The sequence below is a fragment of the Festucalex cinctus genome, chromosome 16 (genome assembly GCF_051991245.1).
Source record: "Festucalex cinctus isolate MCC-2025b chromosome 16, RoL_Fcin_1.0, whole genome shotgun sequence".
NCBI classification, from domain to species: Eukaryota; Metazoa; Chordata; class Actinopteri; order Syngnathiformes; family Syngnathidae; genus Festucalex; species Festucalex cinctus.
Window position 1 is genome coordinate 3528654 of NC_135426.1, and position 68847 is coordinate 3597500.

Genomic DNA, 68847 nt, shown 5'->3' on the forward strand with positions numbered 1-68847 from the left:
ACAACTTCCAGCGACACGACGCCTGCCGTAAAAAAAGAAATAAATAGAGCACTTAATTGAAAACGCTCGTCAATCTGTCAGCAGTAAAAGCGAGTGCGCAGGAATGAATAATGGTTTGCGGGGTGGAAGAAGAAGATAATGGCGGGGAAAATGAAGGGAGCGGCCAAACAATGATTGGCACTGACAAGTTAGACATGAGACAAAAAAAGGTGATCAACATTCACCGGGCTCTCCTTTGCATTTGCAAAAGCAGCCAATTATGCGCCACACACACAAACATTGCCTCTGAAGAGTGACAAAGCTCGGAAACAATTTCTGTCTTTTACTTAACATATCATACATTAAGGAACAATATGCATTTTTTACCTGGATCAAGGTAGAGTTTGAGTGGATTTCAATTTCAGCCCCATTTTAATGAAATAGCGTAATTTCTAGAGCTGTCAAATGATTTTTTTTTTTTTAATCAGATTAATCACATCTTAGAATTTTGATTAATCACTTAATTTAAAAAGGCATTTTATGAACATGTTTTGACCCGCCAAATTTCACAAGCACCTCTTTTGTGTTAATTCTTTCGACATTTTATGTTATGAGGACGCCTTCAACCTTTTTTGATCAACTGTGCACTCTCATCCTCCTCTTTTTCTAATCAGTTAATTACTTGCATAATTTAAAATGAGTAGTAGTTTGACATTGACAAATATGCTGAATATCATACACAAACGTGTATCGTAAATGCGTTACTTTAAAAACGAAGCATGTTTTGTACTTAAATATATAGTGGATGTAATTCTTAATGATGTGTGTTTAGTTTTACAGTTAACTCCAACTGGGGTGTCATTAAATAACTTAAAGGATGCTTAGGGACAACAGAATAACATACACTACACACTTGCTAGTTGCTAATGCTACGCAAGCAAAATGGTGCATTCAGGGTATTTTCATAAACAAACTTCGGTTTTCTTCGCTAACGTTTTAAGGGGAAAATCATTGGCCATTTGGCCCATTTGGCTGATTGATTTGACTGATGTTTGAAGGCCAATAATCGGCCGATTATAATCGTCGGCCGATTAATTGGTCGGGCCTTACTAAGGAGGTTGCGCAAAACTACAACAATGACATGGCTATCTGCCGTTGTTGATAGACTGGTAATCACACGAGAATGACATCATTACTGCAGGAATATCCCACTTACAGTGGAAGGTTACAGATCCTGATCCTGTCCGCATTGGAAGGTAGCGGGCGTGTTTCAAAATATTTCCGTTCGTTCCAAAAGCGATTGGTTTCAAGCTCCGAAACTGCGCTGCTGCCGTGTGGACCAACTGCCCAAACGGTAAGAAACTTGTGCGGGGTACAACTGAAACGGGCTTTCGTGTGACTCAGACTCTTGCTGCCTCTTGTCAGAAACGTACAGACAAATACGTGCATTGCTTCCACCGCCAGCAGATATTCTCGGATCAGTATAATGTGACACGCGCTGTGAAATCAACCTGAGCCATTATTAAACCCTCTCTAACGGGCATCATCACACCTACGCATCGCATTAGCGAGAATTTGTCTCCAATTAGCATTCGCAGACATCACAAGCTTGCATACGCTGGGATCACAGGCGTGAAATCCGTCACGATTTTTAGAAGAATAAGAAATCAAGAGGAGACCTGGCGACTTTTCAAGCATAATAATAATAATAATAATGAGTCTTCAACCTTTCCCAATCCTCAGCTGCCATATTCATCATCGCATTTCTCGGTGTGTTGTGTGTGAGCGTAAGTGAAACCGAAACTGACGTGTAGCACAACAACAGGGTGTCTTCTTCTTCTTCTCTTGCGTTATGAAGGCTACCGTGGCGACAGTTTTAATTAGGCGCCATCAGTCCACACAGAGTCTAATAAACCGGACTGTCAATCTCAAACTCATTTGGAGGTGGGACGCCGCGCCGCTGATTACATTAATCACTGACACTGAGCCTAAATGGAAACAAGACCGTGATGGCTTCTCGGCATCAGATGATGAAGTGAGCTCAAAGTAAGTCTGCTCACAAAGAGGGAAGGAAAAGTCACTGATCTAGCAAAGTTTCATACAGATCCTGAATTTCCTCCAGGAACAAAATGAAACAGGATCCGGCATATACACACAAAAAAAAAATTGACAAAATGATCTGATGATATTTGACAGCAATCTTAGCTGGATTTTCTGTTTTTGAATTAAACGGCTGCCAAAAAGTGAAATCTGGATGCAATCCAGATGAAACATGAATGCTTCTATGTCTTCATGTGGATGTTAACTTGAAATGACTGCCAATCTGGATCAGGATTAGATTATCCTGACCTGTGTAAACTCAATTTTGATAAGATCTGACAAGCTACATCAAGCTTATATCTTACCAAGTTTCCCTTCCTCTTTTCTTTTCTCAATTCCTTCTCACCTCATTGCAGTCCTTGCTACTCCGCCCCCCCCCCCCCCCCCCCCCCCAACCATTCACAATCAAAAGATGTGAGGCCGGGGACAGCGGTGTGATGAGCAGACTAGAATCACTGTCGTTTCTGTTATCATAGAACTGTAACTCCCAGAGATACTAACTAAAACATTGCTAGCCTAGCGCTAACAGGAAGTTAGCAAATGCTAACAGCTAAGTTAGCATCGACTTCGGGATTCTTTTTCCTTCAAATAACGAATATCCACACACAAATCTTGTGAGAACACATACCCAAAGGTGAGATGACACTACGCAAAGGCACAAATTCTTCCCAATGTGTGAAAAACTAGGGCCTCAGCCTCAAGAAAAGCATATCCGTCGGGCCCTACTTGTAGCTTGTTTGTTTTTACAGCAAAATGTTTTGTGTAATGTTGTTGTACTTGAATCACCCAGCATCGTCACTTCTCCTGTGTTCGTCTCACTGATCTGTATATATATGACTGGATAGCCGATAGTCCATACGCGCCCATGCAAGCCATTGAAGCAACAGGGCAGCCATCTTAGTCCTCCCATCTCGTGAGCAGACTACTGTTTAAACTACTTTGAAGACCCCCTTTTCTTTCTTTCTTTCTTTCTTTCTTTCTTTCTTCTTGTTGTTTCCGCTAAGTACTGTCTCAAATGTTCTCTAATTTCAATAGTGTAAATGTATAGGATCGTATACTGAGAAATGTTTCTTGGAAGGAGTAATATGGCGGCCTCGCAGCTTCAAAACTCCGAAAATTCAGATCTGTGGTTTGTCGTCTTCGCTGATTCTTCTTCTACGCTTTCCGTTACCTCCCTGTGGCAGCGCTAAGTGCCACTCCAGACTTGATATATACATTACAGCTTTTAAACACCCTCGGCGTCTTCTTTTGGACACTCGCTTGTCTTGAGACGGTTCTGTCTGTACAAGGTTTGTTTGGGGAACGAAACGGGCTTTGCTTCCGTGTAAACGGGGCCTAAGATTATTCTTAAATCAAATGAGATCAAATAGCTCATCGTTGTGAAAATGTTGCTTTCAAGCCATCAGGTTTCCCAGTGGCTTTTCCTGGACCGGATGAGACTGGTAATCTGGTCCAGGCATTAGTGCCCGTTAAGTGTCTCGGTCCCCGTGTCACCTCTGGTCCATCAGTTCCGATTTGGTGCAACACGGGCTTCCCAATTGCAGAGTGCCTCTTCTTTCTCCAATCTGACAAACAGTCCTTTCTGCCTCGCGTCCTCCTGTGGAGCGCGTAAACTGATGGCAGAAGCGCCGACACGCCCGATCGATAACAACTAATGTGTAGTAAATGGATAAACTTACCTGCTGCATCACCTGTCACCAGCCCGAGTCCTTCGCTTCTTCACTATTATCTGCAATTCCTGCTGGAATGGATTTTTTCAAAGGCAGAGAAATCCCAGTAAAGCTGCTCTCTGAAACACTTCAAGGAACACAAGACTTATGAAAAACTGACCATCTATTCTGTGAAATGGTTCATTTCAACTCTTCCCTGGAAAAAAAAATAGTCAATTTATGTAGAGCGATTATGATTTTATAGTACTTTTTATGAATATTTTTGGTGTTAAGTACTGTGTCGGGCATTTTGGGCAGTCACGTGATCATCGTGACGTATCGCGTGCGTAAAATACACGTTGAATGACATCAGACACTCACGAGGAATTCTTGCATCCCATGGCGGACATCAAAGGTGGAATTACGCCTTACAGCAAAGAAGCACTTCTTCAAAAGCAGTACAGCCAAGGAAGAAAAGCAAAAGATTTGTTTCCAACCGAAAGCCGGATGAAACCGGCAGATCCCGCCACCGGCTGAGTCGAAGTGGACGGTAAACATCCGGGTGACTTTTAACTCTGCTAGGCTAAGCTACATGTCGTGTGCTAAGCACGCTTTAGCTCACATTAGGAGCAGCCAACCCTGAAACATGAAAAGACATGAAAACGGACATGTTGAGGACTTGGACAGAATTGGTGCAGTATTTGAATGTCTTTTTCTTGCCCATGATCAAACTCCCATTAAAATGAGCGAAGACGGCTTCTGTTTTACGCACGGCAACGTCATTACGATCACGTGACCAGGATCATGGTGTTCGCCACGGTATGTTCGTATTTTGGTACTTAATTGGTTTAAAAGAAAATTTAGGAAATAAGATGCCAGGGATATTTTATTCTTTGTACACAATCCAATACTGGAAAATGAGTTATAAGTCTTGTATCGCTTTCGGTATTGGGAGCTTCATACGACACCCGAGAGCCCACTGACGTTGTTTCCAGTCGAGTGGATCGAGCCAGCCGATGTCGTTCCCAGAAAATGCGTCTGTTCGTCCCATGAATCATAAAGATGCGTTCGCTTTTATTTGGCGATGAAAGTGTGAACTGAGCCAGAAAGGCAGCAGAGGGGAGACCCGTCAAAAAGGTGTGTGCACGCTTTGTGGATGTGGATTAAGGGAGGTGATTGCAATCACACCCTTGACGAAACAATTATCCCTCCTCCCAGTCGGCCGGCCACGCCGAGGCCGAGACTTTCACCTCCGACGCTTTCTCTTGTTATCCTGTCCTGTTTTTTTTGTTTTGTTTTGTTTGTTTTTTTGTTCTCTTTTCCCACCTAGCCATCAGTGTAATTAGAGCCTCTGTCAATTGCACCTTCAGTCCAAAGTCTGCAGCGTAGCAATAGGTTGACTCCCCCGAGCGGTCGATTCGCAATCGCGGCTGAAGCGCTTTCCTGCTTCTTTTTTTTGGGGGGGGGCCAATTCAACACATGATTAAGGGTGACGGCGTGATAGCATTCACCTGGAAGGAGAGGAAAAGAAAAAGCCCTCATAGAAATCCATTATGAGCTCTTCCATGGTATCTTCGTCCTTTTCCTTCACATCATCACATGCTTGTATTGGGATGTAATGATAACTGCAACATTGCCATATTAAAACTGCCACGATATATCGTCGTCGTCATGTCATGACATTAAAAGCAGCACATTTGATAACAAAAAATAAAGAAATAAAATGTCAGGTTGATTTCCATTTGTGCAGTTCTGGCACCCTCTGGTGGCTAGTTGTGTGAAGGCTGGAAGCCTTACTTGATTCTTCAAGCCCTACCCCTTTTTGGCTTTCCTGCTGTAATTTCTTCATTTATTCACCAATTCAAACCATTCCAACTTTCCCTGCTCATGGCCACAAATTCTTAACACCTTAATGCTAATCCATTCTGTAAGTGTATCCACAGTTTGATTTCATTATTATTCATTCTGGTGTTTAAAATGTTAAGTTCATTTACGTAAATGTATGTTTGTTTTGAGCATCAATAATTGAAGATGTAGATTTGCTTTATTTTTGGATGCATACAAGGTCTCGCGTTATTTTGGAGCGCGCACTTTCGTTTCCGGGGTTGTACTTCCGGGTCATTCAAGAGGAAAAGGAACGATGCAGCTGGCGTGACCGCATGGTCAGTACAGTTCAATTTATGTTAAGGACACACGGACTTCAAGATTTCAAGACCTTTTAATTCCCTCTTTTGTGGCAGCAGCCAACGAGGTATTTTGTTTTCCCTTCACTGTGTGAATTTATTAGCTATTGTGTAGCCATACGTTTTGTTCAGTGTACTGTATTATTATTTCTGTACAGTTTTCACGGTCAGATGGAGAGACGCTTCATTAAACCAGTCAAAGAAAGCTACTTGAGTTTGTCTTGCCTCGAGAGGGAGTTACACATTCCCTACTGCCGTTGAAGTCACAGGGTGGCCATCTTGTTACTCACACCTTGCAAGCAGACGACTGTATCAACTATACGGTATGCGTACAGATAAGACATGTACAGCTCGTAGGCAGTTATGCTGCAATCGAGGATGGTCGGGAGTCGGATAGATCCGAGTTGTTTTTTTTCTAAAAGAATCCAATATTGTATAATGTAAAAATATCTCAAATGTACTTTTTTATGCATCTTTGTTTTACTTTCAAACTAAAACAAAAAATTGCAGTTTCGAGTTCTTAAAAAAAGGCCCATAGTAGGGCTATCAAAATTAATTAATTAATTGACAAGTAATTGGTTATAAAAATAATCAACTATTTTAACAATCGAGTAATCGTGTGGAGCCATTTTTTTTTTATTTCAAATTGTCCAACTCCTCTGATTTCAGCATATCAACAGTAATTGTTCATTGATTTCTGTCCACCGAAATGAAAAAAAAAAAAAAAAAAAAGACTGATTATCTTCTGTGTTTAATGAAAATAAGACATTTGCAAACATCTGTTTTTACTTTGGAAAATATTGGCCAAACCAGCGGTAACATAGTACAACATATCCCTCTTTTATTGAATCACTATACGAATACAAAATACAAAGTAAACATCAATCACCGGCTAATAAATACTAATCAGGAAAAAAAAATGCTTTTTTAATACATTTTGATGCAAAATTAAAATGAATCCGATTAGTTAAATAATTAATTGAATAATCTATAGATTAATCGATTCTACAAATAATCGATAGTGACAGCACTAGCCCAAAGCAATATTGGTCAAAATGCCGAATATTGGCGCCGATAATCGGCCTGGCCTATAATCAATCTTCTGCCCCTTGTAGAACTTTCTGGTGAGGACTCACTCCATAACGTAACATCAAATCTCTCTTCTACTGTTGAACCAACACATCAAGTCGCACCTCTTGTCCATTATCCAATTCCAAGTAGCGGGATTAAAAATTGAGGTCTAATAAGAATGCCTTGGCTTTTGTTTGGAATGACGGACGGGGAAGTAATTAAGATTAATCCTTGCGAGCGTTTTATTCTGACACACTTTATGATGCTCAAAGCTCGTTTTAAGACGGCTTCTTTCCTTACACAATCTGTCAAAAAAAAAAAAAAAAAAAAAAAGAAGCCCAAAACTAGGGGTGGGGCAAAAAAACGATTCGACCGAACCATCGGTCGTCAAGGGGAGCTAAACGGCCGTATCGGTAGAAGACTTGTCAACCGATACAAAATCCGCCGGGAATCCTTAGATACATTGCTTGTAAAGCTGTGGACCGGATATCGCGTTGCTGTGAATCGGTTGCGAGTGAGGCTTTATGGTTTTCATAACAATAGCAAGAGTTCTGCGCCGTGCTCTACTTGTTTTGTTTACATTTCAGTAGCATCACTATTCAAGCTACTTCCCTGTTTACAGAGAGCTAGCAAAGTAGCGCTCAGAGACGCTTCATTCCCCGGATGTTGTAAACATAATGCAAAGACGTTACGCACCTTTTTTGGGGGGGGGTGGGCGCCTACCGTCAACGCCGTGCTCGCAACACGGCACGCGCGCTCGCGCGCAGTCGTGCACAACGAGTGACAACATTAAAATGGAGACAGTTAGCAGAAGCCGGTGCCGTACATCTCGATATTTCCCATGGCTATCGAGTCCTCTCTGTGCACTTGTATGTCCCGGGCCGGCGTTGGTACTGCGCGCGAGCCAAAAAGAATAACTCCCGTGACGATCCAATGCATGGATTCAAACGACACAGGTATGTCCCACAGCCAACACACCAGCTATGCTAAAAGCACACTGCAAGTATCTCATTTCTCAGTTTGTGGCTCCCTGTCAATGTCTACAACTAGCATGAGCAGCAGATAGGAGAACTGAGACGTGCCCGCGATTACGTCATCAAACTCAAAATGAACGACAGCCCAAAAAACAAAACAAACAGTAGTGATTCCGTGGTCATCATCGTGTCTCAGATTAAAAAAACAAAAACGATGTCATACATTAACCAAAAATTAATGTGATGGAAAAGAAAAACAAAAATTGTTAAAAACAAAAATTGTTGATAAAAAGGTTAGGGCACTTTTGGAAATATTTTTGGATATATTAAGTTGTTAAAATGTGTTTGATAGATTTATTGTTCCATAAGGTGGCTTCATATTTCTTTTGGCTGGACGGTAGGTTTATTTCATGTCTTACATTTATGTTTCTGAAATACTTCACAATGTGGACATATTCTGTTTAATTGTGTTGGTGTCTTTTTAAAGGTTAAATATTTATATTTCAAATTGAATTATCAGCCTTTTGGTTTCCTGATCCTGATTTTGAATAAAAAAACAAAAAAACAAAAAAAAAACAATTATAACTGTCAATAACAACTAATAAATATTTAAACATTTTTCAGTCATATCGCCCAGCCCTTTGTTCCGGTCCATTTAAATAATTGATTCAATATATAAAAATATAGAAGACATTGTTGTTCTTTTTTTTTTTTTACACATTTGTAGATACTGTAAAAATTTGTGGTGTTTTAAGATTAATGTTTACAACCAACAAATGTCACTATAAGTTTTGAATATTGAAATTAATCGTATCGAATTGAAAATTGTATCGTTCCCAAACTTAATCGAACCGTATCGAACCGTTCTGTTCTGAAAGATAATCGTTTTTCAATCGAATCGCAACTTGTGTATCGAGATACATATCGAATCGGCCTCATGTCAGAGATTCCCACCCCTACCCAAAACATCCCTTATCGATGTTGAATTTGAATTGCATTTGCTCGCTGGGAGAAAAAAAAAAGTGTTCGGTGATGCAGGGAACAAGAATATGCGCATTCTTTTCATATTTGCTTTTTGAAGTGCGATTGTCCCAGGTCTGGTTCGTTTCTGTCTTGAGATAGAGCCTCACTCCAAGTCTCGGGCCATTAAACCTGGAAAAGAATGCGGGTGAATTCATTAATGGCTGACGATTGTTGACAGTGCGCGTGGGTCGAGAACGGGCCCAGATAAGGAAGCGTCTTGGTAATTGGGGTCCTCGGGGCGCCCGGGCCTCACCTTTAGTTGCTGCGGATGGAACTGAAAAATCGTACACGCTGAAATAAGCAAACACGCACACACTAATGTCAAGTGGAATTGAGTAAATGAGATGTTGTGAGTGGATTTCCTTTTCCGAAGGCAAAGCTACAGTTTGTGTGGTTGCTTTAAATAGACAACTTGTGATTCTTGTTAGTTGGACAGTCAGCTTCAAGTGGACTTGGCATGAACTCATTGACTGGCAGCCATTTTCACAGAAGCAATCCCTTTCACTCCCGTCTGTTTTACTGGATTTTGGCAGATTTTGCAAGTCCCACAGAATATTGTCTTCTATTGCTAAAGAAAGATTAAAGTCTTTTTCTTTCATTAGAAAAAAAAAAAGTATATTTGTATCTGTTTCCGTTTTGCAGCAATGAGCATTAGAATATATCTAAGTTTCAGCATTATTTACGAATCTATTTAGAATTGTCAATAAATGAACTTTTTTACAACATGGCCCTGGTTGATTTCCATTGCTCTGCTGCCACATGCTGGCCGTTTGTATAATAACTACCATTTCTGGCTGCATCAAAGCCTTCTGTGCGCTCTAGCATAAAACACATATAAATATGTCTTTGGGGCACTTAAAACATTTAAAATAGAATGTATTTATACGTTTTTGAGAGCAAATGAGTTAAATAGCCTGAAGTTTCTCTGAAGAATTGCTCTCTAACTAATTGTTCACCACTGAATATTTGTCATATTTTGAGAAAATCCAATTTGCTGTTAGAAGTGATCTGAGGTGACATCCAAAGCCAAAGCCTTGGTAAAAAAAAAAAAAATAAAAAATAAAATAAAAAACACTCTGCCAGGCCTTAGCGTTGTCGCCCGAACACTTCGAAATCGAACCGGAAACTCCGTTCAAGAAAGCATACAAAACAAAACGAATCCTACGTGTGTCCCACGCAGGAGTGTGACGATATGCCGATAAATCGTGATACTTTGTCTCCCGATAGATTAGCGATACGCTTACTGCGCAAGTATGGCGATATTTGTAATTAATATACAGCCACTTATAACGGCTCCATTGGTCATGACTTCTGGAACAATTTCTTGGTGGGCCACTAGGGGGAGCACCTCATAAGAGTGGCAGGGAAATTTATGCAAGTCAGGCGAAGAAGACTCATCAGCTGACTTTGATTTGTGCTAGACATTTATCTGTCCAGCAACCGATTCTGTTTCGCATTTCTATGAAAAATGTGTATTATATCTTCAATTTTGACATCTTAAAACATATTTTATGTTTCCACTTTTTGAAGCACACAAATTAAAAGTTTAAAAGTGCTCGTTGTGAAGTGGACACCTGTTTGAATATTGCGTTTCAATGATGGAACAAAAAGAAACATCAGTTTATGCCTTGAGTAGTTTTATCGTCAATTATCGTGGACTTATGACCTGACCAATAATATCGATAATGGCGGTATGGTCATATCGTGAGATAATTGTTATGGTGAGCCTTGTATGGCATTATCGTATGGTAGGGGTGTGAATTGCCTAGTACCTGACGATTCGATTCGTATCACGATTCACAGGTCACGATTCGATTTGATACCGATTAATCCCGATACGAATTTATAAGTCGATTGCTGCGATTTTTTTTCATTCAAATTTAGAAAATACTAATCAGTAAGCTTGTAGAGTGTAAGATTTATATGAAAATGTATTATTTATTTATCTGAAATTTCAGTCTTATAGAGGTTGTAATTTGTTTCATGTTTGAACAGCATTGAAATAAAATATTCAGGCTTAATGTTCCGTTCAGATAACATTCTTCCATGCTTAAGGTGTGAATCCTAAAAAAACAAAAAAAACAAAAAACAAAACAAAAACAAAAATCGATTTTGCCGATTAATGAAACGATTCGAGAATCGCGCGATGTAGTATCGCGATATATCGCCGAATCGATTTTTTTAACACCCCTATCGTATGGTATCATGAGGTACCCATACCCTTCCATACGTGTCCTACCAAAATGTCGAAGCTAATCTCCTGTACGCCCACCAGCCTTTCCCCATACCTCTTGGATATTCATTAAATAAAGTCATTTGCATTATTATGCCAAGCGGAAATGGTTCCTTTTTACCCATGGGAGAATTGGGCCCATAAAACGGCAGCGCAACTGCCTCCGAGCTGCGGCGGCAGTGAACGTGATGGATAATCAGTGAATTGAATCGTGGCGAATATGATCTCTGGACATTAACTCCACGATAGTATGCACACATTTTCTTTTCATTAGACTCCACGCTGCGCTTTTTAATGAATTGCCAAGAGTAACGAGTGCTTTTAGATGGCGGGCCTCGGCCTGGGTGTTAATCATGTAAATGGCACATGAGCAATTAAAGCTCATAACGCTGGCCGGGGCGGGATAAGCCCCGCACGGCTCCCCAACAACCTTTCATTAGCATCCCTTCCAGTTTTGAGATTTGACTTGTACTTCCTGTTTTGGAGATGGAATTATTGAGTGAAGTGGCGGGGAAAAAATGGAGCTGATAAAGTATTGTAATGCCCCCCAATGTGAGCAAGGAGAGCTATCAACTACTGTGTATCAGGGATGTGAATTGCCTAGCACTTAACAATTTGATTCGTATCATGATTCATAGGTCACAATTCGATACCGATTAATTCCGATATGAATTTAGTCCATTGTTGCTTTTTTTTTTTTTTACTCAAATTTAGAAAATACTAATTAGTAAACTTGTACATGTACACTTTAAAATTTGTATGATAATGTATTTATTTATCTGAAACTTCTTGAGCTACTGTATTTAACAAACTATCTGTTGCAATCTGTTTCATGTTTGAACGGCACTGAAATAAAATATTAAGGTTTAATGCTCCATTAATACAGTGCTTCTCAATTATTTTCTGTCATGCCCACCCCAGTAAGAAGAAAACATCTCGCGCCCCCTCCCCCCGCGACTATAGATAGTATCATTTGTCTATAAAATTGTTATAAGCACACCTCTGCATAACACTGTACCTGTATTAACATATAAGAGAATTTAAAAAAAGAAATAAATATGGACCAACTTACAACAAATAATAGCTTTATTAACTGTAACAGAAAAGATTTAAAGTGCATCTGAAATTCAAAAATAAAATTAAATCCTTAATTAAACTATAAACATTTTTTGACTGACCATGTCAAACCATATGATACAGAAAAATAAAATTACATAAAATCAATAAATAATAATGCATTCAAACTGATCACCAACATTAACTCAGGAGCACCATATTAAAAAAAAAATTACCTGCAAAACAAAAATATACAAAATAATTTGTGCTGATTTTTTTTGTTGTGTGCAAAGCGTGCATGCTCAGTTCAAACAAAACCCCTACACCACCGAGCGAATGCTCCCTGCGCACACTCTGCCAATAATGAGAGCGCCACTGTCCCCTAATGTAGTGGAGGTGCAATTGCACTTTATTCTAGGACAGTAAAAAAAAATTAAAAAATAAAAATAAAAATAAAAAAGCATGTTCCCCAAAGTCAAACGCGCCCCCCTTGATGGAGCCCCACGCCCCCCTGGGGGGGCCCACCCCACTATTTGAGAAGCACTGCATTAATATGACATTCATATGAGTGTGAACCCTAAGACGTTTTGTTGAATATTTACATAAAAAATTAATGTTTAAAAATCTATTCATCCGCCTATTGAATTGATTCGAGAATTGTGCGCTGTAATATCGCGAGATATTGCCGAATCAATTTTTTTTTAACACCCCAACTAACGATGTTGAGCAAAAAAAAAAAAAAGAAACGTGTGCAATATGAGTTGACATGTATAACAGAAGTTATGGTGTTCCACAGGGTTCAATTGTGGGGCCTCTGCTGTTCCGTATCTGCTGCCCCGGGTTCCTTCATAAGAAAACCACTGTTTGTTTTAATTGTTGAGTGATGGGGAATCAACGTCCGAACTCCATGTGTTGCCCTGCACTCGAAGAACAGTTGGGTCAAAAATAACCCAACTATGGGCACTCAAAAATGGACCGATCCTCTACTTTGAGTCAAGAAAAGGCTCTTTTAGTGTTTTAAACAACTCATAAATATTAGTCAGATCCTTTATTTGGTTAAAAAAAAAATATTGGGTCATTTTGTAGAAAACAACCCGGCAAAAATTGACCCATAAAGTGGATCGGTCCATTTTTGATCCCTAATTGGGTTACTTTTGACCCAACTGTTTTTCAAGTGTGCCAAGTGCAGGAGCAATTCTTACTTGCTACGTAGCAAAACGAAAAGGGAGTGCGAGCATACGACTTGAGTGCACTGAAGTGTGAATGCGAAAGACGCTTGCCGCCATTTCAGCAGACTTGATGAAGCGAGTGGGCGCCGTGCCCGAGGGCTTCCAATGCGCAACGTTGTTGTGGAGGCCCCCGGCGTCAAGGTTAGCACTTTTACAGGCGGCATTTGTTGAAAAAAAATAAATAAATGCTTATGTCTGCTGGGAGCAGAATTGTGATGAGCTTGGAGAAAGTCTAATCTCCCCAATTTGATTGTTTTTTCCAATTTGGACATTCTTTTTCAAGGCGTGCGTGCGTGAGATTGAATGTGGCGCAAGTCATTCCGTATGCTTCGCCTACCGCCCCGCCCCCCCCAGGCATTGCACAGGTGCGAGCGACTTTGCCCGACTTCAGCCTTCCTTCCTTGGGGCTCTGATGCTAATCTGGGCCGCCCACCCGCCCGTCTACCTCCTAATCGCAACCCGATAGACACGCAAGCGTGCGGCTGGCCAATGTCTCATTTGCATGTCTGCACATTTTTGTGTCATTGACTCCGCCTCCTGTGTATCTCTGTGCCTTTGCCCGCCGTCCTCTATTAGATGAGTGGATCAGTCCAAGCTTAAATTTCCACTTTATCGCTCAGCGGCAAAATCGGCTTTTTTTTTTTTTTGGTACAAACCTCGGTTTTCGAACATAATCCGTTCCAGAAGGCTGTTCTAAAAGTGATTTGTTTGAAATCTGAAACATTTTTTCCCATTTTAATTAATGTAAATAATTTTAATCTGTTCCAAGTCTAAAAAAAACTTTATCCAAGTTATTTTTTTTTATTATTTTTTTTTATTATTATTTTACACCCTAAACTGCACTGCATACTGTTTACCATAAATATAAAAGGGTAGAAATAGACACTGTTTTATTTAGATATGCTATCTAAAATGATGAAAAACAAAACAAAATGCAAACATTTCTTTTTTAAATTCAATAGTTCTGCGCACTACATTCCTCTTTTCTTCACCAGCTTTACCACTTGCACTTGCTTTCTTTGGACCCATGATTAGGGGCTAATAGACGATGCAAAACTAAACAAAAGATTTGCGTAAATAACAATGAACAGGTCTGGTCCAAACGAACTTTGAACACGAATGTGCTACGGAGGAAGCCTCCTGGGCATTCGAGTTAGCTCGGCTCCCGAGTGAGTCGCGTTCAGGTACGCTCGGCTTTTTTCAGTTTGGTTGAGAGCCGAATTTTTGGACGAGTTCTGAGACATAAAATTCTCAAATTTTCTGGTTTAAAACCGATTTGGTTGAGAACAGAAGCGTTCGAAAACCGAGGTTTGACTGTATTTTCTCACCCAATGACAGTATCTTCCCTCGCCAGTCTTGGTGGACAATGCACTCGCCGCCTGCTGTGTCCATCACCTCCTCATTTGAGATAAACATTTGTTCAAGTGTGACAGTCTGAAGTCATCATGTGAAGTCACGAGCAAGGTTATTTTAGTTCACTAAAACAAATTTGCGAGACCAAAAAAATCATACATTTGTGAGTTTAGAAAGTGGCAAATTTGTGAGAAAACTCTGAAACTTACGAGAAATACATGTAGCGTAGCTATAGTCTAATTATGTGAGGATCAAGGTTATTTTAGTTTACTAAAACTAACGAAAAAACAAAAACTAAATTTCAACAAACAATTTCGTTAACGAAATCAAATAAAAACGAAAATGCTTTTTTAAAAACGAAAACTAAAACTACATTTTATGTTTACAAAATTAACTAAAACTGTCTTTAAATATAGCAAAAATGTCCTTCGCTTTCGTCTTTGGTAATGAATTTAATGCATGAGCCTTTGGGGATGAGTTTAAATGTGATTTTTATTAGATTTATTTTTATATGAACCGGATTAATGACATTTGAAATTGTGTCACACAGAAGTGACATCATCTGGCAGCAGCCAATAGAAAAGCACCAAAATATGACCTCGCTCCCATGCTGTTTTTTTTTTTTTCAATATTGCACACAAGTAATACATTTTTTTTTTAATTAAAACTAATACTGTGACTAACTACAACTAAACTAAAACTACGCATTTATTAAATGACTAAAATGAATCAAAACTAACAGAGCCACCCTGAAGAGAAAAAAAAATAAAAAATTCAATATTGCACACAATACATATTTTTTTTTAAATTAAAACTAATACTGAAACTAACTACAACTAAACTAAAACTACGCATTTATTAAATGACTAAAATGAATCAAAACTAACAGAGCCACCCTGAAGAGAAAAAAATAAAAATAAAAAATAAAAAAAATAAAAAAAAATAAAACAATGACTCAAAAGGAAATCAAAACTAATTAAAATGAAAAAATTCCTGGTCATGAGTCATTCGGATCCGCGGTAGTCCGCCACCAATATTTTTCTTACAAAGGCCCCCCCCATGCAGACTATTTGAACGGCACAGACCACCACTAACTAATTTTCAACCGATCTGATAAATGGAGCCACTATTTTTAAAAGGGCTCAACAACATGCTTCTCCGTTTTTATGTCCTGAAGATCTTTCTGTTGCTTTGGTCTGATGTGACTCTGTTCAAACTCTTCGACAGATCTACCGCCAAAGCCAATCTCTCGATTGATTTTATCGACTCTCTGGACCGTCAGATCCCCATCTCAAATTTTGTCACGACGTACACAATCAATATTGAAGTAGTTTTTTTTGCTTCCTAGGAAACAACTGATGAAATCCTTAAAACTTCTTGGTGGTGGAAGCAATACATATACAGCAATACAGCGAAATGCGATTGGACTTGGAGGATATAGCTGAAAGGCTCACCATGCAATTATGACAGGATTACGAGATTTGCCATGTGCTTTTAAACTATGAGACAAGCAGACTGTCTGCCCAACTATATTTGCTGTCTTTAATAGCATCTAAAGAACATGTGTGTGTGTATATGTATGTATATATATATATATATATATATATATATATATATATATATATATATATATTAGGGCTGTCAAAGTTAAAGCGTTAATAGATTAATTAATCACAGAAAAATGTCGCATTAATCACGTATTAACGCATATTAATCGCACTATTTTTTTTTTACCGCACTTGAGCCTTGAACGTAACCGCGGATGGTTCCATTGAAGGCTACGCAGGTCAGTGATGAGGTCAATGCACGGCATTTCCTCCGCCTGTTGTTCCAAAATGAGCAGGGTGACTCCAGTCCAGTTGGTGTACTCGGTGGTAAATTTCGCTTTAAAAAACACCCCAACAGGACTTTAGATAAAACAAAAGTAATTTGTGTTTAATTAATTAATAATTAGTGAATTGCACCCAATTGATATGATGCTGTTACGTTTTGAGCAATACACGCATGCATGCAATTGCCTACATGCATTTAATCAATGTTTGCAAATGACATTCAGATAATAAAATGCGTTAATGTCAAAATATTACGGTATTTTGTATTTATTTTATATTATGCGAATACGCAAGTAATTTTGCTGATTAATCATGATTAATCAAAATTAAAAAGTGTGATTAATCAGATAAAAAATTTTAATCCTTTGACAGCACTAATATATAAATATATATGTATATATATATATCCATCCATCCATTTTCTTGACCGCTTATTCCTCACAAGGGTCGCGGGGGGCGCTGGCGCCTATCTCAGCCGGCTCTGGGCAGTAGGCAGGTGACACCCTGGACTGGTTGCCAGCCAATCGCAGGGCATATATATATATATATATATATATATATATATATATAACTTGTGGGTTCTGTTCTGCTCCATTTTTATAAATAATTTCCTTAAATGTGATCTGCGGTCTTGGCGTCCTGCAAGCCGCCATATCATAACAGCGCAAGAAAATGGAAAAAGGTCGTTGACATTTTAGAGCAGCGGTGATTGATGTGTTTTTGAAGTGCGCCGGGCAAATGTGTCAAAGCTCCTTTTCAGCCGACGGATGGCGCGTCCTGGCTGCCGGGACGCCCGGCTGGGATCTGCGATATGACGCGACCGCCATTTTCCCCAAAAACATGTGCGGAGAGCATTTGGATATACAGCCGTAATTGTGTGAAAATTCTGCTTGTTTTTATTGCTAGCTAGTATTAGCATTAGCTGCAAATGTATTTCAAACTTATTTGATGACTGTCAAATGTCAAACGTTTGTGTTTGCCCCTGAAACATTTTCTCTTTGCAGCCATTCTTCCTTTCCTGCCAAGGTGACATTTGAAAAGTGCACTTCCTTCTACACGCCGTCAATCTGATGCTCCGCTAGCCCCGCTCCACACCTTCTCCATGCCGGCCTGAGCTTGATATGCTTGCCACACATGACACCGACCTCTCCCAACCTGAAATCGGGGGTGTTTTTTCTACTAAGGGCTGTATCCAGAAAAATGCAAAAAATAAAAAATAAATAACCAATAGAGTCACAAAAGTCACTTCTTCTTTTTCTTTTTTCTTTTTTCCAATTTTGTTTCCGGTGTCATTTATTTATTTATTTATTCCAATTTCACTTCCAGTGTCATTTCCTTTCTCAATTTTGATTCCGGTGTCTTTTTTTTTCCCTCTCTCTCTCAATTTTGTTTCCGGTGTCATATATATATATATATATATATATATATTTTTTTTTTTTTTTTTTTTTTTTATGTATTTTATTTTTTTTTCCTATTTCGTTTCTAGTGTCATTTTTCATTTTTTTTTCTCAATTTTGTTTCATGTGTCATTTTTTTATTTCTTTATTCCTCCCCCCCCCCCCCAATATAGTTCCCGGTGTCATTTTTGTTGTTGTTTTTTTTTATTTTGTTTGTCATTTTCTATTCTTAATTTTGTTTCCAGTGTCCTCTCTTTTTTTTTTTTCAATTTTGTTTCTGTTGTCTTTTTTTCTTCTCAATTTTGGTTCCAGTGTCTTTTTTTTTTCTCTTCAGTTTCTTTTCCAGTGTAATTTTTTTTTTCTCAATTTTGTTTCCTGTGTCATTTTTTTGTCTTTCTTTAATCCCCCCCCAATTTAGATTCCGGTGTCATTTTTTTTTTTTCTTTCTTTCTTTATCCCACCCCAATTTAGTTTCCGGTGTCGTTTTTTTTTTTTTTTTTTTTTTTCCTTTGTTTTTTTTTTGTTTTTGTTGTTTTTTTTTTGCTTTTTTTTTTTGTTTTTTTTTATTTTGTTTAAACTGTCATTTTTTATTCTTAATTTAGTTTCCGGTGTCATTTTTTCTCACTTTTGTTTCCGTTGTCGTTTTTTTTTCTCCCAATTTAGTTTCCAGTGTCTTTTTTTGTTTGTGTGAATTTAGTTTCCGTTGTCTTTTTTTTTTTTTTTTTTTTCCTCAATTTTGTTTCTGGTGTCATTCAGACAAACATGAGGCTGCTTCAGTTTTTTGCTTCTACTCCCATTGATGAAAACAGAACACTGGTGGCCACGCAAATCCTAAGTTAACAACTCTAGTTGAAGTAGATAATGTGTCTTTAGAAGAAGAGCTTTTAAATAACAATCGTATGAAATCTTAATGCTTCAGGTGCCAATATGATGAGCCGTCAGACGTGAGTGTCACGGGGCCGTGACGGCTTGTCAATGTCAGCATCGGGATGATCGATTGATCTCTCGTCGTGTTTGGGCCTGCCGAGCGAGAGCGGAGATTTTTGGCATTTGGTGTGGCGCGGACAGCAGGTGTGCTCACGTCCCCGGCGGCAAAGTTTGGGGAAGTTAATTGCTTGTCTCGTTACCCTCGGACGTGCGTCTGTTTGCGGGGAATTATGCTGTTATGGTGCGCAGTTTTACAAGCAGGGTGCTGTTCTCCAAACGGTTGACGGCCGTTGCAACGATTTTATCGTTCTTTGACTAGCGCTAGTTTTCAACACCAGATGACAATCGGACAGAAACGCTCCATCAAAACTAACAATAGCAATTCTGACTTTGAATTGGAGCTGACCAGGGTTGTAGTTTTGGATTTTTCACTATAGTTTTAATTTCATTTTGACTTTTGTTTTTGAATTTAGAGCAAGTTAAATGTTTGTTTGTTTGTTTGTTTTTTTCTTGGAAAATATTTCATTTTACCGTAGTTTACGAACGAATGCTATATGGCTAACAAAATGGTGTTTGGCGCACACGTCCTCAGCCTAATTGCCTTAGCCCAGTGCTTCTCAAATAGTGGGGCGGGCCCCCCCAGGGGGACGCGAGGCTCCATCAAGGGGGGCGCGTTTGACCTCGGGGAACATGCTTTTTAGTTTTTTTTATTTTAATGTTTTTTACTGTCCTAGAATAAAGTGCAATTGCACCTCCACTACATTAGGGGGCAGTGGTGCTCTCATTATTAGAAGAATATGCGCAGGGAGCATTCGCTCGGTGGTGTAGGGGTTTTGTTTGCACTGAGAATGCGAGCTTTGCACACAGCAAAAAAAATAATAATAATCAGCACAAATTATATTTTTGTTTTGCAGGTTAAAGTTTTTTTGTTTGTTTGTTTGTTTGTTTGTTTGTTTTAATATGGTGCTCCTGAGTTAATGTTGGTGATCAGATTGAATGCATTATTATTTATTGATTTTATGTAATTTTATTTTTCCATATCATATGGTTTGACATGGTCAGTCAAAAAATGTTTATAGTTTAATTAAGGATTTAATTTTATTTTACAGTTAATAAAGCTATTCTTTGTTGTAAGTTGGTCCATATTTCTTTCTTTTTTTTATTCTCTTATACATTAATACGGATACAGTGTTATGCAGAGGTGTGCTCATAACAATTTTATAGACAAATGATACTATTTATAGTCGCGTGGGAGTGTGTGTGTGTGTGTGGGGGGGGGGGGGGGGGGTGTTGAGGTGTTTTCTTCTTACTAGGGGGGGCATGACAGAAAATAATTGAGAAGCACTGCCGTCGGCATATATGAAGCTCTTTGCAAAACAAACAATGTTGAACTCATTTGCTCCCAAAAAGCGTATAAATACGTTCTATTTTAAATGTTTCAAGTGTCTCAAAGACGTATGTTTGTTTGTTTTTTGTTTTGTTTTTTTTTGTTTTGGGGGGGTTTCTATGCTAGAGCATACAGAAGGCTTTGATGCAGCCTCTCAACTGCAGTGAGCGGGTAAAAAAAAAAAAAAAACGGTAGTTATTACAAAAACGCCCAGCAGGTGGCAACAAAGTATAGGTGATCAACCAGGGCCATGTTGAAAAAAAGCTGATTTCCCCAATCCCCACAATTCTAAGCAGATTTGTCGGTAATGATGAAACATGGCTATATTCTAATGCTAATTGCTGCAAAACGGAAACGGATAGAAATATACTTTTTTTTTCCCTGCTAAAAAAAAAAAAAAAAGACTAATCTTTCTTATGGTGTTTTCCATGTTTTTATAGCACTAGAACACAATATTCTGTGGTCCTTGCAAAATCAGTCCAAATCCAGTAAAACAGTCAAAGTGGCTGCCAGTCAATGAGTTACTTTCCCGATGCTAGCTGGGCTAGCACCCCCGCCGCGACCCTTGTGAGGAATAAGTGGTTCAGGAAATGGATGGACAATATTGAATGAGGGTTGTGGTGTCTTGGTCTCGAGCCAAAATGTTTGAAAAGCCCTGCTAGACTATCAATGTCTATCATAACGGAGCTTTTGTAGGTCAAAGGCCAACGTTGACTACTCTCCAAATGCACATCTATCTTGTAACAGAAGATGACATGTGTGGTGCGCTGGGGTGCACGTTTGTCAGCGTTCCCTCGATGGATGTAAAGTGAAACATCCTATACGCTCGTTGAGCAGCCTGGCTGGCTCCCTGACAGCGTCCATTTCCACGGGCCGTCCAGGGATCGGCGGCGACCTTCAAACCCGGAGCGCAACTTTGGCCGCCGATGACCAACAGCCGTCGAGGGGGAAGCCGATGAATGAATTGGCGGCCGATTGTGAACACTTGTTGGCAGACGAGATGATCAAAGGCCACATTATAACACCCGTGCGTTTGCCAGCCGATGAGGCGGCCAATCGGCAAGAATGGCACACAATGAAATTGAAAAGACGTCGGCGATACTATACTTGAAATACAGACCGTCATCAACCTGTAACAACAAACTCAAATTCCTTCTATGTCTGCCATTCAACAATGTTGAATGTGTGTCAAAACTTCATTGAACATATACGCTAGGGGGGTTAAAGGGATTTTCAGCAGTAAAAAGTTCACATTTTGTCTACAATTAATGTGGTAACTTCATTATTTTTCATGTTTACCTTTAAAAAGTAATTTTTCTACTTGCTGTCGACTGATGATGAAGTAGGTCACGACCAATTATGGCTCAGTTTGCTGACCAAACCCAGAAAACAGGTGAGCCATGATTGGCCGTTTCCTACTTCCTCAGCACAGGTGATGTCATTATCAGTCAACAGACAGCAAGTAGAAAATGACTTTTTAAAGGTATTCATTGTACATGAAAAATAATGAAGTTATCAAATTCATTCTGGACAAAATATGAACTTTACACTGCTGAAAATTGTTCAATGAGTCAAGTATCCCTTTAAAAAAAAATCGATTTAGCAATATATCGTGATATTACACTGCACAATTCTCAAATCGATTCAATAGGTGGCCAAATTGATTTTCAAACATCAATTTTTGATGGAAATATTAAACAGGCTTAGGGTTCACACTTTAAGCATGGAAGAATGGTGTATTTCTGGAACATTAAGCCTTAATATTTTATTTCAGTGTTTTTTTTTTTTTTTTGTTTTGTTTTTTTTTTAAATTGTGGCTCATTTTTAAAAACCTGAAGTTTCAGATAAATACATTTTCATACAAATCTTACAATGTTGCATATTTATTTACTGATTAGTATTTTCTAAATTTGAGTTTAAAAAAATCACAATAAACAACTTTCAACTGAACTTTATTTCGAAAGCACTAAAAAATAAACATTACTGTATACAACGTGCTGTACATGAAATAGAAATCGGTCATGCAGTAAAGAATAAGATAAGTAAAACAAGAACAAAACAAACATCAGTGAGCATACAAGTATTTTTTGTGGACAAGTAAATAAAAGTTGACATCAGTAAATTAATAAGAAGTAGGCGAGTGAATAAATAAATACATTGATAAATAAATAGAGTAAACATCAGATTAATAACACAAAATACAGCACACACCACAAAACACCAGAAACAAACTTATAGATTTGCATCTGGATTAATCGGTATTGTATCGAATCGTGATAGGGATCGAATTGCCAGGTACTCGGCACCCCCAATACGCGCCAAGTTCATTTCTATTGCGCAAGGTATCGGTTATCATTCATTCGTTCTAAATAATATGCTGACGATTATATCTCGTCTATATCCTCTAACCTCACGTTGTCATTGTTTTGTTTTTTTCTCTTGTGTGTCTATCGTGATGGAGGAAATTAAAAAAAAAAAAAAAAAAGTCAGCTTACCCTTTCCCCGCCCAACAGCACCGACCGACCACGTGTCATCCAAGGGTGGTGTGAGGGGCTGGTTTGAGGTCAAAGTTCAGCGGTGATCACGGGAATGTGGAGGACAAGAGTGGGGCCACGAGCGGGTGGCGTGAAGCAATCACACACCTCGCTATCATCCTCGGCCGTGGGTGTTTTCGTCCATCCATTATTGCCGGCTCAGTAGTCCCAAAATGAGCCCCAAAACCTTCCATTTCTCCCAGTTGACTGGTTGCGATATGGAGGGTGACGCTGGGCCAAGTCAATCTGGTAACCCCCCCAAGTGAGCCAAATTGGGCCTTCCCTACTGCTCTTCTGATGACATCAAAAATTGTCACAATTGTTTTTGGTTTTTTTCCTCAGCACGTTGCATAAATTGTTGCAATGTGTTTGATTAAATTCCCCCACTTATATTCTTGACCGTCTGCAAAAGAAAAAAAAGCACCTTTAATGAAGTGACTGATTCATTTATTTGATTTGATTCCATATTATTTCATTTGATCATTATTTTTAGCTGTGAAAGGCGCCGACTGTGTCTGCATGATAGTGTTATACTGCCCCCTGGTGGCCAAACCACGACATGCGCCGCAGATTTTCACTGGTCGGCGTTTTTTGGTCACAGAATGAATTCAACCTGGATATGATCATATTCCCCAAGATGACATCTTCATGACTTATTGCGTCAGCTTGGACTCCCACATGTCAAATCTCGTTGTCACCTTGTGTTTCTCCCAGTCATCATTTCATAACCTGACAACTAAGCCAGATTGATAACTGTGATTGACTCGAGGGAAGTTGTTCACGTGATCAATCTGGGACTTCACTCGACACATCCGTTCGGGGAAAGGAGAAGGAGGGACTTGCCGTGCAATACTTTCAGCCGATGGGACGATGCGGCATCTTTGCACGTTTGTTTTTCGCCTGGGTATAGGCCAACTAGATGGTCGCCTATGACACCATCGAGTGGAGGAGGCGCCAAATTGCAGGGCAAAAAAAAAAATTCCCCTTCACGTTTTCTAAAATAAAATGTTAGACAGCAAATATATTTTATATCATAATTAGTTTTTATGACTTGTGCTCCAAATAAATGAGTATAGGGTTAGAGGTATATATGTCAGTCAATCATCATTGTCTATTAAAAAAAATAAAATATATAAATAAATAAAAATCAACATTAAAATAGCGTTAACTTGCTTGTAACGTGTTTACCACTGACCTAAATGGGGGGGACCACTCATCTGACTACAGTATATGACTGGATAGCGGGAGGCCGCCACATTGCTCCTCCCAAGAAACATTTCTCGGCATACGATCCTATACATTTACAGTATGGAAATTGGAGAACATTTGAGACATTACTTAGTAGAAACATTATGATTTATCATGTTTTAAATTTGTTAAACATAAACAAGAGGACTTAAGACATTTTACAACTTGCCTTAAAGCTACTATATGGAGGATTTCCCCCAAAAATATCTTAACAAATAGCCTTTTTATTTGACCATTTATGACTGAAACATATTCTAATTAGTAGATCAACATCTTAGCTGTTCACAATGGGTACTCCTACAAGCCTCTGGCCAATATTATTTAGGAAGCGTCCGGTCCGAATCCTTTGAATTTCCCGCCCTCTGTCTGCGGGATGTGACGTCATGCGCGTCCTCGTCAGTTGGTTCCTGTCGCGCGAAGACGGAACTAGTACAGATTTTCGCTGCCCTAGACACCTGCTGTTACTCCGCGGAAGGCTGCTTAAAAAAAAAATGAAAACAATGTCAATTGCCACGAAAAAATAAAAATAAAATCTAAACTTGATAGTGACCGACGCCGGGCAAGAACGAGAGTGAACATTGGTTTGACATTTCAGCGGTGGAGTTGAGATCGGACTTGGATTAGAAAAGTGATTCACAGCTGGCTTTCTTTCTACTCCAAAAGGTAAGAAGCGAGTGTCTTGACATTTAGAAGAAAATATGTTGTTTTCAAATAGCAGTAACCTCAAGATCGATCACTTCTCGGTCGTAACTATTGGGGTGAAAGTGAGGTGGACGGCAACATTTAGCGTGAAATGAGCGGCAAAGTTGAATGTAATAGAACAGAATGACTTTATGAAGAACAGACGTTCTATTGCGCGGCGTTTCAATCAGGCTAAATGTTGCCTTATTTTCCTCCGTGAAAACAGCCTATTGTAGCTACATTATGCTAACGGAATGTGAACGGTACTACTGAATGGCGATAACATTCACGGCCGGATCACACTAAGTAGTGAATGGGTCTACAGTGTTCCCTCGTTTTCCGCTGGGGTTAGGTTCCAAAAAATACCCGCAATAAATGAAATCCGCGAAGTAGTTAGCTTTATGTTTTACAACTCTTATAAATGTTTTAAGGCTCTAAAATCCCCGACCGCACAATTTATACACTTTTCTCATTGAGGAGAAATGTGAGAACATGTAAATACATGTTCTCACATTTCTCTCTTGTTCAAACATTGACAATGTTCAAACCTTCATAAATTTTATAAAATGGGTATATTACTGTAAAAAAAATATGCAAAATTGCACTTAAAAAAAAATCCGCGATACAGCGAGACCGCGGAAAGTGAACCGCGTTATAGCGAGGGAAGACTGTATATGTTTTTCATACTCGTCAATTTCCATAACTGACAGCGCACCTTTCGGCTCATGCACAATGACGCTAGCCTGGGGGCGACATACACTAATAATGACTAGAATCAGGTTGACGTCCGTCGAGCGGGGTGACTACAATATGTAACTGCATATTAACATCGGAATGAGGTCCAATTAATTGACGTAATTTGCACATCGTTTTGGAGTACAGCACAGGACTGGGCTTCGACCGACTAAAGCAATATGATCTGCACGTTCCGTCGACATCGATTGTTTAGAGAGGATTGAGAGTCTCATTCCGTAAAGTGGCCAGCTTTGTATAACATTATAAAACTTCTTACCTCTGAAAACATAGTTTAATTGGCTTTGAAGATCCCAGTCTTCAGTGTTGAGGTCGTGCACGTACGAGTGCGCGCAGCGTGTACGAGCATGCAGTTTGTTTTCGGCCACAGGTGGCAGTAGCGATTTGAAATTTTAAATCTTCCATATAGCTGCTTTAATTACATGTATAAATTATACACTAATACTGCCCTCGTGTGGATGACTGGAGTAACTACACCCAAGTGTGGAAGTAGGATTGACTTTTGTGAGCTGTTTAAATCGTATATAGCTGACGAGTCCGACCAGGATTATGGAGGGGCGGGGGGCTAGGGAAGGTTGGCTTGCAGCCTACATAATAATATTTGGAAATCACTGTCAGTAACGTTGAAATATGTCAGGATAGGCACATCGTCCTCCACACAGAAATGAGTGACTTGGGTGCAGTACCACCTGTCCCCAGCAGATGGCGCCCATCCTGGAAGGGTGACGTTTCAGACTGCGGTCAGGCCAGCCGCCACTCGAAAAGACGAAGTCAAGCCAGCCGCCCCAACGATTGTTAATACTGTGCATTACGGTAACGTGCCGACGTGCCCCTGCGTTGGCCACCTTCAAAATAAAAGCTACGCAACACCTGGTTTATGGTTTAAAATAAAGAATCAGAAAAAAATAACGGTTTGTTATTCCAGAACCAGACCAGTTCTGAGGGACACTACACCACCTCAGGTATCCAACCAAAGTACTTTCAACAAAATCTGATGTTGCATTTCAAAATAAAACTGTTTTGAAAAAAATATTTTCCGACATTATAATCCCTGATTTTAAAAAAATCATTAAAAATTCATGGTTTGTTATCCCAGGACCAGACCAGTTCTAAGGGACACTACACCACCCCAGGTATCCAACCAAAGGACTTTAAACAAAATCTGATGTTGCATTTCAAAATAAAACCCATTTGAAAATTTAAATCTCGACTATAATCCCTGATTTCAAAAAATCATTAAAAATTCATGGTTTGTTATCCCAGGACCAGACCAGTTCTGAGGGACACTACAGCACCACATGTATCCAGCCAAACTACTTTGAACAAAATCTGATGTTGCATTTCAAAATAAAACCTATTTGAAAATTTAAATCTCGACTATAATCCCTGATTTCAAAAAATCATTAAAAATTCATGGTTTGTTATCCCAGGACCAGACCAGTTCTAAGGGACACTACACCATCCCAGGTATCCAGCCAAAGTACTTTGAACAAAATCTGATGTTGCATTTCAAAATAAAACCCATTTGAAAATTTAAATCTCGACTATTATTGCTGATTTTAAAAAAAATCATTAAAAATTCATGGTTTGTTATCCCAGGACCAGACCAGTTCCAAGGGACACTACACCATCCCAGGTATCCAGCCAAACTACTTTGAACAAAATCTGATGTTGCATTTCAAAATAAAACTCATTTGAAAATTTAAATCTCTACATTAATCCCTGATTTCAAAAAATCATTAAAAATTCATGGTTTGTTATCCCAGGACCAGACCAGTTCTAAGGGACACTACACCACCCCAGGTATCCAACCAAAGGACTTTAAACTAAATCTGATGTTGCATTTCAAAATAAAACTCATTTGAAAATTTAAATCTCGACTATTATTGCTGATTTCAAAAAATCATTAAAAATTCATGGTTTGTTATCTCAGGACCAGACCAGTTCTAAGGGACACTACACCATCAAATGTGCGGACTCTTTTGCCTGAGCGTCACATCATGATGTTTTGTTGCACACACATCCAAACAAAAAAATAAATAAATACATAATAATAATTAAATAATCTTAATTGGTTCAGATTTTTTATTTAATAAAACACGTTTTGAAATAACAGTGCTTACCCTTGCTGTCTCTGATACATATTTGCTAATAAATCACTGACAGTGGTAATGAATAGGCAATTACTGTAGCTGCTGTCTGTTTCGAGGCAAACTAATGACTGACGTTCTCAGATACAGTTGCAGAGTTTCACTTACCTCAACATGGGGGTGTGGCTTGGTCTCCAACAAAGGTTTCAAATTTCATCAGTGTTTTATTATTCTGTCAACACTTGTCTTTGTATAAGTTAGTATTTTCAAAATCATTGATTTATGCTCAAGATAACTGTTTTATATAAATATACTAAGAGATAAAAATAAAATTCAACCAGATGGATGGATGGATGGATGGATGGATGGATGGATGGATGGATGGATGGATGGATGGATGGATGGATGGATGGACAGACGGACTGAACATTGATTTCAGGCAGTGGTTAATATAAACAATACAACCAAAACATAATTTTCCAATCAATACTCAATTAAAACCGAGGCACGCAGTGGGAAGAAAAAAAAAAGAAGTACAACCCACATTCACATTAATATTAAGCTGAGAAAAAATATTTAGATTAATGTCGAGATTTCAATTTTCAATTGAGTTTTATTTTGAAATGCTACATCAGATTTTGTTGAAAGTCCTTTGGTTGGATACCTGGGGTGGTGTAGTGTCTCTCAGAACTGGTCTGGTCCTGGGATAACAAACCATGAATTTTTAATGATTATTTGAAATCAGCAATAATAGTCGAGATTCAAATTTTCAAATGAGTTTTATTTTGAAATGCAACATCAGATTTTGTTTAAAGTCCTTTGGTTGGATACCTGGGGTGGTGTAGTGTCCCTTAGAACTGGTCTGGTCCTGGGATAACAAACCATGAATTTTTAATGATTTTTTGAAATCAGGGATTAATGTCGAGATTTAAATTTTCAAATGAGTTTTATTTTGAAATGCAACATCAGATTTTGTTCAAAGTAGTTTGGCTGGATACCTGGGGTGCTGTAGTGTCCCTTAGAACTGGTCTGGTCCTGGGATAACAAACCATGAATTTTTAATGATTATTTGAAATCAGGGATTAATGTCTGAAAATCAAATTTTCAGATGATTTTTATTTTGAAATGCAACATCAGATTTTGTTCAAAGTACTTTGGCTGGATACCTGGGGTGGTGTAGTGTCCCTTAGAACTGGTCTGGTCCTGGGATAACAAACCATTAATTTTTAATGATTTTTTAAAATCAGGGATTGTCGGAAAATAAATTTTTCAAAAGTTTTATTTTGAAATGCAACATCAGATTTTGTTTAAAATCCTTTGGTTGGATACCTGGGGTGGTGCAGTGTCCCTTAGAACTGGTCTGGTCCTGGGATAACAAACCATGAATTTTTAAAGATTTTTTTAAATCAGGGATTATAGTCGAGATTTAAATTTTCAAATGAGTTTTATTTTTAAATGCAACATCAGATTTTGTTTAAAGTACTTTGGTTGGATACCCGGGGTGGTGTAGTGTCCCTCAGAACTGGTCTGGTCCTGGGATAACAAACCATGAATTTTTAATGATTTTTTGAAATCAGGGATTATAGTCGAGATTTAAATTTTCAAATGAGTTTTATTTTGAAATGCAACATCAGATTTTGTTCAAAGTAGTTTGGCTGGATACCTGGGGTGCTGTAGTGTCCCTCAGAACTGGTCTGGTTCTGGAATAACAAACCGTTATTTTTTTATGATTCTTTATTTTAAACCCTAAACCAGGTGTTGAGCAGCTTTTATTTTGAAGGTGGCCAACGCAGGGGCACGTCGGCATGTTACCGTAATGCACAGTATTAATAATCGTTGGGGCGGCTGGCTTGACTTCGTCTTTTCGAGTGGCGGCTGGCTTTACCGCAGTCGTTTACTTTCAGGCTGCGTTTCAGGTTAGTAGCGGGTTAGTATATCAGACAATATTCCTTTATTGTTGACGCCTTTGTGCATATAAACAATCAAAAATAAGCCTACTAGTACTAACTTAATTTTCACTATGTACTTGAAAGTGGCTTGGAACAACGCCATGTCAAACAATTCCTGTTTCCAGTCGGTGTTTAACTTCCGGGTCGCAGCTGAGTCGCGAGCTAACTAGCTCGAATAATGATAATAATAATGATGATAAACGCCCTAGTGAGTAACGAACTATACGGCAAGTTTGTCAATGTGTGACGAACCGTACTTCCAGAATTTAAAGTTTAAACTTTAAACATTTTCTAAATTACTCCTACCCACAAACCAGGGGTCACACACGTGTTTTTTCCCCTAATCCTTCCTTGCGGATATAAATAAACGAAGGCGAAGTTGTCCCACCAGACCATGATTGAGAAAGTAAGTGTCCCAATTTGATTTTCCACGTGTAACTAAGCATAAGTGGTGTCCACATCCCCCAAAACAGAGATGTTTAAAAACAACAACAAAGCTAGATTGCAATTCTAATTATATGCTAAAACATTACATGTAGTAATTATATGCTAAAACATTACATTGTATTACTGTTTTGTTTTGTTATATTGTCAATTATGGAATACTGTTCGAAAATCGCTTGTTTTAATTTGAATATTCTGTTGTTTTTTTCCTCTTTCCTGCTTGCGCCACGTTGATTTTTAGGTCAACGTGTCAACCGTTGTCCCACATCAGACGTCCAGAAGGTGGCAGCACTCCGAAGCGCTCTCGGCCGTCCTGTCAGGCTGTCACCGGCGAGTATCGACGCGTCTGCGGCCGCCCCGCTCGCCTACGCTCGCGGTTGAAGTTAATCCCTCTTCTTGTCCTTCTTCTCTCTGTTTTGGTGCGAGTGGGTGCTTTTGTCGTCTGTGGTTTGTCGCGTTTGCGCGCGCGGAACCCGGAGGAGACCCGGGTGGGATGTGATGCGACGGGCCGTTGCTGTCTTTTGGGTCCAGACGAGGGCAGGCAGACGCGCCACCAAATAAATGCCCTGTGGTCGTGCATTCCAAAACTCCTCCACAACTTCCTACTGTGACCAAAATATCAGATCCCGCCATGCCAACGCCGCCGTCACAACATCGCGCCTTGGCTCACTCGGAAAAATATGTTTAGAATGTCGTATCTGTCTACCCTTAATAACCATTTGAACCTTTGATGTTAATCGAATTTTTGTTCAAAGTGGGCTGTTTGTCACACCTGTTGCAAAGACCAAACACCTCTCCAGCCTAGCGTTAATTTTATCCACCATTTTTAAATTTAGTTTTAGTCCAGTTTCAATCAATTGTTTTTTTTATCGTAGTTAGTCAGCCTCATCCTGTTCTTATTTAGTCCATTTTTAGTACAATATAAATCGAGCATTTTAGTCTTTATTTTAGTCCAAGAAAACATCATGTTATTCGTCTAGTTTTAGTCAACAAAAACTGGATGTTTTAGTCAGGACAATCATTTAACACCTGTATTTTTATTTTATTTTATTTTATTATGTCAGCGAATTATGTTGAACATTTCGAATCTAAAACTAATTTACATTTTCCTCTCATTTTTTTGATGAAAACAACTTGACACACAATTGCAGTATGTCAACAAGTGGCTACTATGGCTCCATGCGATGAGCTAGTTAGTTAGCTAGCATTAGTTAGCGGTCGGATTAACATTATTGTTGGATCGTTATACCCGTTGGATTAATGTTATGTTAAAACTATAATTTACTTCATTTTTTTTTTTAACCACCTCCTGTCTGTCCCATGCATTTGTGCATGTTGCACTCGCTCACTGCAGATTTGAAATTTTGGGGGCGTGTCACATGACAGATTAGCGGGACAGGATTTTACAAAAGCAAATAATTTTTATCTCGTTTTTGTTCCTGAATTAAAATATCCAGTTTTTATTAAGTAAACTACATTTTCATCTCGTCTTCATTGGTTGACGAAAATGTGGAGTGATTTTGTCATGGCTAGGGTCATGCAAGGGTTATGCTTACCGTCATGACTAGGGTCATGCAAGGGTTATGCGCTTACCGTCATGACTAGGGTCATGTAAGGGTTATGCTTACTGCCATGACTAGGGTCATGCAAGGGTTATGCTTACTGTCATGAATAGGGCCATTCAAGGGTTATGCTTACTGTCATGACTAGGGTAATGCCAGGGTTATGCTTACTGTCATGACTAGGGTCATGCAAGGGTTGTGTTTACTGTTATGACTAGGGTCATGTAAGGGTTATGTTTACTCAACTCAACTTTATAAAGTGCTTTAAGAACAGGCATTGCTGTATACAAAGTGTTGCACATGAAAACGTAAATTGGTTGTGCAGTAAAGAATAAGGTAGCAAAACGAACAAAGCAAACATTTTGAAGTGTGTATACAAGTTTGTTTGTTTTTTACAAGTAAATACATTTTATATCAGTAAATTAATACGAAGTAGGCGAGTGAATAAATGCATAAATAAATGCATAAATAAGTAGACTAAACATCAAATTTATACACACCACAAAACACCAAAAACAAGTCTCATGGTGCGCCAAACGCCAAATAATACAGATGTGTTTTAAGACGTTTTTTATGGACTCTATGCACAAATAGTCGTGACGTATTTCCGGGAAAATATATGAGCGCACCGCCCTTTCCTGTAGGGGCAATTGCCATTTGTTTTCCTTCAGAGAACCTCACCAGTTGTCAGCGTTTTGGAGTATATTTTCATCATTTTTTCTTATGAGTGTGGTTGCGTGCATTTGTCAAGGCATCTATGAAGAGGCGAGACGACAGTACATCGAGCAATCACTGCTGTGTGCGCAGATAGACAGGTTTAACTCTGCCTTGTTTTCTCCCCTCTTATGCTAACGCTAACCACCGGAGACACTGTGTTAACTTGTTAACATCGGCAGGGATAAAACTACTCGATTGCACAAGGGCGCCGTTTGTTAACAGTAGAACCAGAGCTGTATGTTGGAAGTTAAACTTTGTTCATGTGCCTGTATGTATATTCCTAAGCTGCCATTTTATTGTATTAAAAACATGAAAAATTTATGAGTCATTATTCTTTACCTCTGACAACACTGTCGGATTTCCATAGTAAGCACGTTTCAGCATGTCACCATGGGCTGACATGAAAAAAATAAACAGCAAGGAAAGGCATTACATCTGATTCAAAATATTGACGACGTCGGTGAAGAGACGTGGCGAAGAGGAGGCTACAGACCAGAGAGGGTTGGTTGGTTTATTGAACATATTAACACATTACAAAATATAAGTTGAAGTTAAAATAAAAAAAATTGAAGAAAGAAAATAATTAATTAATGTCATAAATTACATGTTCAAAAGGAGTAGGAAGAAGAGCAATAATTGATCTAGTCCTACTCCCTATTCTATCATGTTAATGTACTAAATAAACTATTCTTATCTAATAACGTATCATTAAAGCTACTCTATGTAGGAATTCCCCAAAAAAATATCTTAACAATAGCCTTTTTATTTGACCATTTATGACTGAAACATATTCTAATTAGTAGATCAACATCTTCGCTGTTCACAATGGGTACTCCTACAAGCCTCTGGCCAATATTATTTAGGAAGCGTCCGGTCCGAATCCTTCGAATTTCCCGCCCTCTGTCTGCGGGATGTGACGTTATTCGCGTCATCGTCAGTTGTTTCCTGTCGCGCGAAGACGGAACTAGTACAGATTTTCGCTGCCCCAGACACCCGCTGTTACTCCGCGGAAGGCTGCTCAAAAAAAATGAAAACAATGTCAAGTGCCACGAAAAAAAAAAAATCTAAACTTGATAGTGACCGACGCCGGGCAAGAACGAGAGTGAACATTGGTTTGACATTTCAGCGGTGGAGAGAGTTGAGATCGGACTTGGATTAGAAAAGTGATTCACCGCTGGCTTTCTACTCCAAAAGGGAAGAAGCGAGTATCTTGACATTTAGAAGAAAATGTGTTGTTTTCAAATAGCAGTAACCTCAAGATCGATCACTTCTCGGTCGTAACTATTGGGGTGAAAGTGAGGTAGACGGCAACATTTAGCGTGAAAGGGTCGGCAAAGTTGAATGTAATAGAACAGAATGACTTTATGAAGAACAGACGTTCCATTCCGCGGCGTTTCAATCAGGCTAAATGTCGCCTTATTTTCCTCCGTGAAAACAGCCTATTGTAGCTACATTATGCTAACGGAATGTGAACGGTACTACTGAATGGCAATAACATTCACGGCCATATTACACTAAGTAGTGAATGGGTCTATATGTTTTTCACAATCGTCAATTTCCATAAATGACAGCCCACCTTTCATCTCATGCACAATGACGCTAGCCTGGGGGCGACATACACTAATAATGACTAGAATCAGGTTGACGTCCGTCGAGCGGGGTGACTACAATATGTAACTGCATATTAACATCGGAATGAGGTCCAATTAATTGACGTAATTTGCACATCGTTTTGGAGTACAGCACAGGACTGGACTTCGACCGACTAAAGCAATATGATCTGCACGTCCCGTGGACATCAATTGTTTAGTGGGGATCGGGAGTCTCATTCCGTAAAGTTGTCAGCTTTGTATATGTACGCGCAGCGTGTACGAGCGTGCAGTTTGTTTTCGGCCACAGGTGGCAGTAGAGATTTGAAATTTTAAATCTTACATAGAGCTGCTTTAAAATAAAAAAGAAAAATAAATAAATAGAAATGGAACAATAAAAATCTTAGATGTCATGACCAGTTCGCCGGCAGGTTCCATCTGAAGATTCAACACCTCACCTATACACCGTCTGACTGGAGAGGGGGGCGTAGGATATTTTGTGGACCCGTAGAGGAGCTACAATACGTAATTTACATTAAAAAAAAATAAAAAAAAGCTTTCCTTGCTACTCAAACGGCTTGTAATTCCGTGTAGTAATCATTTTAAGCAATTGCGTCATTGCCAGAGCTTAAGCCGTTAAAATTACGATTCTGGGAGATCTAATTAGTAGTTTTAAAATTCTAATAGACATAGTGTTATATAGTAAGGAGTGGGCCCTGTTCTTTTTGAGTGGGCTCAGGATTTAGGGTTGGAATTTCCCATCACTTTAACAGTGAGTTCCGCTGAAGTCTCCCTGCACCGGAAGGGCGGGTGCGCTCATCAGGCGAATGCGTAAGTGAATTGTGCATATAGTCCATTGTCATGACTAGGGTCATGCAAGGGTTATGTTTGGGTCATGACTAGGGCTGCCAAGATTAGTCGACTCGTCGTGACGGTCGTCGACGGCTAATTTAAATAGTCGACTAGTCAGTTTTACATAATATATATCAGCCTTATATTTGTTTTTTCTTCCAAAACTGCCTCAACCGCTCGTTTGACTGCCCGCCGCTCTCTTCCTGCCTGCTCTTACTAGACGCACATGCGCAGTAGCATTAATCCGGGTCAGACGTGACGTCAGTACTAGCTGTACACAGTATGCTCTCATGGCTAACCAACATCGGACTTCGAAGGTTTGGGAACATTTCTACAAAGACGCTAAAGCGAATAATGTTCAATGTAAAATATGCAAGACAGACCTTGCCTCTCACGGCAGTTGAGACGGAAGCACCTTTTGTCAAATCCTTCTGCCGGCGAGGGACAGTCATCTCAGCCACTGTAAGTTATTTGGATGGTTAGCGTAGCTAAGTGCTAACGTGGACGTTAATTTAGCACACACTGTGTAATAAAACGTGCAACGTTGTTACAGCTGTTAAGTCCTCTTCTCCTGCCCAGGGACCTCCTAACCGATGGTATGGAGACTGAGTAGGCAGACTCGTTTTCGTTGTTTCACACATACTTGTATTTTAGCACTCCTCAACGACAGACGGTGCGCGCACACAAGCTCTTCCGCTCGCCTTCTCTTTCCTAAACAACACCGCCCTCCTGCGCCAAAGTGCGGCACTACAGCACTTAAAGGGCCAGGCTTGGCCTGTAACACAGCGATGTTATGGCTAAATTGTAAATGTGGCAACGATGTCTTAACGCTACGTTACAGTGCTAAAAGACTCCGTTCTACTTCATTAGAGAGCATTATTATGAAGCTATCAACGTGCATGCCTGAAAAGTATTTTTTATATTGTTTACATGTTTGTTGTATTCATATTAGTAATTGCGATTTAGTTTTGGTTTTATTTTCAATTGCACTCAACATTTGTTGTTATAAATGTTAAAGGCAACAGTATTTGAGCTAAAAGTTCAAATGTACTATCGGCATAATTGTCTTTTTTGGATTGCACAAGGAATTCTGGTACAAACCTCACTTTAATAAAAGTTGAATGTACTGTTAGTCTGTTACCTTTCACCTGTCACCATCTTTATTACTAACTTGTACATATATCTTAACAAATTCAAGCTATATGCAAATGATGGTTATATAAGAGTAGCTGCTTGCTTGTCAGTCCCTTAAAAATATTGGCCTAAGTCGTCAAAATAAAAAAAAATGCTGGCCACCTTTGCTAAAATTGGCTACATCCGTAGTTGAACAGATAAGTTTATTATTTTATGTATATATAATTATACCCCTGAAATGAAAATTAAATTAAAACTTAATCGGAATGTGGTTCAGTTTTTGGAGTTTTCTGAGGAAAAAGGGTCGAAAAAAAGACTTTGGGCAATTATTGAAGGAGGCTGACGATCCGATCCAATTAGTCGATTAATCGCGACTACTGTTGGTGATTAGTCGACTAGCAAAATAGTCGTTTGTGGCAGCCCTAGTCATGACCGTGTGATCAAATGTCTGTTTTGAACTTGTAACCAGCATCTAGTTTCAACTGGTAAGACGTGATGTGATGTCAGGAGCTATGTGATGTCAAGAATCTTTAATTTCTTTATCTGGTCAACAGCCAATCAGATAATTCCATATCAGTCCTGGTACCCACATGTCTAGTGACAGCCAATCGGATTGATTCGCTGAACCTGACTGAGAAGTGTGTGTTTTAGTCGGATTATTACTTCTGTTCCTCTGTGCACCTCCTCAGCCCAAGTTAGCTAAGCGTCTCGTGATTCTCGATACATTCTCGTTGTTTCTTGTCTAGTCAAGTTTGTTGTACGCCTCTCAATGTTATGCGAATAAAGTGTTAAACTCTTATTTGTGTCTGCGCTTTTGAGATCCAACCCCAGAACATAACAGATTTAGTTGCACTTATTGTTTATTACGGAGGGTTTTAGTCTGGTCTAATCTAGTTTTGGTCGGGTGAAAAATGTGTGTTGACGAAATGATTTTTTTTTAGTTTTGGTTGATGAAATGAACACTACTCCAGCCTATATTGGCAGCAGCAAGGTCACTCACATGAATGCCATCATGATGCTGTGTGCGGCGGCGACAGCGCTCCAGAGTGGTAGATTGCGCGTGGGGGGGCTCGCCTTCCGGGGCTTTGCCCTTGTATGGGCGTTCCGCTGTTGTCTGTGCTTTACGTGGTCATCTCCTGCATGTGGAAAGTATTTTTAGTTTCTTTTTCTCAGTTGTTTTACAAGCTTGCATACACCACATGTGGATCCTTTTGCTGCTTTCGGATATCCGGCGCGCCGGCGGGGATGTTCCCTGACCCCGGCGTGACCTTCCTTCAATTATCACATATCCGGATGGCGTCTCTGGTGCTGGCAACTGAGAGTGGGCAGACAGACACATCTGGCTTCCGGAGTTTGTATTCCGAAGGTCTCGTTTTCTTAAGCGCATGCTTTCCCTGCAAAGCTAAATTGCTAGGGACATAAAAGACGGCACACATTTCGATATGATATGGAAAACACCGCACATTTGATTAGTGTGCCTGTTTTTTATGTGAGGCCTTCAGGTGCATCACGTGACGATAATAGAGCGGAATTGAATTTTTCCAACATGGACGTGAGTGTCTTCCTGTATCTTATATTGACTCATTAGGATTAGTGTTCATTTTGTCTGCCATTTTGAAATCTAGTCTCAGTTGTAGTCCAGTTTCAGTCACGCTTGTTAGTTTTTGTCACAGTTAATTAACTTCATCCTGTTTTTATTTCGTCCGTTTTTCAAGTTCAAGTTATGCCAATAGGTTTTTTTTGTTTGTTTGTTTGTTTTTCCAGCAGCAGCATAGGAAGATCATATCCCGGTGAGTAATGCTAAGATGCTACTCTGTATACATTCCTGAAGCGATTTGAATGAATAGTCTTTTTTATTTTATTTTTTGTATTTATTTTTTTTATTTTTTTTTTATTTTTTTTGTTAGGGATAAAAGTGCTGCGAGTAGCGCGCTAATTAGCATTAGCCAGTCAGGCTTGAGTAGATCATGACAATTATTTACTCATCTATAAAATGAAGCAGAAGTCATTGTCAATCAAATCATTTGGAATCGAAAATTGATTTTGAATCGAATTGCCGACTGAAAAATTGGAATCAAATCGTGAGACAGTCAATGATTCCTACACCTAGTAATTTTATTCATCTAGTTTTGGTAAAAAAAAAAAAAAACTCTTGTTTTAGTCATGACAATCATTTTACCCCTGTATATTTTTTTTTGTCAGATTCTATTGAACCTTTTCAGATTTTGCAAAATCTATCATTTTTGTCTTGTTTTTGTTCATGAACTAAAATGTCCATAGATTTTAGTCCAGTTTTTATGAAGTGAAGGACATTTTTTGTCTCGTCTTCATTCGTCAGCGAAAATGCAAAACTGATTTAGTCCCAATTCATTGTTTATGAATGAGGGTTTTAGTCTAGTGTAGTTTAGTCCAGTGAAAAATGTGTGTGTGATGAAATGATTTTTGTTTTATAGGATGAGGATTTTGACATTCAGGTCAGAGCGACATCACTTTCAACTAGTCAGGCTGACTTCTGGCCTCGGAAATGCCTCCGCGTGGTTTCCCAGTCGAGGGATATTGATGTTCCTCATCTGCATTCCCGGTGCTGCAATGCAGTCCCAAAGCTTCAGGTGTGGTGCCGGGGTGTTCTGACACATCTTGGACACTAGAGGGCGTCAGTCGAGAGGTTCAGCAGAAACCAGGTCACTTTCTATTTAACATTTGCATGTACTTTTTTTCCTTGATGTGGTTTTGCAGGGGAAAAAAGCTTTTTTTCAGGCTTCTGATTGTCTGAAATTGTCTTGCAACCTTTTCACCGATTGCTGGCTCTCGAGCCTAAATATTGTTTGCTTGTGAGTTGCTCTCCAAAACGGGCCCAGTGCCAAAACCGGTGATGAACTCCCGGCCGGCACGGGTGTGGATTTCATCCGGCAGAGGCTGTGACTGAAATAAAACGGTCTGATCTTTGTTGTGCCGGCTGAGTGACAGCTCATCCGTCTTCGCGCTCTCTTCCGTGACTCTCCTTTCCCACTCGGCCTTGATCCGCCGCCGCCGCCGCCGCTTGCTTTTCATCCTGGGGCGAGAACGCGCAGAGCTGCGGGGGTTTAAATGTGCCCGCGGGATTCCTGGCATTCTCCCGAGCCAACTCGGCCTCCGGTGTTGGGTTCCTGGGAGGGGGCCGGAGGAGCTGGGGGGCCCGGAGTCGGCAGCTGACACCTCCCGTGATCTCGGCCTCTTTCCCACCACCGTAAAGCAAATCGTCAACTTTTGCTTCCGAGCGCCACGTCTTTTCCACCAAGTGGTCCGGCCTCGTTTGGCTCACAGTTTGGAACACGCCAATACCGATTATTGGCAGGAAAAAAAAATACAGATTACCGATTGATCTACCAAATATATAAATATATTAATATTCTCAGCTTTAAATGACAAGTCCATATCAAAATAAATCATGAAGTATACAAGGTGATTTGTATAGATTTATGTGTCAATAATAAAACCATTCTTACTTGTTTAAAACTGCTGTAAAGCCTTAACCTTTTATTTAATATATTTTATCTTGTGCTATTTTCACAAGTCTTGGGACTTATTGGGCTAACCTGGAACCTCAGGAATTGGATTTCGTGCCATGGCATGTGGAAAAAAAATGTGTGTTAAGGCAAAAAAAAAAAAATGTTTGCATTCTTGAATTTTGAGAAAAGAATGTCTTTGAATCCTTGAAATATCAACTTTATTATATAATATAACTTGAAAGGACAATGACAAAAGAAAATCAATAAGAAAGTAAATAAACTAAAATAATAGCAACTGAAAAAATAGAACAAATACTAACTGGTCCTGTACATTTTGGCCTCTTGGGGGCAGTATAGTGCCGTGCATCCATGGCGTACACACTTAAAGTGAGAACAGGAGAAAGTTGAGATTGAATTCTATTAAAATAACTCCTTTTTTCACACATTGGGACGAATGTGTGCAATCTGTGGGTATGTGTTCCCACAAAATTTGTGTGTCGATATTCGTTATTTGAAGGAAAAACAGTGCTAGGCTAGCGATGTTTTAAAAACAAAGCATGTTTTGTATTTAAAATATACAGTGGATCTCATTCTTAATGTTGTGTATTTCGTTTTACAGTTAACTCCATCTGGGGTGTCATTAAACAGCTTAAAGCACGCTTAGGGACAACAGAATAACCAGAATAACATACGCTACGCACTTGCAAGTTGCTAATGCTACACAAGCAAAATGGTGCAAACGGGGTACTTTCACAGCATCTGAAACTTCGGCTTTCTTCGTTCATGTTTTAAGGGGAAAACAATCGGCTATTTGGCCCAATTGGCTGATTGTTTTGGCTGATGTTTATAATTGGTGGCCCATTAATCGGTCGGACCCTAATAACTACAACTGTGTCAATTGCATGGCATAGAACAGCAATGAGCAAAAAGAATGTACGTTGATGAAACATATTTCTTTGCATAATATTGAAATCAGTAGTGTGTTTTTCAATGAAATGAATGATTAGTGGATGGCGCTAAAGATGATCCACACTGTCCCTTGAAATGATTGTCATCTGATGATGAGCTCATGTCAAGAGTCATCCGGTTCGCCGTGTTGCATTCAAGGGCAGCAAACTGCTGCGTCACAAGCAAGCAAGAAAAGTCACCTCTGCCTCTCGCTGAGTCAGCCGCCGTTTGGCAAACAGACACCTCTGCAAGGTCTCACGCACAGATGCACCCTTGCAGAGGTATCGTTAGCTACCGGGAAACACCCGCATCGCTGTCGCAACCTCCAGCTATGCAGTGGCTTAAAAAAAAGATACCCTCAAGTTTATTTATTTATAAGTGGCAGAGCAGTTTTTTTTTTTTTTTTTTTTTCAGCTGCTGAATTAACCATCAGCTAACTCAGCAGGAAGAGCTCAAATGGAGCTCACCATTTAGGTCTTCAAATCCCCTTTTAGCTATGTATTTACTTATTTATTTATTTATTTATTTATTACTCATCTCTACATTGCTACGCCAGCATATTAGGGCCATGTATATGTATATGTATATATATATTAGGGGTGTGAATTGCCTAGTACCTGACGATTCGATTCGTATCACGATTCACAGGTCACGATTCGATTCGATACCGATTAATCCCGATACGAATGGTCACGATTCGATACCGATTAATCCCGATATGAATTTATAAGTCGATTGTTGCGATTTTTTTTCATTCATATTTAGAAAATACTAATCAGTAAGCTTGTAGAGTGTAAGATTTATATGAAAATGTATTATTTATTTATCTGAAATTTCAGTCTTATAGAGGTTGTAATCTGTTTCATGTTTGAACAGCATTAAAATAAAAATATTAAGGCTTAATGTGCCGTTCATATAACATTCTTCCATGCTCAAGGTGTGAATCCTAAAAAAAAAATAAAAAAAAAAAAAAAAAAAAAATTAAAATTTTTTTAAAAAAAAAATCGATTCTGCCTATTATTGAATCGATTCGAGAATCGCGCGATGTAGTATCGCGATATATCGCCGAATCGATTTTTTTTAACACCCCTAATATATATATATATATATATATATATATATATATATATATATATATATATATATATATATATATATATATATATATATATATATATATATATATTAGGGGTGTTAAAAAAAAAAAATCGATTCGGCGATATATCGCGATACTACATCGCGCGATTCTCGAATCGATTCAATAATCGGCAGAATCGATTTTTTTTTTTTCGAATTTTTTTTTTTTTTTTTTTTTTCGAAATTTTTTTTTTTTTTTTTTAGGATTCACACCTTGAGCATGGAAGAATGTTATATGAACGGCACATTAAGCCTTAATATTTTTATTTTAATGCTGTTCAAATGTGAAACAGATTGCAAACTGTTTGTGTACAGTGGCTCACGGTTATAAGCCTCAAGTTTTAGATAAATATATTCATACAAATCTTACAGTGTACATGTACAAATTTACTGATAGTATTTTCTAAATTTGAATGGAAAAAAATCGCAACAATCGACTTATAAATTCGTATCGGGATTAATCGGTATCGAATCGTGACCATTCGTATCGGGATTAATCGGTATCGAATCGAATCGTGACCTGTGAATCGTGATACGAATCGAATCGTCAGGTACTAGGCAATTCACACCCCTAATATATATATATATATATATATATTTTTTTTTTTATTATTATTATTATTTTATTTTATTTTATTTTTGGGGGGGGGGGGGGACTCATAAATTAGCAACTTTATAAAGTGGCAGTCTCATAAGTTTCTGAGGGTTTTTTTTTTCTTGCAAATTTGCCACTTCATAAGGTCACAAATTTGCCACTTTAGAATTATTATTTTTTTAATTAGAAAATTTGCAAGTTTTTTTCCCCTCTGAATATGAAGAAATATATATGGTCCTAATATTCTGTTGTCATTCGGGGTGGGACCCTCTCACAATACAATACGATATGCGATACAAGGCTCATGATCACGATTATCTCACAATATGACCATACCGTGATTATCGATATATTGGTCAGGTAATAAGTCCACGATAATTTACGATAAAACTACTCGAGACATAAGTGGATGTTTTTTTGTTTTTTTTTGTACCATCACTTAAACACAATATAAAAACTGGTGTCTTCTTCACACTGAGTACTTTAGTGCATTTTTTTCAACAAATACAAATGTCTTCTGAGCAGAGACAAACGTCCTGTCAACAAATTTTTGTCTTTCTTCAACACTGTCATGCAACATGTCAGTCAGTTACATAGTCAATTGTTTCATTTTATAAACTGTGACACCATTTTTTATGAACATTGCAAAAGAAAACAAATAAAATGACTTCAAATCAAATCAAAATAAAATCCAATTAAATCTATTTTAATATTCCTCAGAAATTGTATGCTTCAAAAAGTCAAGACATAAAATATGTTTTAAAATGTTCAAATAGAAGATATAATCCACATTTTTCAGAGAAAGGTATGCAAAAGTGAGTCAATTGCTGGACAAAAAAAAATGTCTTCCACAAGTCAAAGTACGCTGATGAGTCTTCTTCACCTGAAGACTTGCGTCCATTTCTCTGCCACTCTTATGAGGCGCTCCCCCTAGTGGCCAGCCAAGTAGTTGCTCCAGAAGTCATAAACAATGGAGCCGTCCGTTATAGTAGCTGTATATGAACTACCAATATCGCGATACCCCGTTTAGGCGTACTGAGAAGCTATTGGAAGACAAAGTATCACACTTTATCGTGATATCGATATATCGTCACACTCCTAGTTGTCATTGCTGCGCCAATTCAGTGAATAGAAATTTGACAATGACTGTTTAAAGTAATTTTTGCCCAATGTTGAAAATACTTATTATTCTGATTCCTGCCATTGTTTCTTTGTCAAGCAGTGATGTCATTGCAGGCAAATTGCAGCTGCTGCGCCGATATCTCCCCTTAAAGCCCGACTTAATCAGGCGCTCATTGCATGGGATCCACTTACTTACACTTTCATAATGCTCGTTGATTGGCTCACTAAATGGATGCTATCATTGCAACGACGACAGCTGAGCCCATCTGTCCGTCAAAAACCGGTCAGGACGTTCTGACTCAGCAAGCTCGAGATGCTTTCTTTAATTGTGACTTAATGGTGCCCACTCGGCATATGGATTGGGCTCTCATTTGTCGATAGGTCGTCGTCTTCTTATTTTTTATTTTTTTGACTGGCCTCGGTTCCAAACTGCGATGTACAATGTATAAAGAAGAAGCCGTTATTATCAAATTGAGCCATTGGAATAGATAAAAGTGAGGTTGATTTGTTCACAAGCTCGTTGGGGGTTTCTGTGGTGACGGCACAAGCGCTGACCTGCAGGGAGTATACCCCAGCGTCCCAACATATATTGCATCTGCACCATGCATGCATGCGTGCAGATGCATTACGTGCAACATTTTGCATCAGAAAATTCTGCTCTAAATGAGGCAGTCACGCAGCCGCACATGACACCAGCCCCCCCGTCACCAATTTGGGCTGCGGACACCGTATCCGTCCTTCTATTTCGTTCAAGATTGCCCCCACCCCCAATGAATGTCAAACACATGCCAGTCTCCTGTGTCAATCAAATGCCACCACAGGAAGGTGAAAGGAAGACCGACGGGCTCGCCAATATAAAAGCATTCCATGTCAGATGACACATTTTGAATAAAAAAAAAGAAAAGAAAAATAGGGATGGGCAAGCACCAACATCAGCTTTCTGTATCAGCCGATACTAGGCCATATTCAAGATATTGGTACTCATTAGGCCTGAGTCTAAAATATCAACATATCGAATCGATATTCCTTTTCATAGCCCAATATCGATTCATAAAACCTGGAATCGATATTTTTAATACCCCCCCCCCCCCACCCCCGTAAAAAAATGTTGAACAAATACAAACATGGCGACATGTTTTAGTCATTGATACATTAATTTCATAATAATTGATGAAATTGAGTTCAAATTAAAAAAGTACTGTACTGTTAAAAAAACAAACAAACAAAAAAACCGTGATATTGATTCATTTGTGTTGAGGTGATTTATCTGCCACTGGCATAATTGCATTGTAAGTCATTGGTGACATTATTCTTTTCATATTAAGAGAAATGCAATCTTTAGTGTGAAGTAACTGGTGAAATTATGCATTTTTAAAATGATAAAATACAACTTGAGCCTAGTCTCCACAAACATATGCATTATTATTATTACTGGTCAATTTTTACGCGGACATGTCTGATGTGTTGTGACTAGAATTCCCCCATACAAGTAAGGGGCTTGCACGTTAAAAAAAAATGTAGCGGATTAAAGGAACTTTAAATTAACTCAAAATCAACGCGCTCATTTTGACACACCAAAAATAAAAAATAACAAATTAAAGGTAAAGGTTGAGAATCAAGAAGGGGGAAAAAAAGGCTCATGTGACCCACTGCTGCCCCATGAGTGCTGCCCCATGAGGCACAATTTGGCACTTACCCTTCCACTGCATTATGTCATGTTTGCAGCTATTTTGTGTTTTATTTTGAAAGTCACAAGGAGGAAACGGTCTCTGTCACAGCACTTGCTTGTTTGGCTCGGGTGTGAAGGTGCAGCACCCTCATCGAGCCCATCACAAGTGCTTCCCCGGGACTTTCAGACTCTCTCTCTCTCTCTCTCTCTCTCTCTCTCTCTCTCTCTCTCTCTCTCTCTCTCTCTCTCTCTCTCTCTCTCTCTCTCTCTCTCTCTCTCTCTCTCTCTCTCTCTCTCTCTCTCTCTCTCTCTCTCTCTCTCTCTCTCTCTCTCTCTCCTTCTCCCACTCGTGACTCAGTATTTGAGGTGGCGTGCAGCTCTCCAGCCGTGTGACATCACCGCTGAGGGATGAGTGCGTCAGGGCTAAGGTGAGTCAAACGCAGCCGAGTCCCTCCACCGGCCGCCGTTGCCCGCGAAGGAGGCGGCGAAAGATGCTCATCGCCTCGGACGCGCTCCCTCCCTCCGCTCGGATTCCGGGCCACGGCGTCTTGAGCCGCCGCCGCGATGTCACAGCTCGACAGCAAGTAGGACCACGTGCGTTTCTCGGGCACTGCCCCCACTTGAAGGCGCCTCCGCAGAATGATGCCGGCGGCCGCGCTTGTACTCTGGACTTGCGTGTGTGGTGTGGCGGCGGTGGCCCCGAGCAGCAGCGGCGGCGGCGGCGGTGGCGGGGCCAGCGCCACTGAGTGGGAGAGGCGCTGGGAGACGCTGTTGTCGCGCTCCTACCTGGGCATCGCGGCGCAAGCCAGCTGGCAGAGCGACTACCTGCGGGGCGTCAAGCGGGTGCGCCGCCTTTACTGCAACGTGGGCATCGGCTTCCACCTGCAGGTGCTCCCTGACGGCAGGATCACCGGCGCGCACCTGGAGGAGCCGCACAGTGAGTTGCATGTAAAGTTGCCGCTGCGGGATGAGGATGATGACGCTAACGGCGCCCTTCTTCAGGTCTCATCGAGATCTCCAGCGTGGAGCGAGGAGTGGTTAGCCTGTTCGGTGTCAAGAGTCAGATGTTCGTCACCATGAACCGCAGGGGGAGGCTCTACGCCACGGTAAATTCACTTAGTCAAACTCATCCATTCCGTTACAAAGTCCGTGGGGCTACTAGTGCCCTCGACAGAAATCTACGACGGCGTATTAGGGCCACGTATCAATTTTTAGTATTTTTTTTTTTTTTTAGAGGTCGGGGGCAATATTCCGAGAAAAAATTTGCCACTTTACAAAGTGGTAAAAGTTTAGAAAGTAGCAAATTTGTGAGGAAAAAGTCAGTTTATAAAATTTTTATAATTTTTAATAAAAATTATAAATATATATATTTTTTTAGATATACATTTTTATAGTTTATAATTTTGCCACTTTCTAAAGTGGCAAATTTTCCACTTTCTAAAGTGGAAAATTTGTGAGTGTAGAAAGTGGCAAATTTGTGAGAAAAAAAACTGTAAATTTGTGACTTTAGAAAGTAGCAAATTTGCGACCTTCTAAAGTGGCAAATTTGCGAGAAAAACTCATAAATTTGTGACTTTATAAAGTGGTAAATTTGCGACTTTCTAAAGTGGCAAATTTGCGAGAGAAAAAAACTCATAAATTTGTGGGTTCATAAAGTGGCTAATTTGCGAGAAAAACTCATAAATTTGTGAGTTTATAAAGTGGCAAATTTGCGAGTTTATAATGTGGCAGATTTGCGAGAAAAAACTCGGAAACTTATGAGAAATACATGTAGCGTAGCTATCGTCTAATCATGTGAAGATTCGTTGGTGGTTAATGGGACACTGTTTATAAAATGAAAAGGCAGCCTGGAAAAGGATTCATTCTTAATTTCAACTTTACTCGTCATACACGGCAGCTCGAGCACCAACACTTCCTGATCCCCTATCAGCTGACTAGCACGAACCAATCAGAAGCGAGCAATGATGTTCGGTCGTGGAAGTGAATGATGGAGAGCAGCTGATTCCACACATCAATTTAAATACTTGTACAAAAGAAAAATACCAAAATGCATGGATGTGTAAATAATAATTTTGGGAACATAAATGTACAAGTAAATATGCATTTGAACAAATGAACTTAAATGATTGATCCTTTGGGTGTGGACATTCATAAAGCGAGGAGTCTTTGTCGCTGTCCGTACCCAACGCTTCAAAGAGCGAATGCTTAACATCATATGCTTCATCTCTGCTATCTCCTTATTTGAAAACACAACCGACAAGTATTGGCACAAAACATTCAAGTAGTACGCTACGTGCATTTCTCCTAAGTTTTTGAGTTGTTGTTTTTTTTTTCGCAAATCTGCCATTTTCTAAACTTGCAAATTTGCACGTTTTTTTTCTCTCGCATATTTGCCACTGTAGAAAGTGGGTAAATATTTGAACTTTAAAAAGTGGCAAATTAAAAAAAAAAAAAAAAAAAAAAAAAAAAAAAAAAAAAAGTGGCAAATTTGCGAGTTTTTTTTTTTCTCTGAATATTGCCCCAGCCCTCTAAAATTATATGTTTATACGTGGTCCTAATACGCCGTCTTAGAAATCACTACTTGACATTCCAAAAAAACTCAAAAACTTAGGAGAAATGCACGTAGCGTACTACTTGAATGTTTTGTGCCAATACTTGTGGGTTGTGTTTTCAAATAAGGAGATAGCAGAGATGAAGCATATGATGTTAAAAGGTGTCCTATTGGACATATTGGTGTCCGTGCAGATGCCTGATGGCAAAGTTGAATGGTGATCCCTCCCCACTTTTACAACCTGCTCAGAGATGAGTCCAAAATGGCGACTTTACGAGAGTCGTTGTGTTATTAATATTCTGACAGGCATGCGGAGGCAGGCGTCACATGTCCAAACGTTACCCTGCGTGTTTGTTTTTATTTAGGGGAATTCACGCTCACCGCAGAGATAGAAAGATGACCTCATTCTATGGCTGGGCGATATGGCCAATCAATAAAATATCAATTATTTATTTATTTATTTATTTATTTATTTATTTCACTCATTCAGGACGAGTATGATTTTAATCGATTTTAATCAAATAAACCCCAAAAAACATTTATTTAAATCAGTGGTGTAAAAAAAAATATATATATATATATATATATATGTATTAGGGGTGTTTAAAAAAAAATCGATTCGGTTATATATCGCGATACTACATCGCGCGATTCTCGAATCGATTCAATAATCGGCAGAATCTATTTTTTTTTATTTTTTTTTATTTTTTTTTAGGATTCACACCTTGAGCATGGAAGAATGTTATATGAATGGAACATTAAGCCTTAATATTTTATTTTAATGCTGTTCAAACATGAAACAGATTACAACCTCTATAAGACTGAAATTTCAGATAAATAAATAATACATTTTCATATAAATCTTACACTCTACAAGCTTACTGATTAGTATTTTCTAAATTTGAATGAAAAAAAATCGCAACAATCGACTTATAAATTCGTATCGGGATTAATCGGTATCGAATCGAATCGTGACACCTGTGAATCGTGATACGAATCGAATCGTCAGGTACTAGGCAATTCACACCCCTAATATATATATATATATATATATATATATATATATACACACACACACACATTAGTGCTGTCAAACGATTAAAAATTTTAATCTGATTAATCAGATTTTTTTATTTTGATTAATCACGATTAATCAGCTAAATTACTTGTGTATTCGCGTAATATAAAATAAATACAAAATACCGTAATATTTTGACATTAACGCATTTTATTATCTCTAATGTCAATTGCAAACATTGATTAAATGCATGTACGCAATTGCATGCATGCCTGTATTGCTCAAAACCTAACAGCATCATATCAATTGGATGCAATTCAGCAATTATTAATTCATTAAACACAAATTACTTTTGTTTTATTTAAAGTCCCGTCGGGTTGTTTTTAAAAGCGAAATTTACCACCGAGCACACCAACTGGAGTTACCCTGCTCATTTTGGAACAACAGGCGTAGGAAATGCCGTGCATTGACCTCATCACTGACCTGCGCAGCCTTCTCTGTAACCATCCACGCTTACGTTCAAGGCTCAAGTGCGCTCCAAAAAAATAGTGCAATTAATTTGCGTTAATATGTGATTAATCCAACATTTTTCTGCGATTAATTAATCTATTAACACTTTAACTTTGAGAGCCCTAATATATATATATATATATATATATATATATATATATATATATATATATATATATATATATATATACATATGACTATATGACTATATGACTGGATAGTCTTTTGAGGTGGCAAAGCTGCCATAATATTGCTCCTCTCAAGAATGATCTAAATTGGAGAACATTTGAGACAGTACTTAGTAGAAACAGCGTGATTTATGCCGTTTTAAATTTGTTGAACATAAACAAGAGGACTTCAGACAATTTACAACATGCCTTAAATACATTATGCTTAATGATGTTTAGTACAATAGGAAACTTTTGTATTTTTTATTAAAGAAATCTAACTGTAATTCAACAAAAGATGCCTCTGCCCAATCTAATATTGGGGTCTAAGGAACAGAGCGATAAAAGAAAAAGGTGGTCTTCAAAGCAGCACATACTGTCCACTTATTATTAGTATTTTTTTAATTGTTAGAAAATAGTGAGCAACCCAGCAAAAAAAAAAAAAACACCCCGCCTCCGGCCTCATACTAACTGCCTCTCATCTGTATGTATAGCGTACAGTAGTCTGCGAGTAACAAGATGGCCGCCATTGTTGTTCAATTTAATATATTTTACTTGCCACACCACAAGGGGGCAGTGTTGTTTCTTGGATGTGACGGAAGCTCGAAGGGGGAGAGCGGAGGTGGTGCTGTTGGAACGGTGGTGGACGGGGAGTGCGTGGAAATAAAGGAGACAAACTTGAAACAAAAGTGGAGTTCTTATTCCATCCAACATTGGTAGCAGAGGATGGTTAGCAACTACAGAGTTCCGTCACCATTTGAAGAAGGAAAACCCTATGAAAGCTGGAAAAATGAGATCGGAATTTGGACAAGAGTCACCGACTTGGAGAGAGAAAAAAACAAGCCCTCGCGGTGGCTTTGGCGCTATCAGGTAGGGCGCGAGAAACAGCAATGGAAATTCCAGTAGACGGACTAAATGATGACAGGGGAATGAACACTCTATTTGCCAAACTTGATGGGTTGTTCCTTAAAGAAGAAAAGGACAGAATATATGAGGCTTACTCCAATTTTGAACGGATTATGAAAGACGTGAATATGCCAATGGCGGACTATATAATTGAGTTTGAACAGCGATATTCACGAATGCGGAAATACAACATGGAGTTACCCGATGCTGTTTTAGCTTTTAAGCTGTTAGACACAGCGTGCTTGGATATGACAGACAGACAGCTGGCTTTAACAGCATGCAGTGACTAAACCTTTGCTAACATGAAGTCAGCGCTGAAGAGGATATTTGGCGGAAATGCGAGTGCTGTAACCGAAGGTATCAGCCAGGAAACGGTATATGCTACGGAGCAGTAACGGAAAAAAAACAAAGCCTGGCAAAGGTCCCCGCGACAGAAAACTCCACAAAATGGTACAAATCCACTTGACAAGTATGGGCGGAGATCAAAATGTGCAGTGTGCCAAAGTACGTTTCACTGGGCTAAAGACTGTCCACACAAAGACGAGAGTGTAAAAATAACGGAGAATCGCGAAACAGAAGTTGAAGAGTGTAATGTTACTCTGTTTACCAAGGAATCACCAACAGATGCAGAGATATTTATGACAGAATGTTTTGGCTCAGCAATAATAGGCACTGCTTGTACTAGAACAGTGTGCGGACGGCAGTGGCTTGAACAGTACAGCACAGTATTAGGAAAGAAAAGTGCTAATACTATGAGAGAAAGTGAAAAACAAAGTTGCAGGCCATTTAAGTTTGGAGATGAAAAGTCGTCTTCTCGGTGAAAAGTGTGAAATACCAGCTAAATTTGGGCACACAAAATGTAACATAGAAGCTGAAGTTGTGCCTGTTGACATCCCTCTGCTCTTAAGCAAGACATCCCTAAAAAGAGCAGGGACAGTTTTAAACATGGAGTGTGACAGTGCAGTAATGTTCAAGCAGCCTATAAAACTGGATTTTACTAGTTCTGGACATTATTGTGTAAGCATTGTGGACAGTGAGCAGAAATGCAATGCTGATGCGGAGCACACACCAGATACTGAGGAAGAAATACTGACAAAAACAGAAACGATGAAAACAGATAAAAAGATGAGAGTTTTAGAGAAACTTCACAAACAATTGGGACATGCCTCTGCAGACAAGTTACAAAGACTTTTAAGCAGTTCTGGCAACAAGGATGCTGGATGTGTCGACCTGCTGCAGAAAGTAGTAAGTCAATGTGAAGTGTGTCAAAGATATTGTAGAGTTAAACCTAAACCTGCTGTGGGCTTACCACTTGCGTCAACGTACAATGAAACTGTTGCTGTGGACTTGCATGAGCTCGAGCCAGGAGTGTGGTACCTACATATTATTGATCAGTTCACTCGTTTCAGTGCAGGGAGTGTGCTTACTACAAAGAGATCTTCTGAGATAGTCAAACATTTTATTCACGACTGGATAAGTGTGCACGGCCCACCTAAAAAACTGTTTAGTGATAATGGTGGGGAGTTCAACACTGAAGAAGTGAGAGACATGGCTGAGAATTTTAACATGGAAGTAAAAACAACAGCTGCCTACAGTCCTTGGCGTAATGGGCTGTTAGAGCGACATAATCAGACCCTAACTGAGATCATAATGAAAGTGAAAACAAGCACCGGATGCAATTGGAGCACTGCTATGGACTGGGCTTTGATGGCAAAGAACTGCATGCAAAGTGTCCATGGCTATAGTCCACATCAGCTGGTATTTGGACAGAATCCCAATCTACCTTCTGTGTTGAATGACCAAGCACCTGCTCTAGAAGGTACCACTAAAAGTGAATGGGTCGCTAAATATATTTCAGCTCTGCACGCAGCAAGAAAGGCTTTTACTGAAGCAGAATGTTCCGAGAGAATACGAAGAGTACTAAAGAAATAGGTGCGTCACACAGATGAGAAGTTTGAACTCGGTGACAAGGTTTACTACAAAAGAGTGGACTGTCCAGAATGGAAAGGGCCAGGAATTGTCATTGGACAGGATGGTGCAGTTGTTTTTGTCAGACATGGAGGCACCTGTATTCGAGTCCATCAACTCAGACTGAAGAAAGTTACCCAGGAATCTGAGTACGAATCTCAGATTTCCTGTGATCAAGTTAACAATAACAAGCAACAGCGTGCCATTGATATGACAGATGAGCCGGAAGGAGAGACACATGCTGAACGCACTGAGAATGATGCATTGCCCGTTGTGGAAAACTCGAGGGCTGAAGGACAAGAGCTTGGAAGTAATGTCAATTTAAAGGCTGGTCAGATTGTCACGTTCAAAAATCCAGAAAATGGCATTCAACAAACAGCAAAAGTTTTAGGGCGTGCTGGAAAAGTGACAGGAAAATATAAAAACTGGTACAACTTGGAGCTACTCGAGCCTGCTGGAGTGGCTGGCACCAACGAATCCGCAGATGTGTCACAGTTGGAGGATTTTCAAATCCAGGTGGATCCTGATGCATCAGGAAATGCCTGTGAGGACATACTTGTGACAAAAGATGTTTCATTTGATGACGCTAAGTCGAGCGAAATACAAAACTGGAAACAAAATGATGTGTTTGAAGAAGTTGAGGACAAGGGACAAAAGCGCATATCCATACGATGGGTCTGCACTCTGAAAGAGACAATGACTGGATTAGTACCTAAAGCAAGGCTTGTTGCAAGAGGATTTTAGGAGCTGCAAGTTACAGAGCTACAAAAAGACTCACCAACCTGTGCCTCTGAGTCACTGAAGCTTCTTGTAGCAGTGATTTGTCAAAGACAATGGCAACTTCATTCGATGGACATCAAGTCAGCCTTTTTACAGGGGATGGAACTGTCTAGAGACATTTTTGTCAAACCTCCTCCTGAAGCGAACAGTGCAGGGACACTTTGGAAATTAAAGAAGTGTGTGTATGGCTTGGCAGATGCCTCTCTGTATTGGTACAACCAAGTAAAGAATATAATGTTTGAAGCAGGAGGTATTGTAGCCAAAGTAGACCCAGCAGTTTTCTACTGGCTGGACAATGACAAAAATGTAACCGGTGTTCTTGCTTGTCATGTGGATGATTTCATTTGGGGTGGGTCTCAAGTGTTTGAAATGACAGTCATGGCACATCTCAAAGCAAGGTTCAGCATTGGGCGTGAAGCTCATGACAATTTTTCTTTTGTCGGTGTAGATTTTGTAACTTCTGACAAAGGAGTAAAAATACACCAACACACATACATTGCACACTTACAGCCTATACCTCTCACATTGTCATGAGCAGCCGAGCAAGTTTCCCCTATTACTGAGGAAGAGAGGGATCAGCTCAGATCAAAGATAGGGCAGCTTTTATGGGTGGCTAGACAAAGCATACCCGATGCCATGTTTGATGCCAGCAATCTGGCATCAAATCTCAAATGTGCCACAATACAGACCATTTGTGAAGCAAATAGAGTTGTGTCTAAAATAAAACCTAAGACAGTTGAGTTGAATTTTCAACACCTTGGGAAAGATGATAGCCTGAAGTTGGTTACCTTTACTGGTGCATCTTTTGCAAATCTCTCAAATGGAGGGACTCAAGGTGGCCACTTCACTGTTTTGATGGGTGAAAACGGACTGTTTTCTCCTATTTCGTGGCAGTCAAAGAAAATCAAGAGAATTGTCAGGAGTACACTTGCAGGTGAAACGCTAGCAATGTCTGAGAGAATTGACAACGCAATTTTTCTCTCAACATTATATCTGAACTCTATGCAGGTAGCACAGAACAACCTGTACCAATAATCTGTGTTACTGATAATCATTCTCTTATGGATGCACTGAAGTCTACTAAATTTGTTGCTGAAAAAAGGCTTCGCTTGGAAATCAGCTCTATTAAAGAGCTCGTTGAAACCAAAAGGGTAAAAAAGGTGCTGTGGTCAGACACCAAGGATCAACTGGCTGACTGTCTCACTAAGAAGGGAGCATCTTCAGCCATATTGCTCAGGGCTCTCTATGAAGGGCATTGGAAAGTTGAGTAAATAACCAATTTTTTTTTTTATGTTTACACAGTTCAGCATTTAGATGATACATTTGTATCTGCATATAATGTTCATTTGTTGTTGTTTTTTGTTTGTTTTTGTTTTTTGTTTTTTTTGTTTTTTTTGTTTTTTGTTTTTTAAGAGACTGAGATTGTTGTTCAATTTAATATCTTTTACTTGCCACACCACAAGGGGGCAGTGTTGTTTCTTGGATGTGACGGAAGCTCGAAGGGGGAGAGCGGAGGTGGTGCTGTTGGACCGGTGGTGGACGGGGAGTGCGTGGAAATAAAGGAGACAAACTTGAAACACAAGTGGAGTTCTTATTCCATCCAACAGCCATGACTTCATCGGTTCGAGGAAGTCTCGCCGGCTTGCAATGGAGAGCTCCAGCAATGGACGACGATCGTGTCCACCGTCACCTCAACTTGCGACTTGTGTTGTTAGACAAGTGAGGGTAGACAGTGGACAAGATCGTCGTCCATTGCTGGAGCTCTCCGTTGCAAGCCGGTGAGACTTCCTTGTTCGCCGACCAGCTCACTCGGCCAATGACAGGCAGTTTACAACGGCGGAGTCCAACCCAAGACACACTTAGGACCGCCCCCTCATTTGAATAAGATTTCGACTTGGCTGTACGGCCCAAAACTGCCAAAATTAAAAATAAATAAATAAATGACGAAATCAATGACTAAATAAATAAATGACGAAATAAATAGATAAATAAATTACTAAATAAATAAATGACTAAATTACTACATAAATAAATAAATAAATGTCAAAATAAATAAATGACGAAAAGTGAAAATAAAAACGGATTTATTTCCATTTATATTTATTTTTTTAGATGTATTTTTGGAATTATATTTTTTTTATATTCATTTTTATTTTCACTTTTAGTCATTTATTTATTTAGTTAGTTATTTATTTATTTCGAATTTGGGCAGTTTTTGGTCCTCCATATTTATGGCCCAGTCCAACCTCATTCCCTGACTTCAACACGACAAATACAAACTTTCAGTCAGCTTTTGAAAGAATATGACACGAAATTTGGAGCGGAAAATGTATTTGGACAGTTGAATCAATCGTCAGTCAAACTGGATTGTGTTGAGGTCTTGGTTCTATTGACAGCTCCTGTTGTTTTTTTTTCCTAGAGTGTGTTCAGCGACGAGTGCAAGTTCCGGGAGACGCTGCTGGCCAACAACTACAACGCCTACGAGTCTTTTGTTTACAAGGGCTTCTACGTGGCCCTCAGCCGGCAGGGGCGGGCGCGGCGAGGCGACAAGGCCAGCACCGCCTCCACCGGGACGCACTTCCTCCCTCGCTTGTGACGTACGGACGCCAACGATGCCGGCATTTGCACACGCGGATGTTTTTTTTTTCCCCCACCTTCCCAGGTAGCGCCGTTGTCGACGGCAATGAACGTTGATCCTGTTCTATATGTATATTTACAGAGCTCTCTTTATATTATGTTCGCCATACTTGTGCTGCTTGTCGGGGGGCCTTTTTTGCCGCTCTCACTTGGTGCTTGTTCAGCGACACTGTATGGACACGTTGCTTCATCAATCGATCGATCAATCAATTCTGTCTAATAGTGCACAAAACAAGAGCCACAAAAGCATGCTTAGATGAATTGTGGTATAGTCACAACATGCACAAACGAACGCACACCAAAAGTCACTTCCGTCCACATAGGTGCCTTGAGATACCAGTGACCTGACTCACACATTTGTTTTTATTTATTTTTTTATTTTTTTATTTTTTTATTATTATTATTATTATTTTTTAGATACAAGCTTTTGTTTGGATATTTTTTTTTGTGCTTAGGCTTGGAAGCAAAACAAAACAGAAGCAACAGATATGTTACCACAAACTCTATTGCTGTTTTTATTAGGGCTGTCAGATGATTACAATTTTTAATCGCATTATATCCATAGTTAACTCAAGATTAATCAATGTTATATGTGTTCTAAATGTACAATAAAATATTTTTTTCTATCTTTCCATACTGTTATTAACATAAAAGTGGGGAAAGAAATGTTAAACGAATAGAAAGATGGATTTATCTATTAGTCGTTGATAGTAATTTAACAGTAATGTCATTACTGTTACTGTGTATTTTTATAAAGTACAATATCATTGGGTGCTTTAAGAGTGTTTTAAGTTACAAATGTGGTGGCAGAACAAATTGAACTTGTATCTCAAGGCACCGCTGTCGATAATGTCCATAATAGTGTGTATGTTGCTGACACGGAGGAAGAGCGTCTATGTGCTTCATTAAAAGGCTCTTTAAATGACCTCAAAGCAGCGAGTTGTAGATGAAGGATGCATGGGACAAGCGTGTGCGTGCGTGACTGATTTTCAATGCACTACTTTTGCTATACAATTTAAAACAGTGCCTTGGCGCTCCCACTCGAGGCCCCCCTTGAACTTGCATGCAAGAGGGTGAGGCAAAAAATAGGAATGACGATACGGAGCGGGCCTCAAGAAAAGGTGGGGTGGGGGCTTGGGTCAGCATGGGGCAGGGAACGAAGGTGAGGCTGTCTCTGCTTCTTGGCGCTGTAGCAATGAAGTCATTTCCAATCGGAGGCGAGCCAAACAAAACTCAGAGCGAGACCTCCCTCTGTATTGTAGTTCAAGGGTGAACATGTGAGACGTTCAAAAGTGCGACGTTATATTTGACATTGGTTGACTTCCAAATTGTTCCAACTTCAAAGGAAGCCTCCCTTTCGATTGGAGGGGTGGGGAAGTCGCAGTAAAACAGGCCCAAATCCAGATGTCAGTCCAAATGATAATAATAAAAATAATAAGTGCAATTTCTGGAGAAATTGCGTGGGAAAGCTGAATGCTAACAGCTGAATGCTCAGATTTGAATACATGTGGAAAGCTTATGAAGTAAATTGAGAGAGAAATTATGAAATGATGACCTCCTGGTTGCTGGACAATGCACTTTACCAACTGTGCCAACGAGCAGTATCAAACGCCTGGTAACGATAAGTTATATGTACGGAAGTGGGCGTGGAAAGTGGCAGACATAGTTAAATATCTATCCCATTGAAAATGAATGGGGAAAAGTTGATATTTAACGTTAAATTGTGCAAATACTGTAAGTGATGTGGAATCAGACGATATATACCCCACGAGGCGTGATTTTTGTAAGCTAGTTGGAATTTGAACAATGTAAATTGGAAGTATTATGTGGGAGTTGTTACATGGCAAAAACGTGTGGAGAATAAAAATCACAATAACATATGGGCTGAAGCATTCCCACAACTAGACTAATTCAGCATTCCCACAACTAGACTAAGTGCAATTTCTGGAGAAATTGTGTGGGAATGCTGAAAGCTAATAGCTGAATGCTAAGGTGAATGCTTATGAAGCAAATTGAATGTGAAATGTGAACATTACAAAGTTTTAATTGAAGTTGAAATATAAATGAATGGAAAGAAAATTTGAACTGAAATCTGTTAAGATGGGCGTGGAAAGTGTGACTTGGAAAAAATTCAATGTCATTCACATTGAAAATGAATGGGGAAAAGTTTGATATTTAACGTTAAATTGTGTGAGTACTGTAAGTAATGTGGAATCAGACGATATATACCCCGGAAGGCATACATTTTTGAAGCAAGTTGATACTTGAACGGTGTAAATCGGCACTACACTATTATGTGTGAGGTTGTTTCAACATTTTCAACACTTTCAACATTCCCACAATTGGTGAGACGAGGTGCAGGTCACACACAAACGTGCTGTTAGCTGGATGCTAATGATGTTAGCATCTGCTTGGAAACATTCATCTGTGTAAACAATTGATTGTATTACTGATAATGGACACCACTTTTGGGGTGCAATATGTTGCTAAAATGTTAGTGCACATGTTGCATGTGATGTCCAATTTCAAACAACCACAGTGTAAATAGTGCAGTTTAAAAAATATGTGTGCGTGCGTGCGTGCACTGCAGTAGCAGCCAGCATCTCTTTCTCCGCTTTCAATGCAGTTAAGGAAACAAGTGAGTCGCATGCAGGAGGCAGTCAAGGACAATGCGGCAAAAAAAAATGACCGTGCCAATCATTCTTTTCCCGCTCGGCTAGTCGGGTCTGAATGAATTGTACTTACATCATTAACAAGAGACTTCTATTACGCTTAAATGGTCCGAAGTCAAACTCCACTGTCCCGTTTGTTTCGTCATTTGCAACAGTCAATTTTGGCGCCATACGAGTTGGGTCTGAATTGAACGTTGATGAATCCCAAACTCCAGCATCATGATTCAGTTGTTGCAGCAGCCTGGAAAGTTCAGTCTGTCTACTTCCTGTTTCAGCAGCCACAAACTTGAGTCTGAAGTAATTCTACGAGCAAAAATTTATGGCAAAGTTGGTCATAAAAATTTGTCCCGAGCCAACTTCGACTGTCCTTCTTCTTATTCCCCCAATTTGACTCATATCCACTGCCCGTTTAGGTGGCACATACTTGGGTGCTGCTTGATTTCACACTCTCCAAATTCATCATGCCTCAAATATAATGCTGAATTCGAGGATGGTGGGAAGTCGTATATATCTGAGTTGTTTTTTCCCAGTTCCGACCAGAAAGCGTTCGAGGCGAAAGTAAACAACTAAAATCTTATCTGATCTTATTTCATAAGCATTCCATACAAGTAAATACTATAGTTTCATGCCGAGAGATCGCAGCATACCATCGCATGCGTTGCGTTACGTCAAGTTCTGTCGAATATTTATGAATGAATAAAGCTATCTAGTTTTATACTCGAGTAAATTGTTTTACCATTCATGGTCTGTGTTTCCGAACGGGTCGCCATTGTAGAGTGACGTCACAGCATCTAGCTACATTCGAGGATGGTCGGAAGTGGGACTTTTCCAAGTTCAAACCAGGAAGTGTTTACGGGAACGCCAAATTCCACTTGTGAAGTCGGGGAAAAAAAAAAAAAAAAGGACCCGACTTTGCCGATGGACTTACCAGTGACGTCACTCTACAATTTGGAAACACAGACCGTGAATGGTAAAACACTTTTTACTCGAGTATAAAACTAAATAATACCTTTCTTCATTCATAAATATTGGACATAACTCCACGTAACGCATCGTACGTGACAGTATGCCGCTATCTCCCTGCATGAAATTATACTATTTTATTGTATGGAATGCTTACGAAATAAGATCAAAACAAATAAATGAAGCAACATTACAAGAAGCTGCTGGAGGTCAAAATTAGTTTTAAGAACCAAAATAATAAAACAAATTATCACTATATCCGCCATTTTGGTTGTTTACTTTCGCCTCGGAACGCTTTCACGTCGGAACTGGGAAAAACGGACTCGGATGCAACCGACTTCCGACCATCATCCAATGCAGCATTATTCTGGGCTTATTGACTGCATAATAATAATTAAAAATAAAAAAAAGTCATCAAATAAAGCGTCTGCACCCAAAAGAGTGAAGCTTTGCGAGTCCAAATATGTCCACGTGGAATTTTCACTGTACTGTTTGCATGAGCGCCTTCACCTATGCCTTAGTTTGACTGTCCATTATAAAAAAAATAAAAAAAATAAAAAAAAAAATAAAAATAAAAATAAAAAGTTGAGTGATTGTCCCCAAAGCAAATCAAGATGGAGTCTTTTTATTTTTGTACGTACGTGCTGTGCACAGCAAGCAGTTCACTGGGATAACAAACAATAAACAACTTTTCAACAACTCTCTGCTGCCTCCAGTGTCCACTCATGGGAGTCACATTTTTACATTTTACAGTTTTGAGAACAGCACAAATTCAGCATTCATTTGAAAAGATGTAATGAAATTAGTTTTAACATGTTTTAGCTTGCAAATACGTTGACTCAGCACTTACTGCATTACTTTTACTTTGAGAACATTTTTGTGATTGTAGTTTCGGTAATATGGCACATATTGTTATGCTGAGATTTGTGTATTCATATTTTCATCATATATTGATGTTATCAATTCCATTTGAAATATTTTCATTTTTGAAAATAGTGCTGCACTGTGCACATAATAGTGATTGAGGGAAAAACAAACAAAGTGGAGCACTGGATTCCGTAATCAGAAAAATAAAATACATGAAATACACAAACGAGTATGGGTCATGTACAAAAGTCATAATCATCATCATTTTATTTATTTTTTATTTATTTTAACTGCACCTATGGCGTTTTTTATTTCGTTGTTTGTCGCTTTCATTCCTTTTATTAATTTTATTTGTTCTGTTTTAATGTGAAGAACCTTGTGTTGCTTTTAAATATGAAAAGTTCTATAGAAATAAAGATTTGCTTGATAAAACATGATAAAAAAGATCATCAGTGCGGCTTTTGAAACATTTTATGCAAATTAGGTTTGTACATGTCTTCATTCTTACAGTTGGAGTTGAGCAATGGCGCCATCTGCTGGATAAACGGTGAAAGTGTTGGTCAGGTTCTTCAAATCGCCTTTTGCAGTATAACAGCATTGCGGTATCCGAAGTATTCACACTCAATTCTCAGGTACATATTAGAATTGAAAAAGACTTTTGTAGAAGTATCAACTCGGGTATTTTTACTTCAAGTAATGGTCATAGTTTCTTCTCAGTATATGTCCGCTGACGTCGTTCTCTGATGATCTCGTGTCCGTGAAATAATTAATTCATCAGCTCAATCTACCCCCACCCCAAAAAATTTGACTTGGCTTTATAAGGACAATATCATTGGCAAATCAGGCATTCAAGAGCCATAACATTAACTTAAAATAAATGAAGCAAAATTGCGAGCAGGTGAGTTTGCTGGCCGTTCAAAATGAGTTTTAAGAACCAACAAAAAAAACAAAAAAAAACAATTTACCACGATCCACCATTTTGGTTGCTTACTTTCCCTGCCTTCACGTGCTATGAGAAAGATGGACGTTACCACTCGGAAACTCCGAATTACAACCGAGTTCTGTTCTTGTGATTTTGTTGTTATAGTAAAATTGTGCATACTACGTATTTTTGTGTCGATTCTAAAACATCCTGCTGTTCTAGCGGACGTTAACGCCCTTATAAGTGTTCATATTTCTTGTCATTCACAAATCCTTGTGCGCTCTCCGCCATGTTCAAACTTGAAAAGTTCACTCGGAAAACTCAAATCAATTCCCAGTTCTCCAATTAAAGGAATGGGCGTTCACGTGCAATTTTCTACTCGACATGTGCTATTTGCCATAATTACTGCCATAATTACGATACCACATGATCACTAACGCTTTCAGGTCAGAACTGGGAAAAAAACAACTCTTGATATATCCGACTTACGACCATCCTCGAATACAGCAATATCGGCCTATCGTTTATCTTCAACTTTCACATCCAACTGCAAACAAAATGCCCTCCAGTTCATCCATATTGAGGCTTCAAAAACAACAACAAAGCCCGAAAAGTGAAGTAAACTTGAAGTAAACTTGTGTATTTATATGTATTGATTGAACCACCGGAAGACATTTCCTGTGTGAGGTGAGGTGGGCAGGGAAGAGTCCAAAAACGAGTGATGATGTAGCAACAAACAAGTGCGGTGGCCCGGGCGGGCCTTGCATGCGTGTCTAAACGCCCATGCAGGTGGAAGTTGCCCTTCCGCCGCACATCTGCATGCGTTGGTGGACGGATGCGAGCATGGCAGCGGTGGCGCGGGGGTTCCTTAAATATCGCATCCGTCTGCCAGCAACGGCTGCAGAATTTGTTTTTTAGCCTTGCATGCGCCACCTGACGCAGCAGGCGTCTCTCTCTCGCTCCCGGATGACGGAGGAGGCCACTCAGCGTCGGCGCCCGAGCGTGCCGGCGGCACGGATGATGCTCGCGTTCGCCTTCCTCCGGCTTGGCGCATGCGCGGCGTCCAGCCCCTCGCCCCTGGCTCAGCACGCGGGCTCCAGCTCGTGGGGCAGCCCGCGGAGGCTCGTGCACCTGCAGACCTCCACGGAGCTCAGCAACTTCTACCTGGAGATCAAGCTGGACGGCACCGTGCGCAGGAGCGCCAACAGGAATCCGTACAGTGAGCGTCGCGCATGCGTCGTTCGTTCTCCGTTTTTGCGCTACTTGTTGTGATGTCTGTTGTTGTTGTTTTCGCGGACGCGCAGGCGTCATCATGCTGAAGCCGGACACCAGGGAGCGCGTCGCGATCCTCGGCGTCAAAAGCAGCCGGTACCTTTGTTTGGACCTGGACGGAACCCCCTTCACCTCGGTGAGCCATCATCATCATCATTCTCAGTGATAACTCATCTCGGTGCGAGTGTGACGTGCATGCGCTTTTACGCGCACTTTCGCAGACAGTTTGGAAGAAAACCACAAATAGTCATGAACTCATTGTTGAGGAATTTCATAAATATGCGTAGTTAAGGAATTCGAAGACCGCTAATAATGAGGAAATTTACAAGTGAATTAGAATAACGCATGGCGGTAATGTATCATAAAAACAAACATTTAGGCTATAAAACTAAACTAATGGTTAATATAAAAATGAAAACACATGAATAACAACAGATATTAAAATATGGGAAATATAAAGGTATAAAGAAAACAGAAATATGAAGGATACAGAGAGACAATGACAAGACAAGGAGAGGTAGGACTCAGACGCAGGATTAAGGTAGGCCACCAAGGCAACAGGTTTATTTCCGGCCAACAGCTGTCTCCTCTCAAACTGAGAGGAGAACGCGGAGTCAAAAAAGTGGAGAACAAAAGGCGCTCCACTAGGGAGGAAAAAACAGGCAAAAGGTACTGGGGACAACAAAAGGCGCTCCGCTAGGGAGGAAAAAGGGCTCAAGGCACAAGGGGTAACTAAAGGCGCTCCGCTGGGGAGGAAAAGGCACAAAAACAAGGCAAAAAGACAAGGCAACGTGAACAAGGTCATGAGGACTGTGGGATGCTTCCATGCACTGAACTGTGTGTGACACTTCGGCAACGGAGGGGAGAATGCAGGTGGCTTTTATTGTGGCTTGATTGGTGGCAGGTGGTGGTAATCATGGGCGGGGACCTGTAATTAGCAAGCAGCAGGAAGGGTAAGTGACCTGAGGTGAGAGGAGAGTTAGAACTTTCAAAATAAAACGGGAAACATGACTATGAAAATAAAAGCATGGGCCGTCACGCCGATGGCGGCGTGACAGTACCCCCCCCTCAATGGCCGGCTCCTGACGGCCATCCGACTCAAAGAGTCCAAAAACAAGGGCGGGCGGAAGGGGGCACGGAGGTGGGAACACGGCCCACCTCTCCGTCCCAGACCAAAGGCAGTTCAGGAGGGCGTCCATGACGCCCGACGAGAGAGTCCCAGCGGGGCCAGTCAGGTGGGCGTCCTCGACGCCCGACGAGAGGTGAAGGCAGCCGCAGGGCTTGCGCCGCCGGGACTTTGAGCGGCGCCCGGCGAGGTTCCGGGACTTTGGGCGGCAGGTTCCGGGACTTTGGGCGGCGCCCGGCGAGGTTCCGGGACTTTGGGCGGCGCCCGGCGAGGTTCCGGGACTTTGGGCGGCGCCCGGCGAGGCTCCGGGACTTTGGGCGGCGCCCGGCGAGGTTCCGGGACTTTGGGCGGCGCCCGGCGAGGCTCAGGGTCTTTGGGCGGCGCCTGGCGAGGTTCAGGGGCGAGAGGCTGCAGCAGGCGAGGCTCAGGGGCGAGAGGCTGCAGCAGGCGAGGTTCAGGGGCGAGAGGCTGCAGCAGGCGAGGTTCAGGGGCGAGAGGCTGCAGCAGGCGAGGTTCATGGGCGAGAGGCTGCAGCAGGCGAGGTTCAGGGGCGAGAGGCTGCAGCAGGCGAGGTTCAGGGGCGAGAGGCTGCAGCAGGCGAGGTTCAAGGGCGAGAGGCTGCAGCAGGCGAGGTTCAGGGGCTTGAGGCTGCAGCAGACAAGGCTCAGGGGCGAGAGGCTGCAGCAGGCGAGGTTCAGGGGCGAGAGGCTGCAGCAGGCGAGGTTCAAGGGCGAGAGGCTGCAGCAGGCGAGGTTCAAGGGCGAGAGGCTGCAGCAGGCGAGGTTCAGGGGCTTGAGGCTGCAGCAGACAAGGCTCAGGGGCGAGAGGCTGCAGCAGGCGAGGTTCAGGGGCGAGAGGCTGCAGCAGGCGAGGTTCAGGGGCTTGAGGCTGCAGCAGACAAGGCTCGGGAACGAGAGGCCGCAACAGACAAGGTTCAGGGGCGAGAGGCCGCAGCAGACGAGGTTCAGGGGCGAGAGGCCGCAGCAGACGAGGTTCAGGGGCGAGAGGCCGCAACAGACAAGGTTCAGGGGCGAGAGGCTGCAGCAGGCGAGGTTCAGGGTCTTGGAGCTGCGCCCGGCGAGGCTCGGGGACTTGAGTGTACTGACAAGACAAGGAGAGGTAGGACTCAGACGCAGGATTAAGGTAGGCCACCAAGGCAGCAGGTTTATTTCCGGCCAACAGCTGTCTCCTCTCAAACTGAGAGGAGAACGGGGAGTCAAAAAAGTGGAGAACAAAAGGCGCTCCACTAGGGAGGAAAAAACAGGCAAAAGGTACTGGGGACAACAAAAGGCGCTCCGCTAGGGAGGAAAAAGGGCTCAAGGCACAAGGGGTAACTAAAGGCGCTCCGCTGGGGAGGAAAAGGCACAAAAACAAGGCAAAAAGACAAGGCAACGTGAACAAGGTCATGAGGACTGTGGGACACTTCCATGCACTGAACTGTGTGTGACACTTCGGCAACGGAGGGGAGAATGCAGGTGGCTTTTATTGTGGCTTGATTGGTGGCAGGTGGTGGTAATCATGGGCGGGGACCGGTAATTAGCAAGCAGCAGGAAGGGTAAGTGACCTGAGGTGAGAGGAGAGTTAGAACTTTCAAAATAAAACGGGAAACATGACTATGAAAATAAAAGCATGGGCCGTCACGCCGGTGGCGGCGTGACAGACAATTAGGAAAAGGAAAAGTCAACCTTTCAAGATTATTTGGACAAAAAAATGTAAGCAAAAGAATATAATGAAAGTTAAACAACTATATATTTATGTATGTATATGTGTATATATATATATATATATATATATATATATATATATATATATATACACACAAGTGCTGTCAAACGATTACAATTTTTTCTCTGATTAATCACACTTTTAAATTTTGATTAATCACGATTAATCAGCTAAATTACTCGCGTATTTGCGTAATATAAAATAAATACAAAATACCGTAATATTTTGACATTAACGCATTTTATTATCTGAATGTCATTTGCAAACATTGATTAAATGCATGTACGCAATTGCATGCATGCGTGTATTGCTCAAAATGTAACAACATCATAACAATTGGGTGCAATTCAGCAATTATTAATTAAACGCAAATTACTTTTGTTTCATCTAAAGTCCCATCGGGTGTTTTTTTAAAGCGGAATTTACCACCGAGCACACCAACTGGAGTCACTCCGCTCATTTTGGAACAGGCGACCTGCGCAACCTTCAATGTAACCATCCGAGGTTACGTTCAAGGCTTAAGTGCGGTCCAAAAAAATAGTGCGACTAATCTGCGTTAATATGTGATTAATTTGACATTTTTCTGTGATTAATTAATCTATTAACGCTTTAACTTTGACAGCCCTAATATATATATATATATGTGTATGTACCGTATTTTCCGCACTATAAGGCGCACCTAAAAGCCTTCAATTTTTTGAAAAGCTGACCATGCGCCTTATAATCCAGTGCGCCTTATATATGGATCGATACTGAGCCGCAGCAGGTCTCGCTGTCACGACGCTATCGGTGACCCTGCATGATCGGTGACGCGCATGCGCAGAAGATCCCGCCATTTTGGATCGCTAGCTAATACTACTACTTTACCTCAGAGAAAATAATAAAACAGCTGTTTATTCATTTTGGGAGTGAATGGAGTTGTCAGAAAGCTGGTTTGTAATCTATTAATAAAGTTTGACTGACCTATCTGACTGTTTTGTTGACATTCCCTTTAGCGCAGCACCATCTAATGGATGCATAACGTAACCGCAGCCTCTACTTTAGCGACTTTATATGGAAAAAGTTTTAAAATATGTCATTCATTGAAGGTGCGCCTTATAGTGCGGAAAATACGGTGTGTGTGTGTGTGTATGTATGTATGTATGTATGTATGTATATATATATATACATATATATACATATATATACATATATAATTAGGGTTGTCACCAGAACCAATACTTCGGTGCCAAGTCGATGCCAAGATTCTGAAAATGTGACGGTACTGCCTTTTCTACAATACCCGAAGTACCGATTGGTATCGAGGCGGCATATCTGGCTGCGTTTTTGTGTTGTTTTGGGGGTGTTTATTTATTTTATTTTTATTATTATTATTTTAATCCCACACGCACTCATTCACACAAGTTTACATCATGACAACTGGGTGGATATGGGCGCTTATCTGGCAACCCACGTACGTCTAATGGCGTCACGTGACTGACTACCCTCCCGCTGCTACAATAACAAGGAAGTAGAGTAACATGCGCGCAACATGACAGTATCCCGCACATCTGCGTCGTCTTCAACTACAGCGGCCCCTCAATTAGCTGAGAAGAAAAAACACCAAAGTCGCGTATAGAAGTACTTTGGATTTGAGGTTGATGCGCAGGGATTGAGATGCCGAAAACGTTTCCAGACGAAAGGGGAACGCATCCAACTTAGCGAAACATGGACATCCAGACTTGTACAAAGAATTCAAGGCAAGTGCATTTGAATTCCCGTGTTATCATTGTTGTCCATATCTAAACTAATAACGTTAGTACGATCACACCCGTCACCATGGGCGGGCCATAGGGGTCCGTGCCCGCCCACCAAGATGATTGTGCCCGCCCAGTTGAGGCATGGATCTCTAAAATGGTTCTCCTTTTATTATTATATTTTTCCATTCATTCGGTTTAGTACTCTTATATCCGAGTGTCAGTAAACGCAACACAGGTCTCGCGGTGTATAGTGGTATGGTTTTGTTTGATTGATTTGTCTTATCTGTAACCTCCATCACAGTCTTACTGAAAATAATGCTAGGTATGCCTTACGCTGACTTATACGCATATGCGACAAATATGTCAATGTTGCGTTCAATGCAAGAGTCATGTACATTTTGCACAAGTGAAGCTGCATGTTTCTGAGGACGCTGGCGCACAAGACAAGTGAGGAGGGACCAATGGCGGAGCCAGAGGGGGGGCCGGGGTGGCACGTGCCCCTGCTGAAATGTGAATGGACCCAGCAGACGCCAAATGATTGGCATATCACGGCACCGGCGCAGTGACGTCGCACGCCTGGCCGATGCAGCCTGCCAGCATTTTTTTCAAGCAGACGCCTACTAATTGTTATGCCCCTCCTGAACAGTAGCTGGCGCTACTTACGACAAAGCATTATAATCCACCTCACTAGGAGTCTGGAGAAGGAGAATAATCTGTTTTAAGGAGCAGTCTCCTGAGTACCGGCACATCAAGAATGCATGTTGGCATTTGGCTATATCATGTTTGTTTGCCTGTGAGACGTGAGTGACTGTTTAAAATAACTTTTAACTACCCAATAGAAATGCACTGGAGCTAAAATACAGTGTTTAAGGGGCAGAATATAGGTGGAGGAGCCATTTGTACTGTGTCTCACCACTACCACCCGTGCCTTGCTTTGAAAGAACGCACTCGTTTAGCCGTTGCGTTCGCACCGAGCACCAAGAGGCGTCCATGGGCACTCTGAAACCCCTGTGAGAGTAAAGAGCCGAATTGACGCCGTCTTGACAGTTGGAGTGAGCACAAGCCTATTTATCTTTAAATGTGAGGCGTATTTTATTCAGCATCTCCACAAAATCTCTCATCAAGGTGAAAGGGAAACTACCGATGTGTTCGCTGTAACAGTAGAGCGGCCTCAGCTGCGTCTCGCATCCGAGAACTTAACAAAATAAAAGCGTCCGACGTCATAAAAAGGAGTCACTATAACACAATTTAGCAGTAATAAATTAAATGATACTGCCTAATGTGTGGGGATTGGCGTCAAGTTGTGTTTTACAATTTTAAAATGTGCAGAAACTCTCAAGTTACTTATTGTTTAAAATTACAGAGCTATTAATATGAAAAGAACACATCGGTCGTTTCTGGTTCCTATGCAGTAAAAATTCGTCATTTTACAATGCACATCCTATTTCACTTAACAAAATAAAAGCCTAGCGCGAATGCATATATTTGTGGGGACTGTGTTGTATTTTACAGTTTTAAAAATGTGCATAATTTCACAAGTTACTTCATGTTAAAAATTAGGCAGCTCCTAATATGAAAAGAGAAATGCATTGAGCTTTCACTATTGTCTTACAAATGCAATTATACCATGTTGTAGTGATAGAAAAATGACCAAAACAAATAAGTCACACTTTGGTTTGGTTTTACAGTACAGCACATATTTTATTTTTATTTTTTTAAACTTTTTTTCTTGAATTGTTATGAAATTACTCTATCAATGAATTTTTCATTTTTTTTTAATTGAATTGTTATGAAATTACTGTATCAATGAAAAATAAAACCATATTGAAATTGGGGGGGTGGGGGGTTGGGTTACATTTTATTGTAAATGTAGGTATAAATTGAGATATAAAATGTGCAATTAATGTGTGATTAATAGTCAGTTAATTATTGAAGTAATGCGATTAATTATGATTACAAATTTTAATCCACTGACACCTCTAGTTCAGATAGATTGTTTTGGACGGACATCAATAAGCAACGTAGTTTTGTGCAAGCTAAAAATAAGTATGTTGTTGTTGTTATGCAATACAATAGCACCCTCCAATGGTTGAAAGTTCAAACAGACACTAACTGACGT

General features: G+C 40.1%; 2 protein-coding genes across 6 annotated transcripts in view; both read left to right on the forward strand.

Annotated features, from left to right (window-relative positions):
- The first annotated feature begins 35072 nt into the window (after nucleotides 1–35072).
- LOC144003519 (fibroblast growth factor 6-like) lies at nucleotides 35073–59980 on the forward strand. Of its 4 annotated transcripts, none has more exons than XM_077499886.1 (6): nucleotides 35073–35274; nucleotides 37711–37736; nucleotides 38400–38627; nucleotides 45264–45842; nucleotides 45908–46011; nucleotides 55225–59980. In XM_077499886.1, exons 4-6 carry the CDS (start codon nucleotides 45545–45547, stop codon nucleotides 55399–55401), a joined length of 579 nt encoding a protein of 192 aa, XP_077356012.1. In that variant the 5' UTR covers nucleotides 35073–35274; nucleotides 37711–37736; nucleotides 38400–38627; nucleotides 45264–45544; the 3' UTR covers nucleotides 55402–59980. The 4 variants fall into 4 exon arrangements, with proteins under 4 accessions (XP_077356012.1, XP_077356013.1, XP_077356014.1 ...); XM_077499887.1 differs by having other exon boundaries at nucleotides 37714–37736; XM_077499888.1 differs by lacking the exon at nucleotides 37711–37736.
- A 1738-nt stretch (nucleotides 59981–61718) lies between these two features.
- Nucleotides 61719–68847, forward strand: part of LOC144003759 (fibroblast growth factor 23-like) — a 12653-nt gene continuing 5524 nt past the window's right edge. Inside the window, exons 1-2 of one of the 2 annotated variants that reach the window (XM_077500305.1) lie at nucleotides 61719–62085; nucleotides 62171–62274. In XM_077500305.1, coding sequence (XP_077356431.1) covers nucleotides 61791–62085; nucleotides 62171–62274 — 399 coding nt within the window. In that variant the 5' untranslated portion in view covers nucleotides 61719–61790. Of the gene's footprint in view, nucleotides 62086–62170; nucleotides 62275–67441; nucleotides 67529–68847 lie in introns of those variants that run through there. The other variant, XR_013279058.1, reaches the window with a different exon arrangement.

Bases quoted from the DNA above. Each gene is read 5' to 3' on its own strand.
- LOC144003519 (XM_077499886.1), top strand. From the start codon at position 45,545: ATGATGCCGGCGGCCGCGCTTGTACTCTGGACTTGCGTGTGTGGTGTG. The intron at 45,843-45,907 runs GTGAGTTGCATG...GCCCTTCTTCAG, and splicing joins GCACCTGGAGGAGCCGCACA to GTCTCATCGAGATCTCCAGC. The intron at 46,012-55,224 runs GTAAATTCACTT...TTTTTTTCCTAG, and splicing joins GGGGGAGGCTCTACGCCACG to AGTGTGTTCAGCGACGAGTG.